Consider the following 72,089-nt stretch of genomic DNA (forward strand, 5'->3'; position numbering starts at 1 on the left):
TTCATTCATGTTGAACTACAATCTTGCACCATTCTGCTCTTTTGCCTTCATTGTGTTTATTGTCACATTTATCATTACTTTATTTAGTTTTAGTTTTAGAGATACAGCACGGAAACAGGTCCTTCAGCCCACCGAGTCCACGCTGATCAGCGATGCCCACACACTAACACTATCCTACATACACACCAGGGACAATTTACATTAACACCAAGCCAATTAACCAAACCTGTACATCTTTGGAGTGTGGGAGAAAGCTGAAGATCTCAGAGAAAATCCACGTGGTTACGGGGAGAATGCACAAACTCCATACAGACAGCACCTGTAGTGGGGATCGAACCGGGATCTATGGCACTGCAAGCGCTGTAAGGCAGCAACTCTACCACTGTGCCACTGTGCTGCCCTATACTGTTTACTCAGTGAGCTTTACGGGGCAGGAGATTGCAACCTTTACGTGGTCTGCCCTGTTTTGACGAATGCAATCAACCTGTCGTGCATCAAATAAGATCAAATAGAACAAGTTGTCCTACAACTTTAGGCTGTGCACGCCATACACAAGAAGAAGAAGGGAGCTTTATGTGAACAAGAAATTTTATTGCACACTTGTGTATATGACAGTATACTAATCTGAATCAAACTTGAATCTCTTTCAAAGATCCCAGTGTTTTGAATAGGTATGCTCATGAGAAGGGTTCGGAGACAAAGATTACTTTGCGCCACTTTCATCTTGCTAACGTTAAGGGCTAAGTTGTTATCCTGACACCATAGCTCAATGTTCTCAATCTCTATCCTGTACTTTGTCTTATTCTTGTCTTTGATCTAACTAACAATTATTATAATCACCAATATGTTTCAGGTAGCTTTTATTGTTTAAATGATTATTTTTTGAAAATAAGTTACTTAATGCTCAATGGTTTCTAAATATTTCTGACATTCAGAGGCAAATTGGAAACCTGCAAAAGATCCATCAGAGGTTTCACATCTAGAAAAGCCCCTCCTGGTATTTCTGCCACTGGTTTGAATTTATTGGGTTATTCCAGGTGAGTGGTTTACTCACATCCCTACCCTGGGATGCAGGGAGCAGCTGCTCGGGCTACACTGTTGGTCTGTAAGGCCGGTAATACTGGTTCATCAGCATTTGGTATTGATTTATTATTGTTATGTTTGTTGAGGTGCAGAGAAAAACTTTGCCCTGCCTGCTATTCAATAACATCATAGCTGACATGAGCACATTCGAGCCATACACAAGTACACGAGATGCAGGAAAAATGTTCCCCATGTTGGGGGAGCCAAGAACCAGGGGTCACAGTTTAAGAATAAGGGGTAGGCCATTTAGGACTGTGGAAAAACGTTTTCACCCACAGAGTTGTGAATCTGTGGCATTTTCTGCCACAGAAGGCAGTGGAGGCCAATTCACTGGATGTTTTCAAGAGTGAGTTAGATATTGATCTATATAACTAAAACTCTCATCTTGACCACTTCCTGTCTGCGCTGTATATTGATTTTAGAAAAAATGCTACACTATATCGCTATGATTTTGGGCCATCTTACTCACAGTCCTCCTCCGCTGAGGCAGCCCTGAGGATTTTTCCAATCAATGAAACATAAAAAAGTTATGAGTGTTTAAAAAAATCTTGAGATCAGCTGATTGGTCCTCTCGCCTATCAATCACCATGATGAAGGTAATGCCCCTTCCACAGGAGGGCAGGTCTATAAAACCCCGGTTGCCTGGACGTGAGTCAGTCACTCTGAATGATCGTGGGGGAGAGGCCACAACTCTGATTCTGCTGTGAGTCTACTGAACTGTGAGTCTACTCAACTGTGAGTCTACCCTTTATGAGCTTTATGTTGTTATGTGCTTTATGTGGTTACCCCTTTATGTGCTCACAATAAGTGATTTGTTAGCCAGCAATGTGCTTGCAATGAATGATGATTTGTTAACCCTTAACGTGCTTGCAATAAATGATTTGATAGCCCTTAATGAAAAGAGTTGTTTGGCCTGCCCTGTGCTTGAAATTGAAATGGAAATGGAAACGAAATGAAATGAGTTGTTTGGCCTGTCCTGTGCTTTTGCTTTGCCTTTGCTTTGCTTGAGCGCACCTGAAATGAAAGCAAATGGATTGTATTGTTGGCTGGACCCGCCTGCACTGTGCTTTTGCTTTTGCTCTGCCTTTGCTTTGCTTGAGCTCACCTGAAATGAAAGCAAATGGATTGTATTGTTGGCTGCCATGTGGTTGACTTGACTTGAATTGAAATGGATTGACTTGACATGAAATGGATTGAAATGGACTGTTGGCTGTGCACTCACTGTGCTTGACTTGAATTGACCCACAACACCCATTCTAGTGCTCCATAACTACCCCCCCATCCCCCCCGTCCCCCCTCCCCACTGCCACCAATATTGGAATTGGTGGAGAAGTAGAATATTGTGTTGGGGGAGCAGCCCTCTCGTGTGAACCTGGGATCCAACGGGTCCCACTTAGTTTAGTAGCCCTGAGGGCTAACGGAATTGAGGGATATGGGGAGAAAGCAGGAATGGGGTACTGATTTTTGATAATCAGCCATGATCATATTGAATTGCTGCTGGCACGAAAGGCCAAATGGCCTACTCCTGCACCTATTTTCTATGTTTCTATGTTTCTAACAGGTAGTGAATTTGTTGGTGATATTTACATTAAGGAAACTAAAACTCTCGACCATCTCTAATTCAGCATCATTGATATAGACTAGAGCGTGTAACTCAACCAAGCTCTAATCTATCTCAAGAACCGGGGTTGAGATGCACGCTTCTTGAAGTCAATGACAGCTCATTCATTTTGCTGACATTAAGGGAGAGGTTATTGTCTTGACACCATGTTAGTAACTTTCCATCTTCTCTCTGTCATCCATCTTGACAATTGTTTGAGATCCAGCCCACTACGACGGTGTAATCTGCAAATTTGTAAATGAAGTTAGAGCAGAATTTGGCTACAGTCACGAGTGTAGAGGGGTAATAGTAATGGACTGAGAATGCATCCTTGCAGGGCACGGGTGTTGAGAATTTTTGTGGGAATTGATTTTGTCACCTGTCCTTTGTGCTCTATGGATCTAGTTAAGGATCTAGTTGCAGAAGGGGGTGTTCAGTTCAAGGGCCAAGTGTTTGGTGGTGAGTTCGGTTGGAAATGTGGTGCAGAAGGCAGAGTTATATTCAATAAACAGGAATTTTACATTGGTGCTCAAGTAAGTGTGAGTGTGGTGGGAGTTGTAATCAGTAGCAGCAAACTTTGCTGTGTGGACCACGTCAACATGATGTGGCCCGCACTAAACGCCTAAGATGTGCGTGGTATGAGGGGACATTTTAAAATATCACGGCAATTAATTTGCAGATATCGGAGTCAACAAAAGGCTTAAACCCATTTTAAGAATAGAAGGGGAATATTTGTGTGGATTTGTTTGGAAATTAAAGACTATCAGGAGCTTCAAGAGGTAAAAGTGTAATATTGAGATTGCTGTTTTTCACAGAATCCTTTCTATCTTTTGCTTTGCTCTGAGCTTTGAGATCTGAAAAAAAAATTTCTGTGAATTGTTTTGGCTCATAGACATTGTGTACTGTGCTTATCAGTCAAAGTTAACTGTAGCTACCACATACAATTTAGAATGATAGCTCAAGTATTTCATAAACGTGAGTGCAGAACAATGCACCCTTGTTCTATTGGGCACAGTGCTCATCTTCAGCTGTAATAAGTGTAAAATGGCCAATTTATCCTATTGTGTGACTTTATAACTACTGACATAACAGAAACTGCAGCTATGAGTAAATCAATGACACCATATGAGAAAACAATATAAACATTGATAAAGTAAAACAGCATCTTTTTTTATTGCGCAAGAAGGAACTGCAAATTCTGGTTTAAACCAAAGATGGACACAAAAAGCTGGAGTAACTCAGCGGGACAGTCAGCATCTCTGGAGAGAAGGAACGGGTAACATTTCGGGTCGAGAGATGCTGACTGTCCCACTGAGTTACTCCAGCTTTTTGTGTCTATCTTTTTAATTGCACTTTTCTTGGGCAGGGAAGAGGAACACTACATGAGAGTTAGTAGGGAAGGTGGAAAATTAAATAATCTCACAGGGTGGAAACTTAAAGTTTGTATTCAAGTAAAACATTAAAAGGTCAATGTTCAAATTCGAGAACATCATTGGAACATTTAACTGACCATTAAACTACATGCGTTTTGAATCAAATTGCGTGAATTTTCTGCACTTTATAACAATAAATGTGTTACGGGTGTCTTAAATCATTGTCTCATCCACAGCTCTGTTTATCCATTCATTCCTTCAAGGTCGGTAGAGGAGTGGCAGGGGAAGGAGTGAGTGCAGGGATTGGCTGAGGAATTTAATTAGCAAATCGTCAAATTAGGGAATTAGTCAAATTATCAGATAATATAAGCAAGGGGAGCCGCCTGTCGAGGAGCGGCCTTTTGAGAAAAGTGCGTGTCTTTGGCTCGAGATTCTTCGGCGAGGAGGCTGAGGGAGGAGACTACGCCAAAAGTTGGAGCGGGTGAAACGCAGTGAAGAAATGACAGGTAAGCTGATTGAGTTGATGCTTGCAGGATGTGGGAGGTCAGGGACATTGCTGGTGCCTCTGGCTTCTACAACTGTGGAAAGTGTGTCCAGGTTGTGAAAGGTGAGGTGAGTCATGGATTAAAAGTATTATATATGAAAACCCACGCAGGTCATGTGGGGAATGTACAAACTCCTGGAAGCACTGTAAGGTAGCAACTCTACCGCTGCGCCACCATGCCGCCTATTCTTCCAGAACTTAACTACTGCATCAGTAGATATTAGGTAATACGACTCAATTACGTCATTTCTGTCTCTAAAAGAGTCACACTGTAATTCCAAGCTAAAAACCATTTTAAGGATTACGTCCTTTATAGATGTAATACCAAGTTCAAAATCAATGCTGAATTATGCGATGAATGTGTAATGCTGCCTTTAACGGATATATCTCTTGAACGTTCAATTGGCTGGCTCTGATGAATCGAATTAATACAGAATATAAAGTCATCTAAACTCTCCCATATGCTGCACATTGGATGTAAGTGAGCAATTGTGCAACAGAGCAATTAAGTCGTGCAATTGGACTCCTCCTGTGGATTTTGCTCTATAAACCAAGTGAGATGGACTCAAGCAAGACGTGTCTATATATCGGTAGTTGTTGCAAAGTTAATTGCATTAAAATAAAGATCAATACACACGAGGAATAGCGTGAACGTAATGCAAACAATTGTTTAATAGTGAGATAATAATCAAGGCTGACACTACATTTTTAATGTGTACAAAGGAACCAGAGATGCTGGCTTACATTGAAGATAGACACGTAATGCTGGAGTAACTCAGTGGGTTAACTCAACAGCATCTCTGGAGATAAAGGAACAGGTGATTTTTCGGGTCGAGACCCTTCTTCAGACTGAGAGTCTGGGAGAGGGAAATTGACACTCCCCTCACTGAAGAAGAGTCTCGACCCAAAACATCACCTATTCATTTTCTCCCGAGATGCTGCCTGACCCGCTGAGTTACTCAAGCATTTTGTGTCTACTTCAGTTTGAATGTGGAATGATCACACTGCCAGAATAGACATCCTTTGAATGAGATATTAAACCAAAGCCCCTGCAGTTTCCAAAAATTTCCATCGGAAATAAAGAGAGATATAACGTGCCATTTGTCTGGCCAACATTCATTCCTCAACAGTACCATAAAAATAAATCTAAATTATCTGATCACTTCTCACATTACTGCTGTTTGAGGATAGATGTTGTCATTACCATTATCTTCCTCTTAGTAAAAAGTATTTCTGTAAACACTGGGAGATCTGAAGTGCCAGATGCGTGTAATTCATGCAAGGATGAACAAATTCCTCCATGCCGACTACTGGCCTTTAAGGATGTATGACACACCACGTGTACATTCCTGGATAATAGAACTAATTCTTGGATGCACAAATTGTCGACAAAATAAGATGAATGTGCAAATATTTACTTTGTTAAGCTGGAAAGTGTGCAGAGAAGATTCACGAGGGTGTTGCCAGGACTCAAGGACATGAGGTAGTGCGGGAGGATGAGTAGGCAGGCAGGGTGTTTGTGCAGAGTCTTTTACCCAGGCTCGGGGAATCAAGAACCAATGGACAGAGATTTAAGGTGAGAAGGGTAAGATTAAATAGGAATCTGAGGGGCGACTTTTTCTTCAGATGGTGGTGGGTATATGGAACGAACTGCCGGAGAAGAAAGTTGAGGCAGGTACTATGACAAGTACATGAATATTAAAGATTTTGTATGATATGGGCCAAAACGCTGACAAATGGGACTAGCTTAGATGGGGGTTCTAGGTCAGCATGAACGAATTGGGCTGAAGGGCCTGTTTCCCTGATGAATTATTATATTACTCTAAATAACTCTAAAAAACCAGTGCAATGAATTGGTGACTTAGATTCACTTGTCATTAAAAATATGCAAAGATACAAATGTCTGCGTAATTTTGTAAAATTAAATAACTTCCATAACATAAGTTTGTGGTTCATTGTGTTTTTATTATAAAACACCAGGCTGTCCTTGCTCTCTTATCCAGTGCAAGCTGGTTTGGACTGGCTGCCGATAGGACTTTTCACACTTTGTTTTCATTTGCAAACTATGCTCATGTCAAGGCCAAGGAGAAGTACTGCTGGATAAGTGTGCCTGTCAATATTATTAGAAGACTTTTAGACAAACTCTGCTACAATGTTCAGAATTAGCAATTTGCAGGAACAACATAATTCCTGTGATTCCATAACAGTTTCTCTGTTGCAGAATATTATAACCAGTAAAGAATGCAACATGCATTAACCTTTCAAATACCACAGGATGATTTCTTCATTAAAAATAAAAGGCACATGAACAACAAATCTGTTTGCACCCATCTAAAATATTCATGTTTTCCCCAGATACAAACAGAACCACATTGCATTTACAGAATGGTCTACACATCAGGAAGAAGAGTACGCCAGGAACTAGTTATCGACTTCAGGAAGAGTGGTAATGTACATGCCCCAATCGGCATCAATGCTGCTGAAGTGGAAATTGTTGAGAGTTTCAACTTCCATGGCATTAATAGTACCACTGATCTGTTGTGGACCAACTGCATTGATGAAAGCAGCCAAGACGGCACACCGATGCGTTTACTTCCTTTGGTGACTGAGGAAATTTGTCATATCTCCAATGATTCTTACACAAACATCTACAGGTGCACTATAGAAAGGATACTGTTGAGTTGCAGCACAACTTGGTTTGGAAACAGCTCTGTCCAAGACCACAAGATTTAGTCCAGTCTACTGCACAGATCAGACTTCACACCATTGACTCCATCAACACGTCAGCCCGCCTTGGAAAAGAGGTCAACATAATCAGACTTGTTCCATCCCAGTCATTCTTCATGCTCCCTGCACCCATTGGGCAGAAGGTACAGAAGCTTGAATCCTGTACCACCAGACTCTGAAACAGCTTCCTCTCTGTTATCTAAATTCAGACATCCTTCCATAAGTAAGGGTACTGTCCGATTCACTTCTACACCATTGTGGACATTACGCTTTGTCTATGGAATTGGTGAACTGCAATGCTGAGAACTATATTCTACACTCTATCTTTCCCTTTGCTCTACCTATTGTATTTGAGTTTCACTTGATTGCATGTGTGTAGAGTATTATCTGATCTGATTGGATAGCACCAAAACATATTTTTGCACTGTACCTTGGTACGCATAACAATAATATACCTAAAGCTAAAATAACTTGCTTTAATGCACGTAGAAATACTCAATTTCCTTTAAGTTTGTATGTTTACGTCAAGGTAGTCTTGAGAATCATACAACAGTATCTGGCTACCAATGCATTATTCATAATCTATATTTGTTACTATTTATTGTATTTATATACACTGTTTATTCCGTGAACTCCATGTGAACAAAGAATATTATTGTCCCCTAGTTACATGACATTGGTCAGTGTGGTCCCAGTGGCCAAAGGGCCTGTTTACGCACTGTATCTCTAAACTAAACTAAACTATCCATTACCTCAGTTTATCATGAAGATGCAAAAACTACAAATGCTGGTTCTGAAGAACGATCCCGACGCATAATGTCACTTATCCATGTTCTGCAGGGATGCTGCCTGACCTGCTGAGTTACTCCAGTACTTTGTACCTCAGTTTAACAGCTCACGGGACAGAATATTCCTCCGCAAATGCTATATTCACACTTGATGCATTCTAATAGGGCTTAGAAAGAGTGAGAAAACTCTCCCAAGAAACTCTCCCAAGAAAATAAACTAGTTTTTCACAAAAGATAGACACAAAATGCTGGCGTAACTCAGCGGAAAAAGCCGCATCTCTGGAGAGAAGGAATGAGTGATGTTTCCTTCTCTCCAGAGATGCTGCCTATCCCGCTGAGTTACTCCATCATTTTGTGTCTATCTTCGGTTTAAACCTAACATCTGCAGTTCCTTCCTACTTACCTTTTCATGAAATTGGATTACAGTTAATTGGTCTACTTCTAAATGATCAATCAGGTTGATTCATTGCAGCATCCATTGATTCTACCTCTAATCGGATTAGGAGGACAGGGAACGTAAGAGAAACATATGTGTGACAACATTCAATCAGACCGACCTTTCTCAAGCCGCTCACTATGTATAAACTCAGAAGCTTGAAACAGATTACGTATCTGAGTTGTTGTCATTCTTAAAGTTGTAGTCATGGTTACATTTATGTATTTAAATTGTTTGGTTCTAGAAAAGGTTATTTTTTAATCACAAATTTACTCGATGTTAAATTGAGTTTCACTTTACCTTAATTAATAATAATAATAAATTTTATTTAATGGGCGCCTTTCATACATCTCAAGGACACCTTACATAGTAATCGGAATAAAAACATATAATCGGAGTAAAACAAGTAATTAAAGACATCACAGAGACACAAATTAAAAACAGAATTCAATCCAAAAACAGAAAATCAAAAACACAGTGTGAAGAGAGAGCAGCGGCAACCAAATCGTGCCAGCGTCCACTCTCTCTTCACGGCAGCCATCTTGGACATGACAATAAAATAGCCTTTTAAACTTTGAACCCTTTAAAAAGATGTGTGTGTGTGTGTGCACAGATCTATATGTGTATTGTACATGCAAAAACATGCACCTATATTTTGGGTCATAAAGTTCACCTCTCTATTTTCCATTTGGGCATGGATAGATAAGTGGCAAGTACAACTTGCACCTTAAAAGTGCCAGATTATGACTGTCTTGAATTAGAGAGAGTCTAACTATTCTGAGTCTCAGTTTGAAGAAGGGTCTCGACCAGTAACATCACCTATTCATAAGGTCATGTGAAAGGAGTAGAATTAGGCCATTCGGCCCATCAGTACACCACTCAATCATGGCTGATCTATCTCTCCCTCCTAACCCCATTCTCCTGCCTTCTCCCTATAACCTCTGACGCCTGTACTAATCAATAATCTATCTATCTCTGCCTTAAAAATATCCACTGACAGCCTCCACAGCCTTCTGTGGCAAGGTTTCCGTGTGGTTCCCGGAGGGCAGGTGGTTGCCGGAGGTTGCAGGTAGTGGAAGCAGGTAGGGAGACTGACAAAAACCTCTGGGAACCTCCGGGAACTACATGGAAACCTTGGGTGAGGCGCAAAGTCTCCAGAGGTTTCCGTTCAGGTTTCCTAAGTGGGACAGGGACATTATGGTCTGAGTGCAGGTAGATGGGACTAGGTGAGAGTAAGTGTTCGGCACGGAATAGAAGGGCCGAGATGGCCTGTTTCCGTGCTGTAATTGTTATATGGTTATATGGTTATGCCATTCGCTTTCTTCACTACCTGCTGTACTCCAGCACTTTGTGTCCCATTTACTCCTCCTCTGGCCTGACCTTTTATTATTCACTATTGTCTTTACCACTCTCTTTCATATGTAAACCACCTCATATGTAAACCACCTCATATGTAAACCACCTCATATGTAAACCACCTCAGCTGTTGTTATTTATTTTCTCATGCCTTTCAAGAACCATATACTCACCTCATCCTTTCCCTCAATGTTAAAGCTCGATTTTTATTTCTCACATTTCTTAGTTCAGCTGAAAGGCACCAACCTGAAATGTTAACCTGCTTCTCTCTCCATGGTCTCGACCCAAAACGTCACCCATTCCTTCTCTCCAGAGATGCTGCCTGTCCTGTTAAGTTACTCCAGCTTTTTGTGTCTATCTTCTCTCCCCATGAATGCTGACTGGCCTACAGTGTATTTCCAACATTTTAGTTTCAAATCAGAATGGCAGCATCTACTGTATATCATAAACAGCAGACCTGTTTCTCTGCTCTCTCTCCCTCTCTCTCTCTCTCTCTCTCTCTCTCTCTCTCTCTCTCTCTCTCTCTCTCTCTCTCTCTCTCTCTCTCTCTCTCTCTCTCTCTCTCTCAATTTTGTTGATGTGGTCTTTGACTATGAATATCGGTCATGTGATAGGACTTTTGGAAGTTTGAGACTGAATTATGCAAATAGTATTTTATTGTGAACTTCATTAAGCCACTTTAATTTTTTTTTCCAGTATATCTACTAAACATATGAACCAACTACAATTTGAAATCGCTTGAAATTGGAAAGAAGAGTTAAGATAAGTGATAAAGAGGTGCCTGAGTTTAAACAAATATGCTAAACTATTACAATTCAATTTTATTTTTATAAGCTAAACGTGCAATATTTTAACGTGAAAATGAACCACAGCCAGAGGGAAAATAATAAATTACGGATTTTATAAAATAGATTTGAAATGATGTGCAGTGATTGAGGTTAACAAGTATTTATTGATCATTAAAATTTGTTGGCTGTAAAATTAGCATAGTTGTGTTACTAATTCCAGTGCGCAAAAAGAATGGCAGTTATGTGGCCTTTCAGATAACAGCTGTGGAGAGAGTGACAGAGTTAAGAGTTCATTTCAACCGCAAAGAATGGCCGCTGGGCAAAAAAGTAAAAATATGAAATGTGAACCTCATCTGCCTCCTTCCAGCCTTGACAGAGGCAGAGAAAGAGTGGTTAACTTCAACCGGTCTCACAACCACAACCCCCATTTGAGAGATATAGAGTCATACTGCATGCAAACAGGCCCTCTGGCCCAACTCATCCATGCCAAGCAGGATGCCTCATCTAAACTGATCCCATTTGCCTGCATTTGGCCCATATCCCCTATACCTCTCCTACCCATGTACCGGTCCAAGCGTCTTTGAAATGCTGTTATAATACCCACCTCAATGACTTGCTGTGGCAGCTCATTCCATATACCCACTAAGCGAAGAAGTTGCCTCTTGGATTCCTATGAAATCTTGTCCCCCTCACCTTAAACCTATGTCCTCTGGTTCTCGATATCCCAACCTTATGTAAAAGACTCTGCATTCCCCATAACACCACATCTCAGCCTTCTGTGCTCCAAGGAATAAAGTCTTAGCCTGGTCTAGCCTGATACAGAATGACCAAGTACAGAGGCAAGTGTAAGAGGAAATATTGAGTGACTGGACTTACTTCAACACATGATTAGATGCAAATGTAAAATCCTTCCACTACAGATGTTATGAGCTGCCCACAAATCAGGGCTGCACAATACTACCCAGGAATTACAAGGAAGAATAATGAAAATAATTGAGGTGGACATCTGGGAATTGTTATAATGAAGGCAGTAGCTTAGAGATTTTTCTGTTAGCCCGGCATTGACAAGGATTAGTAAACAATACGTACGGAGTTTGGCAGGACTGCAGACCCTGGACAACATATTGGTATTACTGGAAAGTCATTCAAGTGCATTGAAATAAATCTTGTAGGTCTTGCACGATTACTGCAGGTAAAAAGCTGTTTAGATCCGTTTATTAAATACTCAGGTTGAAGACTTTTTCTGCGATTTCACAAGGATATTCAGCTTTAAAGTGATTTGGCTTGCTTTACCCCAACATACAATATATCAATATAATTGAATTTATTTAAATAATTTAATAATTTAATAATTAATTTAAATAATCATTTAAATACGGATTTGAAAACATGAATGAACATTTGTAACGTAAGCATTGGAAAAGAGAGTCCACAGACTAGAGTGAGTGACGTTACACTTAATAGGGATTTAACTGACCAGTTGTATTATTTTTTTTATGTTAGTTATTTCCTCAAAACATGAAATTAGATTTAATGGAAGGGTTTGCCTCTTGCAAGCCTAGCGAGGCTCTATTTAATCAGCTCAATTTTCTTAACATGCACATTCACTCTGTTTTCGATTATAGATTGAAATAACTGCTATAGTAAAGTTGTCACAAGAGGCTTATGGTTGTAATATATTATCTAACTTCTGAAAACAATGGAGTTATATTTGCAATTTTCCATTCCAAGCAGACAACTCCTGCTTTTGTTGATTCATTTGCCTGCTGTTTGTGCATTTTTAGCCAACCTCTACTTGAACTTGAGTAGGTGGAGTTGAGACATCTTTTAAATTACTAAAATAGTTGAATCTCCTCGATAAGATACTTGCAATTTCCTCACCCACTTTTTATTTTACAAATTCTCGTGTGGAAATAATCAGGTTCCAGACATGAGTCTGTTTTTAAAGCTCTTACTTTTGCTAATAGCTTACTTCTGTTAAAATTACTCACTTAGGCGCAGGGAAGGACAACAATGCAAATGTGCATCATGCTAACAGAGAGAATATATGTGTTTAGTTTAGTTTAGTTTAGTTTAGAGATACAGGTACTTTGGCCCACCAAGTCCGCACCGACCAGCGATCCCTGCACATTAACACTATCCTACACACACTAGGGACAATTTACACATACACCAAGCCAATTAACGTACATACCTGTACATCTTTGGAATGTGGGAGGAAACCGATGATCTCGGTGAAAACCCATGCAGTCACAGGGAGAACGTACAGTCTCCATACAGACTGCACCCATAGTTGGGATCGAACCTGGGTCTCCGGCACTATAAGCGCTGTAAGGCAGCAACTCTACCGTTGCACCACCGCTCCGCCCGCCCTTACGCAAACACACATGATGTCTGATTCCATTTCCATGATTATCTGTTCAGGTTATCGACCTGATTCCTGAATCCATTCTTCCAGACGGTCCAGTTCCATCCAAAAGCATCACTTCTGTCACTCTCAAATCAGTTCCCCACCCATTTAACCTGTTATTTCCATTCATTAGCACTTGGTCCTTCAACAAAGCACATTTTAAATTATCAGACTCACACTAAAATTGTAAACATACATTAAAAAAACAAAACGGGTAATTAGGAAGTGACAAACGTGGGAATCTATGCTTGGAATCAGAGGATGTAGGTACTTGGCATCAGTATTCACCCTGTTTACAGTGCCATGTTTTAGTTCTAAGTTAAAAATTCTCTTTAGCCTAATTTATCAATTTCCCCTCACCCTCAATCAGTATGTTGTTACCCAGAGTAAAGACGGTTGTCCAACTATGGACAGGCACAAAAAGCTGGTGTAACTCAGCGGGGCAGGCAGCATATCTGGAGACAAGAAATAGGGGAAGTTTCCAGTAGAGAACCTTCTTCAGACTGAAGAAGGGTCTCGACCCAAAACGACACCTCTGCCTTGTCTAACTGTGGACTTGTCCTAGGGTGGTTTAGAAAAGTGTAAGTAAGTCTTGTAAAGTGCTCAGCAGATTTTCCATTTGCACAAACATTACCTGACCACAGATCAATTCCGAGACTCTAATCTCTGACTGTATCTGACAACTTTTGTTTCTTGTTCATTTGACAAGCCACACAACTGAGTCCAGGACCTGTATCTCATGGTTGATCTGATCAATTGTGATTAGTATGTGCAAACACTTGATGTTTATACCAAGTGAATTAAAAATGGGGTTTGGATAGAATAGTGTACCCGTTCCACTTTAACGGCACATTGTGTTTCATTGGTTTATTATCACGTGTACCGAGGTCCAGTGACATTCTTTTTTTTTGCATATAGTTCATTACACTCATGGGAATTTTGTGCTTATGTATGATAAGACTTTAATGAACTATTAATGTATTGTTAAATGTCCAAAAAGTCTGGATGCTGAGTTAATTCTGCATTCCACCTTACATAAATCATAGTCATAGAGTGATACAATGTGGAAACAGGCCCTTTGGCCCAACTTGCCCACACTGGCCAACATGTCCCAGCTACACTAGTCCCACCTGGCTGCGTTTGGTCCATATCCCTCCAAACATGTCCTATCCATGTACCTGTCTAACTGTTTCTTAAACGTTGGGATAGTCCCAACCTCAACTACCTCCTCTGGCAGCTTGTTCCATAAACCCACCACCCTTTGTGTGAAATCATCTTGCTTGAACACTCTTGCTGAAATGTAAATAATCATAAAAATTAAATCATGCATGATTCACTTAATTTATGTTTCTCCAATTTATCAATTGTTAAATATATTGCTTGTATGGTCATGAACTATATCGATCGAAAAAGCTCCCATCTTTGTTTCCTTGTGTGTAAGAAAACTCATTTGTCTTGGTCTTGATGTCCACACACACTATTACTGGACAAGTATTACCGGACACTGGTGATGATGGGAACCTTGGGTGAAGTAAATTGAAGGTTCCTGGAAGACCAATGTTTTTCGTCATTTGGTACAAAGCGATAAATGGATCTTCAATTTCCTTTCAATCAAGACTTCATGTCATCCAGCATGCTGTTACTCCCCAATGAAATCACATGGGAGCACTCAGTTATTTTCAAAGGACATTTTTCTCCCATTTCCAGTAAATGTTAATTAAACAGTGTCAGGAAAATTCAACCAGCTGGAAGCAGCCATAATTCTTTGCAGTTGTTTAAATACTGTTAATAGACATCTTGTGCACTTTAGGCAGACTGTTTTTTATCAGATGGAGAATGAATCACTGTCTTCAGCAAGCCTATATGAAAATGACTCTGGATATTTTTATATTGATTTTGTACTGACATGTAATGATGTTCTATACCAACGCTAAAGTTGAAAACCTGGTGTTCTCAGCAACATCCAACGTTTCTCACAAACTTAAAAATTATTTTCATTCATTTGTTGAATCTCCGCCCAGCTCAGCCTGTGGACCTCAGGAGCCGTTGTCTGCGGTAGGAAGCGGCCGATTCGGAAACTCCAAGCCACGTGTGTGTTATTCCATTCCGAGGCTGGAGTTACGATCATCCCGTCGAGAGTGCCTGAACATCGGAGTGCCGTAGCGGCAACTACGGAGGGCTCAAATACCCTGACCACGGGTGAACATAGAGGAAGCTGACTGAAATTTAATGCCTTCCCTCACAGAGGGATACGATGATTCCACTGTGTGGGGATGTTCCTGGTAAATTCTATCGTGTATTGTATTCTTTTTATTCGTATGGCTGTATGGTAACTCAAATCTCACTGTACCAATTGGTGCATGTGACAATAAATGTAACTTGAACTTGAACTTGATTTGACGACTTCTTTGTACTTTTTCATACCTCTAGTTTCTCTCTCCCCTGACTCTCGGTCTGAAGAAAAGTCTTGACCCGAAACGTTACCTATTCCTTTTCTCCAGAGATGCCGCCTGACCTGCTGAGTTAAGGGGCTGTCCCACTTGGGCGACCTAATTGGTGAGTTCAGAAGATTTTAGGAGAGTTTGAAAAAATGTCTTGTTGAAGACCTCCTTTGACCTCCTTCGACTTCCTTTGACTTCCTTCGACCTCCTTCGACCTCCTTCGATCTCCTTCGACAATGTTGAAGACTAACTTCGACTAGCTACGACTAGCTACGACTAACTTCGGGAAAATTGGACACCGAATAGTGGAGAGGGAAGTCAACCTCCTTCAATCTCCTTCGACCTCCCTTCGACCTCCCTTCAACTATGATGAAGACTATCTACGACTACCTTTGACTACCTTCGAGTACCCTCGATTACCCACGACTAACATGCCGACCTACTACGACCTACGACGACTAAACCTACAAGTAAAAAAAGTATAGATTTTTTCCATAGCAACCCTTTTTTACTCGCGGACATTTTTCAGCATGTTGAAAAATTCGCCGCGACTGAGCTGAGGCCTCGAGTACACGGGGACTACTCTCGAGCATGAAAGAGAGTTACAAAGACCTCTTACGACCTCGTGTCAACCATGCTGCGAGTAAGAGTCAAGGGCAAACTCGCCAGAGCTCGCGGATTAGGTCACCCATGTGGGACAGCCCCTTTACTCCAGCAATTTGTGTCCATCTTTGGTGTAAACGAGGCATCTGCAGTTCCTTCCTACCCTTTAAAACTCATTGAATGATTTTAAAATGTCAAGCATCAGCTTGGCCAACTTGGCAGCCTTGTCATTTAACTTAAAACAATACCATATAACCATAACCATATAACAATTACAGCACAGAAACAGGCCATCTCGACCCTTCTAGTCCGTGCCGAACACATAATCTCCCCTAGTCCCATATACCTGCGCTCAGACCATAACCCTCCATTCCTTTCCCATCCATATAACTATCCAATTCATTTTTAAATGATAAAAACGAACCTGCCTCCACCACCTTCACTGGAAGCTCATTCCACACAGCTACCACTCTCTGAGTAAAGAGGTTCCCCCTCATGTTACCCCTAAACTTCAGTCCCTTAATTCTCAAGTCATGTCCCCTTGTTTGAATCTTCCCTACTCTCAGTGGGAAAAGCTTTTCCACGTCAACTCTGTCTATCCCTCTCATCATTTTAAAAACCTCTATCAAGTCCCCCCTTAACCTTCTGCGCTCCAAAGAATAAAGCCCTAACTTGTTCAACCTTTCTCTGTAACTTAGTTGCTGAAACCCAGGCAACATTCTAGTAAATCTCCTCTGTACTCTCTCTATTTTGTTGACATCCTTCCTATAATTAGGCGACCAAAATTGTACACCATACTCCAGAATTGGCCTCACCAATGCCTTGTACAATTTTAACATTACATCCCAACTTCTATACTCAATGCTCTGATTTATAAAGGCCAGCACACCAAAAGCTTTCTTTACCACCCTATCTACATGAGATTCCACTTTCAGGGAACTGTGCACAGTTATTCCCAGATCCCTCTGTTCACCTACATTCTTCAATTCCCTACCATTTACCATGTACGTCCTATTTTGATTTGTCCTGCCAAGATGTAGCACCTCACACTTATCAGCATTAAACTCCATCTGCCATCTTTCAGCCCACTCTTCCAACTGGCATAAATCTCTCTGTAGACTTTGAAACTCTACTTCATTACCCGCAACCCCACCTATCTTAGTATCATCTGCATACTTACTAATCCAATTTACCACACCATCGTCCAGATCATTGATGTACATGACAAACAACAGTGGACCCAACACAGATCCCTGTGGCACCCCACTCGTCACTGGCCTCCAACCTGACAAACAACCATCCACCATTACTCTCTGGCATCTCCCATTCAGCCACTGTTGAATCCATCTTGCTACTCCACCATTAATACCCAACCATTGAACCTTCTTAACCAACCTTCCATGAGGAACCTTGTCAAAGGCCTTACTGAAGTCCATATACACAACATCCACTGCTTTACCCTCATCAATTTCCCGAGTAACATCTTCAAAAAATTCAAGAAGATTAGTTAAACATGACCTTCCAGGCACAAATCCATGTTGACTGTTCCTAATCAGACCCTGTTTATCCAGATGCTTATATATATTATCTCTAAGTATTCTTTCCATTAATTTGCCCACCACTGACATCAAACTAACAGGTCTATAATTGCTAGGTTTACTCTTAGACCCCTTTTTAAACAATGGAACAACATGCGCAGTACGCCAATCCTCCGGCACTATTCCCATTTCTAATGACATTAATGACAAATACATTAAAGATATCCATTTATAATCTACATCTTGTTGTAATAGTGTTAGGTCTAAAGGTTGAGAGATTCACACAATTGCTTTGAATGGATGTAGGAAATAATTCCAGATGCTGTAAGTAAAGGCCTGTGAAACACTGACTAGCTTTCACTTGAGGATGTTAGCCTAGCTAGTGAATGAGTTTTGAGGTTGACAAATATTTACTTGTGACAAAAGACCAGTAAAGTGAGCATTTTCAGGAAGCAAAGAATGCACAATGCAGCCAACAACTTTAGGAGGTTAATAGAAACACTGTGGATTTTAAGTGTCCAGAATATTTTTGATGATTTATGTCATTCTTCTGTTCAATACATGCTCATAAAACAGTGCCAGGAAAACTGTTATCAATTGGACACAGCCATAATTTTTGGCTGCATGGGCGTCTTATTATTTTTAATAAATAGTCGGTTTGTCCATTAGATTTCACAGAAAAGTGGAGCTTTAAATTAACTGCATAAGTAGCTATTTAAAAATAATAATATGAATAACAATCAAGTCATATGCACCAAGGAGGAACAATTGATGATGGCCACCCTCGTTCCTGGCACAGGTCAGGATACAAAACGACATCAAAAGTTTTGAGAGTTTTTGAGAAAGAACATGGTATTGGGAAAAAAGACCAGCCATGATCATAAGTGTAGGAAGGAACTGCAGATGCTGATTTAAACCGAAGATGCAGTAACTCAGCGGGACAGGCAGCTTCAGAAGAAGTGTCTCGACCCGAAACATCACCCATCACTTCTCTCCAGAGATGCTGCCTGTCCCACTGAGTAACTCCAGCTTTTTGTGTCGAGCCATGATCATATGAGCGGTGCATGATTTGGAAGACAAGAAGAACTTTGTAAAAGATTTAGAATAGAGATATCACGTGTTGTACTTAGTTTACCCAACCTGTGCAATTAACGTTGTTAAAACCATTGGTTTAGAATTGGTTTAAAAAGTGTTAAACAGCTTGATTAAAACACTGTGTACAATGATTTGCCAGACAACAGAAAGCTGTATAATCGTATAATAAAGGACATTTTATACTGTAGCTATGTGGATTGGTTTTGTGAGTGTTGCCAAGGGCCATAAACAGACAAAGACCTTTTACCTTTGGTGTTGCCAGGGGTCCCCAACAACAGAACTCTTTACTTTGACAGGGAAAACTATTTTCACTTTTTACTATTGTTTAATAAAACAATTTTCTTGAACAGATTGATTGGATTAAACCATGATGTAATAAACCAGAATTCTGAAACAGTAGAGGAGCAAGTTCATGGGGCTGTCAGAATTACTCCAATCTGACTTTAATTCATATTTTTGTACATTTCATGGGTTAATGATATTGCGGTGGCTATTTATTGAGACTCACTACCCATAAAGCTCCTTCACCTCACATTTTATTGAGTTGAAGGCTGCTGAAATTAATTTCAATATCAAAGACAATTTGTTTAAAGTCTAGCTAATCCCTTTTGGTTGCACAGACTAATATTTTACTTCTAAAATAGATCTGAGGTTAAACCCCAGCCCGGAGTAATTTTCCTTGTTCTGAAACAAATCCAAATGATTGAGTTATTTATTAATTGATGTTAGTGGCACTCTGCCATATTTGACAGCACCGGGACTCTAGTCATTGGAGTTTAGAAGGTTGAGGGGGGACCTCATTGAAACTTACAGAATAATGAAAGGCAAGATAGAGTGGATGTGGAAAGGATGCTTCCATTGGTGAGAGAGTCTAGAACCAGAGGTCATAGCCTCAGAATTAAAGGGGGGCTCTTTTAGAAAGGAGATGAGGAGGAACTTCTTTAGTTAGAAGGTAGTAAATCAGTAAAACTCATTGCCACAGAGGGCTGTGGAGGCTAAGTCAGTGGATATTTTTACGCCAGAGATCAATAAATTCTTGATTAGGATGGGTGTCAAGGGTTATGGGGAGAAGGCAGGAAACTGGGATTAGGAGGCAGAAGTCAGCCATGATTGAATGGCGGAGTGGAGTGGACTCGAAGGGTCGAATGGCCTAATTCTATGCCTGTAATTTGTGAACTTGCGAACTCTGCTCCTCACGTTTTGTTAATCAATGAGGGTATTAGTGTGCTGCATGCAACATGGACTCTCCAATTCTGAACTTCTAGATGGAGTTGTGGGTACTGTACCACCAAGTTTCCTCTGTCCATATACCTATGCTTCTACCATTCCCCCTTATACCAGGAACAGGGTAAAACATCCCAGTATAAATCGGGTATTAATGAATACTCCGTGAACAGGGATTGTGCAACAAATGATGAAGGGCAACTGCAAAGTAGAGATGAATAGTGTCTCCAACACTAACCCCACAGGCAATCACTTTAAAAAATGCTGAGCAGCAATTGCCATGCTTATGCTAATTTGATAGGCTGCCATGATTACACATCAAAGAATCATAGAAGCAATCAGCAGATATAACTATGTTTCAGAGGAAGATCCCCTGTGGAGAGCATTTTGAAAAGCTTCACTTGCTTTACTTTGTGAAGCTGGAAACAGCAAACAGCACTCTCCACCATTTATATTTGACAGCAGCCGAGTGGGGACTTAGCAGTAATCACGTAAGGCTTTGATAGTAAACGGTACTGCAAACCACGTCCACTGTTTCAAGATGATGTTGTCTGCACCACAATGGCGGGGATCCCTGGGCGGTGTGGCTCTAGTGATCTACAGAACTCAGGAACTACATCAGGATAAAGTGAAGCCTCGCGGCGGCAGCGATGTCTCGCAGGTCCACCCACGGTCGACGGTCGATGAGAGCGTTGAGGGACTGCTGTGAGGGAGGGCAAGAACAGTGGACAATGAGGATCCGGCGAGGGGGAACTGCTGTGGGGGGGGGGGGTGAGAACAATGGAGTACCCGGTATGGGGGAGGGAAGAACATTGGACAATGGGACGGGGAGGGGGAACAATGGACAATGGGGACCTTGTATGGGGAGTGGGGGTGGGAGGGGGGAGAACAAAAGGAGAAGCCGGCGTGCTTTGTAACTTTGTCAGCACCGTAGGTGGTCGCTATTTGTTTACTTTGGACATACAAACAAAGAATTTCAGATGCTGGTAAAATCGAAGGTAAGGTAGACACAAAATGCTGGAATAACTCAGCGGGTGAGGCAGCATCTGTGGAGAGAAGGAATTGGCAACGTTTCGGGTCGAGAAGAAGAATTTCACTGTGCCTTGCCACGTGACAATAAAGTGAAGTATTCCATTCCGTTCCATAATCAGACTGCTTGAAAGCCCAGTGAGTGTGTCTGCAGGGAATGTTAGAATAGGGTAGAGTAGTTGATTGCCATATACACCAGGGTGCAATGAAGTTCCTTATTCACATGAAGTTCACAGTGTAAACAGGATATGTGTTGGAAGGAACTGCAAATGCTGGTTTACACCAATGATAGACACAAATTAACTCAGCGGGACAGGCAGCATCGCTGGAGAGAAGGAATGGGTGACGTTTCAGGTTGAGACCCTTCTTCTGACTGAGTCAGGGGAGAGGGAGACAGAGAGAAATGGAAGGATAAGTTGTGAAAACGAGAGATCAAAGGGGACAAAGTTTAAGTAAAATGTAGTAAACAGGATACATACAGTGATAATAAATACAACAATGAGTGTAAAGCAGCAAAATAATATGCAAAATAATACTCAAAATCTGAGTAGTGATAAAGAATATTGAAGTACAATAACGGAATAACTAAATAAGGTAGAGATAAGAGTAAGAGTACACTGCAGCAGCAGTAAAAGAGGTGATTGGTTTCGGAGTCAGGTACCACCAGTTCCTCAGTTGGGATATCTGAACTTTCAAGTATTTGTATTTCCCCTGGAAGGCAGAAGAGAGGAAGGCAAATGGGCAGGGTGACAGGCATCCTTGACGGTACTTCCAGCCTTCCTGAAGCATCGCACCATAAAGATGGACTGGATTGGAGTAAGTGACAAGCCTACATTGGTTAATCTCTCTGCAGGTTCAAACAGTCAAAAACGGAGAAGTTGCTGCACCAGGCTGAGATGCATCCCATCAAAATACTTTCTATAGCACACTCGTGTAAGTTTGAGAGAATTCTCGTGGACATGCTGAATATTTCCAGCTGTCTAGGAAAGTAAATACACTGATGATCTTTCCCAATCACTCCAGCAGTTGGAAGGGACCAGGTTAGGTTGTTAATGATAAGGATGCCTAGGAACTCAAAGCTCACGTTATTATAGCCACCATCGTTTCCTATCTAGTCTGTGCCCAGATTCCTTAACCCTGATTCGATAATCTTGGACCATATGGTGTTGGTTTGGCTGTACATTGTGTTTCTGTAAGATGCTGAGCTTTCCCAGCGCATTCAGGTACTCCTGTACTTTCCTGTGGCATTGACGATATTCTGCCATTTGCATGTATACGTTTGGATCCCCTGTAGCATTTGTCCACAATGAACTAAAAGATCTTAAGGACTGACTGAACTTCACTTGGTAACTTAAAGTAGGTGCACAAACCTTGTGCATATTAACGCTGAATCCATGTTCAACTGCATCTTGGAATGGGACAAGTCCAGCTTGTTAAAGCGGTAAGTCATTGCCAAATTCATGTCTTGTAAGCTGGGTAGCAGGCACTGCTCACCAACAGCAGTTTTGTTTTGGGAAAATTTGTGATTCTCACGTAACCACACTATTTTGTAGACAGGTGGAACCGCAGATGCTGGTTTACAAAAAAAAAACCCTCATCGGATCAGGCAGCATTTCTGGAGGACGGATAGGTAATGTTTTAGTTTTAGACCCTTTTCTGCTGCAGCCTTCACCCGCCTTCTCAGCCATTGTGATGCTCCACCAAGGTCAGCCATCATCCTCCGCCTGTTCCACCGTTGTCTTGGTTGGATTGCTCTTTGTCAGAGACCTCAACCTCGACCTTACTGCCATGAGTGGCCCTCCCAGGAGCATAGTTCCAGACGGCATCGCTCTCAGGATCCACACAAGCTTCTCCACCATGACAAGGTGACAATCCACAGAGAAGTGTGCCTCTGCTAAGATAACACATACCAGGTAATGCCACTGAAACATATCTTTATTGAAGGCAATCAACTCTCAAGTATCAGCAGGGGCAGCTGCGATAGTGTATCACTAGTCTTACAACATGGTATACTCATTCTTTGAATCCATGCTTGCACTCGTATACCTTACAATGTTGATACGACTGTGGAGACAAATAATCTAATATCTGGAATGGGTCCATTGTCTACAGAGGAAAGGAAGGTTGGACAGGCAAGGTTTGAAGCCACTGGAACAGAGTGAGAGTGGACTTGATTGAACCATATAAATTCCTCAGAGGTCTTGAGAGAACGGATGTAGAGGAAAACGTTTCCTCTGGGAGAATCTAGAGCTTTGATTGATTGTTTAAAAACAATAGGTTGAGTTGTCATCGGGTTTATCACCATGTGCGGTGAGGTACAGATACAATGAAAATTTTACTTGCAACAGCATTGCTTGTAAATAAATTCAGACAACACACAAAATATAAATTATGCATAAATTATAAAAGACTGTACAAAAGTAAGGCATGAGTGCAAAGCATGAGTAGAAAACAAGTCCATACTAGTGCAAGACATGTTCCATTACCGAGGTAGGATTAAGGTTGGGCAGATTGGTTCAAAAACCTGATGGTTGCTGTACCAAAGAAGATAGACACAAAATGCTGGAGTAACTCAGCTGGTCAGGCAGCATCTCTGGATAGAAAGAATGGGTGATGTTTCGAGTCGAGACCCCACTCTTCAAGCCAGCATCTGCAGGTCCTTCCTACACGTTGTTATAGCAAAGTAGTTGTTCCAGAATCTGGTGGTGTGTGACTTCAGGCGTCTGAACCTCTTGCCTAACAGCAGCAAGAAGAGATTTATCCATTTTAAACGCTGGAGGTAACCATTTTTTTTTCTTTTCCTTCAGCAGTTGAGACCTTGGAACTCTCTTCTACAAAAGGTAGCAGATGCCGAGGCTTTGAATATTTTGAGAGATGTTTGATAAGCTGTAGTAGGCATGAATATGGAACTGTAGTTACCGATTGATTAGCTAAAGTATTTATTAATGGCTGAGCATGCTCAATGGATCTAATAATAATAATAATAATAAATTGTATTTGTTGGGCGCCTTTCAGACATCTCAAGGACACCTTACATAGATTAACAGGAATATAAACATATAATCAGAGTAAAATAAATAATAAAGACATCACAGAGACACAAACTAAAAACAGAATTCAGTCCAAAAACAGAAAATCAAAAACACAATGTGAAGAGAGAGCAGCGGCAGCCAAAGCGCACCAGCGTCCACTCTCCCTCCACGGCAGCCATCTTGGACAAAGACTAACAGGATTACATTACAGACAAAAAAAAATCATCCCCCCACAGTGGATACCACTGTGGGGGAAGGCACAATGTCCAGTCCCCACCCCATGTTCACCCCAAAGTCAGGCCTATTGGGGCCACCGCAATTGCCTCTACGGAGGCCCAATGTTCCTGGCCATTCTCACTGGGTGATCTTGCCCCGGCGTCTGGAGAGTCCTCTCAGCGGCTGGGCCACCTGGAACGGCCGCTTTCTAGTTGGAGACCGCGGCTTCCGAAGCCGACAAGGCCGCGCCGGTTTAGAGCTCCCAGGCTCCCGATGATGAAGTCGGCACCGCCCGCTCCGCTCCGCAGCCCCGCAGCCCGGAGGTGTTGAACACGGCGGTCTCAGCTCACCGGAGCTCCAGCACGTCGATCCAGCGCGGCGACCCAGGCAAGGCATCGCCCGCTCCGCTCCACGAAAGCGCTCCAGCGCTGTGCCGCCACCGAGGCCGAGGTGCTGGTCGGTCCCCGCCAGGAAACGGCGCTCCAAGCCCGCTGGTAGGCCACGAGGACGGGTCGACGGGCAGCCCGGAGAAAAAGCTGCCTCACCGACCAGGTAGGGACCTAGAAGTAAAGTTGACACCTACCCCCCACATTAAAAAGTCCATATCCCCTACGAACGAAAAACAGGACTCACTAAAAACTATTTAAAAAAAGCGAATTAAAACGGACGGCTGCTGGCTAGCAGCCGTTCCTCAAGATGGCTCCTCCTCCTTTTTGGAGCCTACTACTCTTAAATTGTATGTTTGCTTATTCATAATATTAAAGTTCTGTTGTTAAATACTGATAGGCAAAGTACTGTAACTCAGTGACTATCGGAATGATGGTGAAATGAGCTTGATGTATGCTGGGGTAGGGTGCAGCACAGTTTTGGATGTGTTCAAGCTTTTTGAATAAGGATAGTAAGTTCCAAATGTTAAAGTATTTGGAGATAGGAGCAAAAACAACAAAAGATATGGACAAGGCCTTCAGCAGCAGATGATGCGAGACTGCAACATAGGGGTAATGTTACAGAGATGGAAGCATCTAATTTTGGTGATCAGCATGACCCAGTTAGAGTCCCGACTCACGTAAAAAACAATGGCAGCAAGGTTGGGAATGGTCTTGTAATTTATTTCATCGTGGTTTCTACAGCAGTGTTACCAATGGTTTATAAGGAGAGGCAGACACAAGCCATGTGGCTACTCAAGTCTTCCGCGTTGACAGTTTCCCTTGTTTAGATTTAGATAATTTTTAGATTAAAGGAGATTTACAATGTAAAAATATAGCACACTAGAGGACTGGGTGCAACAGTGAATGGTCAACATCTAATAGTGAGAGAGAAGACAGGTAATGAAACATGCCTTGGAATACTTTGAGATTACATGTGTTGCATCAATGCACTTTGTTTCCACTCAGGTGGCACAGTGGTACCGGGGTGGCACAGGTGGTAGAGCTGCTGCCTCACAGTGCCAGGGATCTCGATCCCAACCTCGGGTGCTGCCTGTGTGGACCTTGCGTGTTCTCCCTGTGATCATGTGGGTTTACTCGTGTTCCTCCCATATCACAAATATATGTGGGTTTGTAGTTTAATTGGCCTCTTTAAATTGCCGGGAATACTTGAACAGGTGAGATAACATAGAACTAGTGTGAACGTGTGATCAATGGTCGGCGTTTACTTGGTGGGCCGAAGGGCCTGTTTCCGTTTTGTATCCCTAAACTAAACTAAACTGAATTATTTCATTTTCCCTTTTTTTCATGGGTATTGCGAATTGACAAAAGCTTGATTTTTTCTAAAGAGAAGCACAACACAAACAGCGTGGGTCTGAAGAAGGGTTTCGGCCCGAAACGTCACCTATTTCCTTCGCTCCATAGATGCTGCTGCACCCGCTGAGTTTCCCCAGCAATTTTGTGTACCCTTTGCGTTTGTACTGTTTACTTTGTAATTTAAAAACACATCTAACTAAGCCTCCTGGAGTGCCCATGGCAAGTTTCAAGGAAAAACACTGTGCAGTCTGCAAGCTACGAATTCACTGGAAGTGGTAATTGAAGATTTTAATGTAAGGTTCATACAGTTCAGTACTACAGTGACAAGTTGAATCAAGTTCCAGATCATGGAATTGAGCTCAATTTCTCTGAATATAGACAACAGATGTTCCAATCTTTGTTGTTTGTGTTTATTATTTTAGCAAAACGCTACTGAGCTAAATTATTATATAAATCTGAAGTCACATTTGGAGAAATTATCGCACAACTGGGACATTCACTATCATATCATGGGGAACAACATCAGGGCAAAACTAACCACATTTCCCACAGCAAATAACTGGAATTCCTTAAATTCTTTGGCACAAAGAGTAAAAAAAGACTCTCTTGTAAACACCAGGGCTGAGTACCGACCTCTCTGATCCCACTTTGCTGCTCATCCTTTGTCATTCAGCTTGTGCAGCTATATCAATCCTAATGATATGTTTTCATGTAGCATTGAGTAGATTGCTGTTTACAATATCTTTCATTTTCTTTCTGCTTGAACTCTCTTAACAATTGTCATCTCCATATCATCACATTTATAGTAGTATAGTACCCACACAATGGAAGCTGAAAGGCGAATGTGCAAATTCATGTACAAATAATGCACAGCAGGCATGTGAGCAACATTAAAACTTGGGGGAAATTGCTGAAATGTTCCAGCGATTTGAACAAATCACCTCAGCCACCATTTTCAAATTGGGGAAAGAGAGATGCAAAGTGATACACATGATTGAGGAGCACAACCAACCTAGAGGCAGCACGGTGGTGCAGCGGTAGAGTTGCTGCCTTATAGCGCCAGAGACCCGGGTTTGATCCTGACTATGGTGGCAGTTTGCACGCTCTCCCCATGACCCCGTGGGTTTTCTCCGGGATTTCCGGGTTTGTCCCACACACCAAAGCCGCACAGGTTTGTAGGTTAATTGGCTTCAGCAAAAATTGAAATTTGTCCCTAGGGTATAGTGTGTGCTAGTGTAATGGGGATCACTGGTCAGCGTGGATTCGATGGGCCGAAGGGCCTGTTTCCGTGCTGTATCACTAAACTAAACTAAACTGTTGGAGTATTGCCCCTGTCCCACTTAGGAAACCTGAACGGAAACCTCTGGAGACTTTGCGCCCCACCCAAGGTTTCCGTGTGGTTCCCGGAGGATTTTGTCAGTCTCCCTACCTGCTTCCACTACCTGCAACCTCCGGCAACCACCTGCAACCTCCGGGAACCACACGGAAACCTTGGGTGGGGCGCAAAGTCTCCAGAGGTTTCCGTTCAGGTTTCCTAAGTGGGACAGGGGCATAACTCGACGGGTCAGGCCGCATCTCTAGACAACATGGGTAGGCAACATTTTTTTTGGTCGGGACCCTTTAGTGGAGAGAGGAAGGCTGCAACGGAGGTGGGGGACGAGACAATGTCTGGCAAGTGATAGATGGATACAGGTGAGGGAGATGGGGGGGTGTTCAAAATGGAAGTGCTGCACATTGGTGATGTCGTGTTTTGGATCAAATAAGCTGAGGTATTGTCTGCCCTCTCTCTGGCACCATTTCAAAGAGCAGAAGATTTTACATTTTCTTGGCTACGATTTATTCCTCAATCAACATCACCAAAACACAAATTATCTTGTCACTATCGCAATGCTCTTTGTGGGATTTTGCTGAGTGCAATTCATCTGTCGTATTTCCTTCACTACAGTTTGGCTGCAATCCAAAAGTAAAAATGGAAAACGCTGCATGTACTTAGCGGCATATATGGACAGGAAAATGGAGGTAATATTTCAGATCAATACTCTTCATTAGAATATAACCTAATCAAAGTCAACAACCTGCATTGTTAACTCTATGTATCTCCACATGTGCCGTGGCAACTGCTGAGTATTTACAATTTATATTATTTTTATTTCAGATTTACAGCATCTGCAGTTTTCTATAGAGTGATACAGCATGGAAAAAGAACCTTCGGTCCAACTTGCCCACACCGGCCAACATGTCCCAGCTACATTAGTCCCACCTGCCTGCGTTTGGCCCATATCTCCAAACGTGTCCTATCCATGTACCTGCCTAAATGTGCTTATAGTCCTTGCCCCAACCATCTGATCTGGCAATTATATTATACCTTGTACTATGTTGTACTATATTATATTCTTCTATATTATACTACATTACATTTTTTAATTACTTGGTTGACAATAAAGCATTTTCAGATATCCTGAGATTGTGAATGACAGAATATAAACATGAATTCTTAAAACTTTATTTTTATCAACCAGATTAGTGGACTCTAGTGTACACTTTTGAGCAGAATGGTTCCACCACCGAGTGTAGAATTGTATATGTGCACTGTCGGTAAGGAATAAAGTGAGGATGGTTGTTACACAATGTTTATTTCCAGTCACAATTCCCTGACAAATGAAACTAGACCTAGATAATGTTCAGACATAGGCTGTTGAACACTAGTGCACAAAAGTAACAGGTCATGATTGTCTCAAACAAGGAAGAATCCAACTACCTACTCTTTACATTTAAAAGTACTACCATTTCATGGAACCCTACTATCAATATCTTTGTAGTTACCTGGGAGCGTCTGTCTGGAGAAGGGTCCCGGCCCAAAATGTTACCTATCTGTGTTCTCCAGAGATGCTGCCTGACCTGCTGAGTTTCTTCAGCACTTTGTGTCTTCCCTTGGAGTTACTGTTGATCAGAAACTCTACTTAACCAGTGGGATAAATATTCTGTTTATAAGAGCAGGTCAGGAGCTGAGTGTGTTGAACCATCCTGGTGTAATATGTATTTTTTTCAGCATTTAACATGTTTGTACATCATCTAACTCCATTTGAGAAAGTTGCGTGAAGAGAGGAACTCACTTGCAAGGGTTCTCAATGGTATTGTTGGAATTCTTTCAGCAATTCCACAATGAAACTGACATTGTCAACGTAGCATTATTTATTAATGATCTACAAGTTTTATTGTGATAAGTGTTTAACGCAACAAGCAATCTTTTGACAGATCACAATACCAGCTATGGGCCTGTATTGCAACTGAATGAGTGAATGGATGCTGCAGTGATAGGAGGTGGTGTGGGAGAGTACTCCCAGTACATCAGAGGAACTGGAACAGCTTAATCAAGAACAATGCCCCAACAAAGCATGTTCCTTGTGCATTAGGACCATGGAGTCTTTCCAGGGCTTCAGCCAGGTGTGTACCACAAGAGATGTCCCCACAAGATAAGAGCAGTCTCTGAACGTCCACACTTTGGAGAAGCCTGTAATGCAGATTAATGGGCAGGGCTGTTCTGACTCTTCCTGTGGATTGAAAGAAAACTGAATGAAGTCTCCCCTCCTTGAGATCAGAAAAGTAGGTGGCCTCCTCCAATGTAGCAGGGAACAGCAAACTGTGAGGCATCACAGACCTGGTTCAGCAGCAATAGTCATCAAGAATGATCCCGAGTGTAGTAACTTACTTACTTACTTATTGCCTATTATGCCTCTTGGCATGGAAAGCAGCAATGGAGGTCCTCCACTCCTGTCTGTTCTGAGCTAGCTTCTGGACACTACCCCAGTTCAGGTCCATTGTTTTAATTTCCTCCTCTAGAGTTCGACGCCAAGTGGTTTTGGGTCTCCCTCTATTCCTTTTCCCTTCCGGTGTCCAGCGCAGGGCTATTCTTGGGATGTTGTCTGGTTCTCTTCTCAGTGTATGGCCAATCCAGTTCCAGTGCCTTCTCATGATGCCTAGTCTTATGTTTGGCATTTAGAAGTTCCACTTTCCTGCCAGTGGCTTCCTTTCAGCTTTCACCATTGACATTCATCCTAGCATCTATCGATTGCCCTGGAAGTCCATCACGCCCAGTAGTGTTGATTCCTTCAGTTGCTGTTTCCGTAACATATTTGTTTTACGAGACAGGGTTGTTAGCCCTGTGCTCAACCTCCAACCTGGAGGACCAGTGGATCGCTCTTCGTCTCGCCTCTACCCTTCTACCTGTCCAGCATGGGAGACCCTAATAGGAGACGAATCTCCTGCTGGCATAGCTCTAGGGGTCACTGAGACACACAAGCTCCCCGACCACGACAAGGTTGCAATCCAACGGGGAGAGAGTGCAGTAAGTCGACCTTGATTATGAGCCAGAACCTCTAGCACCAAATCAACCCAGACAGAGATGTGAGATCCTGTCTGAGGTCAAAAGAGATCACAGATCCCAATGCAGATAAAGAACACACCCTTGAGTCCAGGCCTTTTAAGCAATGTGGCTTCAGGTGAAAGGTAGTAGGTGAAACCTGGGTCAGTGAGAAAATATTAACTGTGATTTCACGCACCAGTAGTTGAAAAACTCACTGCAGATGAAATTATTGCACTGTTGAAGTTGCTTGAGGAATTTCAGACCAGGAAAAAAAGAACATGGGAAAATTTAATTTCAAGTGAAAAACCAGTAGAGAAATTTGCCGAAGGAAATGGATGCAGCCTTCTCCCCACCCTGCAAGCCCCTGTATACAACTGATGGTTTACAAACAGACAAGGCCAAAGATTTTGGATGTATCTGATTAATCCAAAATCCAGACAATGTGTAAATCGAGTAAAGATCATCTTACAAGTAATAATGCAATATATGTCTGGACCAAGAGAGATGTGATGTAATTTCAAATTCAGTAGCAGTATTTAATATTTAGTTTTAGTTTTTAATTTTAGAGTTACAGCATGGAAACAGGATTTGCGGACCACCGAGTCCACGCCGTCCAATGGTCACACGTACACTAGTCCTATCCTACACACTACGGACAATTTACAGAACGCAATTAACCTACAAACCTGCACGTCTTTGGAATGTGGGAGGAAACCAGAGCACCTGGAGAAAACCCACGCAGTTACATGGAGAACGTACAAACTCCATACACACAGCACCCGTAGTCAGGATCGAACCGGGTCTACCGTTGTAAGGTAGCAACACTACATCTGCACCTCCAATACATTTCAGATCTAGCACAATCTACCTCCAAATGCTGCTCAATGTCAATGCAAATCATCCTTAACATGGAATAGACACAAAAAGCTGGAGTAACTCAGCGGGACAGGCAGCATCTCTGGAGAGAAGGAATGGGTGACCCTTCTTCAAACTAGTTAGGGAAAAGGGAAACGAGAGATATAGACGATGTGTAGAGAACAATGAATGAAAGATATGCAAACAAATAACGATGAAAGATATGGAAACGATGATAAAGGAAGCAGGCCATTGTTAGCTGTTCCTTAACAGGAACATTAGAGGGTCAAGATACCTACATTTGACATGATCTGTATCTTCACTCTGGGATCAGTTAAGCGCTGTAATCATTGAATTTGGACCAAATACACTCTGATGGACTGTACAGATATATTGCTTTAAGGAGAATTTATTATTTTTCCGCTAATGGGAAGAAAGTAGGGAAAGGACCACAAAACCTGTGTTATTTCCAACTTAAATAGTTGTTGGCTCCATTAGAGCAATGAGTGGATTGTTGTACTAATCCAAATACCTGTAATACAATCCCCAGAGTTACAATTTACGTGAATATGTAGTAAATAGCCCCATTTATAGTTTGTTCTTGTGGAGACTGCATTGAGCTTGGGCCAGGGTGACCTTAGCTGAATCCATGAGGTTGATGTGGAGTGGTGCCCCAACTGAATACACCAAAAAATATTGAATAACTTGTCCAAAGGAATTTCATTTTCCATCAGACACTGGCAAGATATTACTACTAGGCACTTATACCTGCTTAATACAAATCTATTTCACGGTTCCTAGCAGTACCTTGCATTTGTATGAAATCTAGTCTAATTGAATATGCCATCATAGTTTGTGCTTGACCCTTGCCTGCTATTTTCCCCCTGTAGTTTCATGTTGAGCGCACAGTTGCAAAACACATGCATAGGTAAAAAGCCTTTTTAAGTTCAAACTTCGATATCTTTTCAAATGATTACTACCACGGGCCTGTATTCGCTGGAGTTTAGAAGAATGAGGGGAGACCTCATTGAAACATACAGAATAGTGAAAGGCTTGGATAGAGTGGATGCGGAGAGGATGTTTCCACTAGTGGGAGAGTCTAGAACTAGAGGTCATAGCTGTAAAGAGATGTTCCGAACACACTGTTGTCTTTACTACTATTTATTGGTAATACACAAACGTTGCTGCCCTAGCTGTACGTGGTCTGTCACAGGAGCTAGAGAGAGATCAATGGGTGGGGAGGTTGCATTTATACTTCTGATATGGGGATTGGTTAGTAGTGGTGAGGTCACTATGTTAAAGGCACATGCACATATCATCTACATCCTTCCCCTTGGAAACAAAGCAATACAGTAGTGACGGGGTGACCACGTCTCATGCGCTACGAGCAGGTAAGCAAACAGTTAAACAAACAGAGGAGCAAACAGCTAAGCAAATTCACCATAGCGGACAGGCGGCTTAACCAGCCGGCCGGATCGGGTACGCAGCTCGCCATCTCCCCCCTCTGCAGGAAGAGCAGGGGCCGGAGCGGGAGCGGGTGACGGAACCGGGGAACCCGGAGGAGAAAGAGCCGGCGGAGCCAGAGGAGGGGATGCAGGCGCAGCAGCGGGTGGACGGGCAGGTGAGCGAGGGCTGGCTGGTGGAGAATGGGGCTGGAAGAGCTGAGATGGCAGGGACCGAGGCATGCGTGGGGCGGCAGGTAGTGTGGCGGACAACGGAGGGGAGAAAGGGCCGGCAGGCGGTGGTGGGGGCTCGTTGACAAACCGCAGATGTTGGCGGGACCGGCGGTAGATGGTACCATCGTGGTCGACCAGGTAGGACCGCGGCGAACCAGCATCACCGACGCCGGTGGCAAGCTTGGAGTGACCGGAGGGGGACTGCATCCGGACGACTTGGCCGGGGAACAGACGCGGTAGGGGACGGCAGGACTGGTCGTGGGAGCGCTTTTGCACTGCGTGCTTGAGGGCAATGCGCTCCTGGACAGCAGCTGGCAGGAGGGCAGAGGGCACGAGGGACTGCTATGGCACGAGAGATAGAACAAGGGATAGGGAACTGGGTCAAAAGTAAATAAAACCCGACAAACAGGAGGCGCAGAGGCACGATTGTGACACCATGTAAAGAGTTGTTCCGAACACACTGTTGTCTTTACTACTATTTATTGGTAATACACAAACGTTGCTGCCCTAGCTGTACGTGGTCTGTCACAGGAGCTAGAGAGAGATCAATGGGTGGGGAGGTTGCATTTATACTTCTGATATGGGGAGTGGTTAGTAGTGGTGAGTTCACTATGTTAAAGGCACATGCACATATCATCTACAATAGCCTCAGAATTAAAGCTCGCACTTTTAGGAAGGAGATGAGAAGAAATGTATTTAGTCAGAGGGTGGTGAATCTGTGGAATTATTTGCCAAAGAAGGCTGTGGAGGCCAAGTCAGTGAATACTTTTTAAGGCAGAGATAGATAGATTATTGATTAGTACAGGTGTCATAGGTTATGGGGACAAAGCAGGAGAATGGGGTTAGGAGGGAGAGATAGATCAGCCATGATTGAATGGTGGAGTAGACTTGATGGGCTGAATTCAAGAATCAAGAGAATCAAGATTCAAGAGAGTTTATTGTCATCTGTCCCAGATAGGACAATGAAATTCTTGCTTTGCTTCAGCATAACAGAATATAGTAGGCATGAATCATGAAATGATCTAATTCTACTCCTATTCCTTATTCCTTATGACCTTGCTGGGTCAGTGGGCAGGGTAAAAGCTCTTTATGCTTGCTTTGAAGAATTCACACTAACCACTAAGTTCTCTCTTTAGCTTCCAGAAGGGAAAGTTAAGAGGCTGCCCAAAGCTCAGTAAGGTCCTTCTGTAGTCATGGAAACCCAGCCCCAATTTTATCAGGCTATGCAGCATGAGGAAGAGATAACAAATGGTACATTGTATGCCGAAGATAGACACAAAAAGCTGGAGTAGCTCGGCGGGTCAGACAACATCTCTGGAGATGAGTTACTCCAGCTTTTTGTGTCTATTTTTGGTTTAAACCAGCATCTGCGATTCCTTCCTGTACATTGTATGCTGTTCCTTGTTAGGTCTGGAGGAATGTTCCCCCTACCAGGAATAATCACGTGACTCCTACTGCCTTGCGTGCCATTCTGCACCTTCAAATCCCATTTCTTCAAACCTATTTAAGTGCTGGAAGGTGACCAAGGGATGCCTATCTTTTCAGGGTGGAAGGCAGACATTTGCCATCCACATCTCCATGAAGTAAGACAGGGGGATGTCAATGAGGCCCTAGAGATAACATCCCCTGAAACCATTTCTTGCTGCAGAATTAAAAAAAAATCTATAGATAGACACAAAAAGCTGGAGTTACTCAGAGGGACAAGAGCATCTCTGGAGAGAAGGAATGGATGATGTTTCGAGGCAAGACCCTTCTACAGACTCAAAAAAACTATGCCTAGGATTAACTTTCAATTGTGTTGTATTGTAACATGTGCAAAGTGCTAACACAGTGAAAATCTTTCTCATACAAATAGTCTTCAGCTTTCGGATCTTCAGCTACATTGAAGACTCTGAATTATGGTTAAAAATGATTTAAAAGCTGCTATTTAATTAGGAATAGGAATACATTATTGTCACATGTGAACTAGACACAGTGAGATTATTTGCCTGCATACACAGTGTATTCAATAGTGAGAACTGTCTAATAATTTTACTTCGGAGTCACGTGAGTGACTACGTGAAGAACCCGCCAGGACGCATGCGTGTCTTATCGCTACACGCATTGCGAAATGACAGGCGGGGTGGAACGACATTCCCCCACAGCGGCAAGTTTAAAAGCCGGGACCGACAGGTAAGTGGTTACTCTGCGGTCATTATTGTTCCCATACTGTTTCACAGGTGGGGAAACGATGGATAAATCGAAAAAGTCAACTAGAGCTGCGACAAAGCTGGCGGGGGAGGACCGCGGAGTTGCGGGAAGCCAGCAGCGGCCGGCGGCACAGGAATCACCCGTAATGGGATCAGCTGTGCCCGACTTAGGCCCTGCACCGACCAGGTCAAAACCGCGGCCGGGCGGGAAGGCAAAACGAAAAACAAACAGCCGTTGACTCTGATGAGTCCGACTTTGAGGAGCCGCGAGCGGCCAGCGACCGTGCGCGCTGGAGCCGGATGGAGCGGCTTATGGAGCAAATGCTCCAACATGACAGACTCCGGGAGATGGAGTCTAGTCACCGTGGGTCATACATAACACCCACAGCAGCACCTTACGTAGGGCTGCACAGTGCATCTCCCTCGTCAGAGGGGAGTACTGGGGGTCAATTCTGGGCTGACCCCGAAGAGGGGTTTGCCGAACAAACTACAAGTGTGCAGAGGGTGCAGGAAGGAGAAAATCTACTGGACATGGTGTCCAACTACATACAGCCGGATCAGACTGGACGAAACCTAGAACAGAAACTAGCTGCCAGCGTTGATTTCCTGTCATTCAAGCAACTACAGGAACAGGCTGTGATGGACACCACTGCCAAATATCTGGCACCAGGAAATTGCGTATCCCTGTACGTTCCAGTCGTGAATAATTGTATCTGGAAACACGTCGGAGCAGGAGTTAGAAGCCTGGATGTCAAGCTACAGAAAATACTAAAACTACTAACAGCAGGGATCACAGCATTCGCTCGCACAGTGGATGGGAAGGAAATGTCGCAAGAACAACAGGATGCACTGGCACTATTCTGCAATACGCAGTATGAAATCAATAGTATCAGAAAGAATGCCATCCGACCTGCCTTAAATCCAAAATTTGCAGGCCTGTGCAAACCTGGAGACACAAAGCCACCAATATTATTATTTGGGGGAAACCTGTCCAAGCAGGTTAAGGAGCTCGATGAGGCAAAAACCCTGGGGCTCATAAAGGCGACAACAGCAAGGACCTCCCACAGCCAAAGACAGCACCCTTACGCACCCACCAGCTGAACAAGAGAAGCTGGTGAAAGCTCAAAGGCCGGGCATACAGGACAGCGGTCTTTTTTAGGCCATGGCCCAGACCGGCCTTCGTGGAAAATGCGCAAACCCCAAACCCAGACACCGGCGCCTCAACCTCCTCGAAGACAACACAGGAAGAAGTAAACCTTCCACTGGTAACCATGGAGGTAGGTGGGTCTGGTCCCTTACCATTTATAGGAAGTGTGGATAATACACATATCGGTGGAAGATTACACTTCTTTTGGGATGCATGGAGTACATTAACTACAGACACTTATATCCTAAACAGTATCCAGGGATATACCATTGAATTTGTGCACAAAAATAGCCCCCCAGTTCAGCATGTACCGAACCGAACGTTCGTACTTTCACGAAAAGAAAAATTAGAAGCACATGCTGAACTGGTGAGACTTCACGCAAAGGGGGTAATTGAAAAAACCCAACAGGATTCTCTGGAATTTGTGTCTAATATCTTTACCAAAAACAAAAAAGATGGTGGTTGTCGCATCATCATAGATTTGACCAAATTGAATACATGTGTGCAATATATTCATTTCAAAATGGAAACCTTTGTTACTGCCACACAATTGATTTCCAAAGGCTACTTCATGGCTAGCATCGACTTAAAAGATGCTTACTATTCAGTGCCTATACGGACTGACCACAGACGTTATTTAAAATTCAACTGGATGGGGCAGTCTGACAGTATAGAGCTCTATCAAATGGATTAACATCAGCCCCCAGGCTGTTTACAAAAATTTGGAAAACAGTCCTAGCGTTTCTTCGGAAACAAAAACATATGATCATGGCCTATCTAGATGACATATTAATTTAAACTTTGGAATTAGCCAAACTAGCTGTATCAGCCACCAAACAATTGTTTGAGAAACTGGGGTTTATCATCCATCCAGTTAAATCTGAACTAACGCCTTCCACCATAATGGATTAATTGGGGTTCACTATTGACTCAGTTCACATGTCGGTGACTTTACCAAAGGACAAGGCTACAGTCTTAACTGAGGCCTGCAACAACCTCATTGACACCAGTGAACCATCTATCAGATTGGTAGCAAGGGTGATTGGCAAAATAGTGGCTGCTTTTCCAGCCACACAATTTGGACCTTTGTATTATCAAAATTTACAAAGGGCAAAAATACAAGCACTCAAAATTAATGCTGGTCATTTCGACAGACCAATGAAGCTACCAATCAAAGCAATTATGGAATTAAAATGGTGGAGGGATAACATTCGGCATTGTTCCAGCCCTATCATTATCAGCAACCCCTCAGTGGTGCTACAAACTGATGCCAGTGCACTTGGTTGGGGTGCTACCAATTCCATCTCCAGCTGTGGAGGTAGATGGAATGCACAGGAGGCATCATTACTACAGACACTTGGCATAAACTACCTGGAAATGTTGGGTGCGTTCTATGGCCTAAAGTCATACTGTTCTGGAATATATCACCAGCATGTTAGACTACAGATTGACAATACCACCGTGGTGGCATATATTAACCATATGGGTGTAATCAAATCGACATCATGTGACAATCTGGCTAATACAATTTGGCAATGGTGTATCCAGAGAAATATTTGTATATCAGCTACTTACCTACCAGGTAACCTAAATTCAGTGGCAGACACCAGGTCACGCAAATTCAATGAAAACATTGAATGGATGTTGGATATAAAAGTATTTGCTGATATTGTAGCACGGTATGGAACAACAGATATCGATCTATTTGCCTCTAGACTCAATCACCAGTTACCAAACTATGTTTCTTGGGAACCAGACCCTGGGGCATCAGCGATAGATGCTTTTTCGCTGCATTGGGGGAAATTGTTTTTCTATGCATTCCCTCCTTTCTGCTTCATCAGTCGGGTATTACGCAAAATACAACAAGACTCGGCGTCTGGTATTTTGGTAGTGCGAGATTGGCTTACTCAACCATGGTTCCCTGTGATACTCGACATGGTCTTAGAACCATGTATCACCATCCTGAAACGACCAGATTTGTTGGTTCATCCCGTAACTGGGGATAGCCATCCAAGTCATAAAACGACAAACTTATTAATTTGTAGAGTCTAAAGAAACCTCTACTGGAACTGGGACTGACGGACCGAACATTGAACATTATCTCAGCGGCTCACAGGCAGTCCACCAAAAAACAATATCTGGTATACATCAGGAAATGGGAGATATATTATCACAGAAACAACATCACTTACAGCTCGATGAACATAACGTCTGTTCTGGAATTCCTGGCAGACCTCCATTATGATGAGGGGCTCAGTTACAGTGCCATTAACTGCGCCAGAAGTGCCCTTTCAGCATATCTATGGCGAGGATCAGAGCATCATTCTGTTGGGACTCACCCCCTGGTAACCAAACTTATGAGGGGAATTTTTAATATCAATCCCCCAAGAAACAGGTACTCTCAAATATGGGATGTGAGTATTGTCCTAACGTTGCCAAGGAACTGGTCTCCAGCAACAGCTCTGTCCCTGCAAAAACTGATGCATAAAACAGCCATGCTGATGGCTTTGGTCACAGCACAAAGGGTACAGTCTTTACATAAGTTAAGGCTGGACAATATGACTTCTTCAACAAGAAATATAACTTTTTATATTCACAAATTAGTCAAACAGAACAGACCGGGATCATCAGGCCTCAAAATAGAATTTAGGGCTTACCCTATAGATGATCGTCTCTGAATAATAAGACATTTATTGTTATATATGGAGAACACCAAAAACATCAGAGGCAATGAGATGGCACTACTAATCAGCCACAAGCAACCCCACAAAAAATGTCAGTTCAAACTATTTCCAGATGGCTGAAACAGGTTTTAACAACAGCTGGGGTGGATACTAACATATTCAAATCTCATTCCACCAGAGCTGCAGCTACATCGGCTGCTATGGAGTTGGACGTACCGATGGACCAAATCCTGGAGACAGCAGAATGGTCAAGGGAAAAAATGTTCCAACAATTCTACCATAAACCAGTGGTTAAACCTGGAACTTTTGCAGAATCAATTTTAAGTTCTGTAATATGATTTCACCCCATGAAATAGGGGCTATAATTTGTTGTTAATAAATTTATCATGGATTTTCAATGTCGGATTCATGTTTAAACATGTTAACACAATTCCTCCCTTAGTCAATTAAGGCAGATGTGATGCATGGACTCGTTTCCACGGCATGAAATCACAGAGCTTTGAAATCTTCACGTAGTCACTCACGTGACTCCGAAGTAATATAGTAAGATTAAACGAGAACTTACCAGTTCGAAGTTTGATCGTTATTTTATGAGGAGTAACGTTGAGGGATTACGTGCCCTCCGCTCCCACCCTTGATCATAAAGTTCAACTGGTATCCTCTTCTCTAATCTTACTATGTTCAGTCATTACTGTTATCTGTGATTTCACACCGCTGCTTTGAAGAATGACACGCATGCGTCCTGGCAGGTTCTTCACGTAATCCCTCAACGTTACTCCTCATAAAATAACGATCAAACTTCGAACTGCTAAGTTCTCGTTTAATCTTATTATTTTGCTCTATGCAGTAGAGACAATTATTTGTCAGGGTTGAGCAGTCTCCTAGCTGAGAATGCAAACAGAACCAATAAATCCAAGGCTTGCCCGAGCCGGCTGCCTGTCCCTTTTCCGGGGTTACGTCCGTCCCCAGGTGATGTTTGAGAGGGACTACGCGCTGTCCACGGGTGCCCTGGGGGATTTCCGGGATGACTGGGCACCGCGGGTAGTTGAATGCATCTTTGACAAGGATTGTAACATAGTTGTATAGTAGTTTATTTAGTATATTTGTTTGTCTTGTATTACGGTGGTGGGTTCTGTTTTGTTTTATTGGATTGTAAATATTATTTTAAATAATTGAATGAATATTTTTGATTAAATAAATAGATCCAAGGCTAGCTTTAAGTTGAATGTCCTCTTGATGCCAAGATTTGTCAAGAGAATTTGTTGAACTGTCTCAGTAACAAAGCCCAGAGAGCCTTTCATTTCCGAAATGAAGAACTCAGCTGATTTATTCCCCACCACTGATACCATTCTTATTTTGTTTTAATCAAGCAATTAACGATGAAGATTTTTACAATCTGTACATGAATAACTAATCATGGGTTATATTGAAGCATCAGGAAACTTTTAATCCATTTACTGAGTTGTCTGAGAGAACTATTTTGGAGCCAGACTGTAATTATCATTGATTGCAAAGTAGCAACATTGTTCATCCTGGAGCCAAGGTATTTTGGTTAATTTAAGCAATCGGTCTCTTCTAGTTTGTTTATCTTGGAGATGATGATAAAGGATGCAACACCAAACTTTGACCTTGACCATTTCTTCTCCCTTTCAAATGCTGACAGATCTCTTCTTTTCCAGTCATGTATTTATTGTCACTATGTTCAAGGCTTGTGCCAATCCAGCAATATAATAACCTGAACCTCACATAGTCAATTCCGCAATGGTACAGGTTTTAGAATGCACAGCCGGAGACGTGAATAGCTCTATAATATTGTTTTTAGTTCATTTGATCGCAGGCAAGGTCATCAAACCTAACTTTGGCCTTTAACAAAAACTGCATTTTTTCACAAGAACATTTTGTATTTACAAGCACCTCCCATGTAGCAAAACAACTCAAGGCCCTTCATAGGACCATTTTCAAGCATAGGTTCACCAACTCATATACGCAGTAATGGGACATTTGCCCAAAAGCTTCACCAAACGGTTGGAATTTAATTTTAACTCCTTATAGCAAGAGAAGCAAAGAGGTTTAGAGCCTTGACAGAAGAATATGTTACAATTAAATTCCAGAACAATCAAATTCTAGAACTGACGAAGTGTAGACATTTTGAAGGCATGGAGGGCTTTAGAGGATTATAGAAATAGGAATGGGGGATGTCATGAGGGCATTTGAAAAGAAGCATGAACATTTTAAAAGTGAAACCTTGCTTAAGTAGAACCACATTTAGGTCAGTGATGAAAGTCTGAAACATCAGCTTTCCTGTTTTATTTAACCATTTAATTTATGATAATTGAACATTCATATATTAAATCAGGATTACGTTCTATGACAGTTCTCTTACATGGATGCACACTATTTGGAGAAATGTCCAAATTTGATGATGATTATATTTGCATTTATTTTCCTTGTCTTACATACATTAAAACAAATCTAAATTTTGGTGCATCTTGGGCAATTCTAAATGTTCATTCTCATGGAGCACAGTTCCTGTTGCTCTTGAGTAACTAGTTGCTTGATCTTTGACTGCACGGGTATTTCCCACATGGCTCCTCGTGTGGCCATTCACAGGGACCTGCCTACCAATGTTTTAAAGAGAGAGACAAAATGCTGGAGTAACTCAACGGGTCAGACAGCATCTCTGGAGAATAGGAAAAGGTGACATTTCAGGTTGAAACCCTTCTTCAGAAATGTCACCTATTCCTTATTTTAGTTTAGTTTAGTTTAGTTTAGAGATACAGCGCGGAAACAGGCCCTTCGGTCCACCCGGTCCGCGCCGACCAGCGACCCCTCACATTAACACTGTCCTACACACATTAGGGACAATTTTTACAACTACCAAACCAATTTACCTACATACCTGTACGTCTTTAGAGTGTGGGAGGAAACCGAAGATCTCGGAGAAAACTCACGTGGAGAACGTACAAACTCCGTACGGACAGCACCCGTAGTCGGGATCAAACCCAGGTCTCTGGCGCTGTCAGGCAGCAATGCTACCACTGTGCCGCCGTGTCTTCAGAGATGCTGTCTGACTCGCTGAATTACTCCAGCATTTTGTGTCTGTCTTTGGAGTGAACCAGCAATTGCTGTTCCTTCCTACACACCAGTGCTTTAACCTGGCCAAGTGCAGTGCAGGATTGTCCCAACAAAGGTAAGCCTGCAGGCATCACAGAATGGCTTTATCAGCTGAAAGGATCCGTATCACCTCACACTCCCCCTTCCCAAACACACCCCTGGCCCACCATCATCAAACTCTCACTGTTATTAGACATTAGCTTTATAAATCTTCAAAATCTTTTGAGACCTGTCGGGAGATCAGCTTGGTTAAGACGGACTGAGCGTAGGCGTTCAGCGAAATGATTGCCGAGCCTGCGCTTGGTCTCGCCGATGTAGAGAAGTTGACACCTGGAACAGCGGATGCAGTAGGTGAGGTTGGAGGAGGTGCAAGGGAACCTCTGCCTCACCTGGTAAGACTGTTTGGGTCCTTGGTTGGAGTTGAGGGGGGAGGTAAAGGAACAGGTGTTGCATTTCCTGCAGTTGCAGGGGAAAGTACCTGGGGAGGGGGTGGTTTGGGTCAGAAGGGACGTGTTGACCCGGGAGATATGGAGGGAACAGTCTCTGCGGAAAGTAGAAAGTGGTGGAGATGGGAAGATATGGCCAGTAGTGGGATCCCTTTGGAGGTGGCAAATATGTTGGAGGATTATATGTTGTATAGGGCGGCTGATCAGGTGGAAGGTGAGGATGGTGGCCCAGCACTCCCGGTGGCCCAGCACTTCAACTCCCATTCCCAATCTGCCCTTTTTGTCCTGGGCCTCCTCCATTGACAGAGTGATGGGGCCTTTTCACGGGGCGAGTTGACGCAAGATGTCACCAGAGTGAAGAGGTCGTGGTCCAGCACGAGTCTCGCACGATATAACGGGGGTAGATAAAGAGTTCCCACGGTACTCGGCATTTCTGTTATTTGTGCGACTTGTCCGTTTCCCGAGCTTTCGCGTTAAATCTTGAATGAACATCGTGAACTACACGTGACACAAATGATGTAACTTTTTTTTTCACACACTATATATATCCTCCCTTGGTTGAATTGGCTCATTTGGAGACATATTTTACTGTGTATGTGGGAGACACAGATGGACTGAGCACAGTACCTCGGTCTTACTGTGTGTGGGAGAGGGGGAGAAAGAGACGTACACTCACAGAGGCAGAGTCTCTCAGCCTGTGTAAGAGGGAGGGAGAGAGAGAGAGAGGCACACACAAGGTGGATGTGAAATCTCACCTGCCTGTTTCAGTGACAGACACCCGCCGCCAGTAAATGAAGACACCCCCATCTGTCTCCCCCTCCTCTCCCTCGACTCCCCCACCTTTCCCTCCCAACTCCAGTCCCGTCCCGACCCCCTGGGAAACTGAATAGAGCAACAATATAGATATAGAAACTGAAACAATATAGAAACTGAATAGCGCAACATGGCAAAAACATCTCTGACACGCTTTACCCCCTTTCTTTGAGATTTTCTGGGAGCCATCTCTGCAAGTGTTCCTGTTAAAAAGATTATCCAACAATGACAATTAGGTGGGACGTCCTCGAAGGACACATGTTCCCTTGTCGATATTTTTACTCACCTTCTGTCCCCTCTGTCCAGCTTCCGGGTTTACCGTTCGCAGGAGTTCCCACGCGCTATATCTCTAAAATCTGAAGTTAGGTAATGTCTAAAGGAACTGCAGACTCTGGTTAATGCTGGTTAATACGCACAGAAGGACACAAAATGTTGGTGTAACTCAGCAGGTAAGTCAGATCTGGGAAGAAAAACATAAAAAGCTGGAGTAAGTCAGCGGGTCAGGCAGCATCTCTGGAGAAAAAGAATAGGTGACGATTCGAATCGGAGCCCTTCTTCAGACAGCCTGATCGGAATTGAGTCTGAAGATGTGTCTCGTCCCGAAACATCAGCTTTTTTTCTCCAGAGATGCTGCTTGACTCGCTGAGTTACTCCAGCTTTTTGAGTCTGTCTTCGGTTTAAACCAGCATGTGCAGTTCATTCCTTACACGGGTCTCTGTACAACATTGATTGGTAGCGTTCCGGACCCCTGGACCCGAGGACTCCGACCTGTATCTCTCAAAGAAGTACATGTGAAAAATTTCTCACGGACCATAAAAATGCGTAACCTTTCAGTAAAGTCCCTTTTAAAGTCCCTTTTAAAGATTATAGTTATTTTCTTGAATCTCATTAACATAACTCATGAATAAGTTGATGTCCATATGCGGATGCAAATCTTTATTTTTATTTATTTTTAAAATTCAATCCCACAGAAGATAATTTTTACTCACCTTCTGTCCCCTCTGTCCAGCTTCCGGGTTCACCGTTCGCAGGAGTCCCCACGGTACCCGCAAGAGTTATTACGGATATCGCACTGGCCACTACGTTCATATAATTAAGACATTATAAGTAACTTTGTGGAGTGGAGCGCACACAATAATCTCCATCTTAACACCAAAAAAACAAAGGAGATAGTTGTGGACTTTAGGAGGGGGAGGAGGAGGACTCAAGCAACGCCGATCACCATTAAGGGCACTGAGGTGGAGGTGGTTGCTAATCACAGGTACCTTGGGGTGCAGCTTGACAGTGAGCTGAACTGGAAGTGTCATATGGAGGCGGTGTACAGGAAGGGACAAAGCCGACTGTATTTTTTAAGGAGGCTGAGGTCTTTTAATATCTGCCAACCCCTACTGTGCAGTGTCTACCATTCAGTGGTGGCCAGTGCTCTGTTTTTTGCTGTGGCCTGTTGGGGAGATGGCGCCCGTATAGCGGATAAAAACAGATTGGACAAACTAATCAGGAAGGCCGGCTCAGTGGTCGGGGCTGAGCAACGAACGGTCCAGCAGGTGGCAGAGGCCAGAACACTAAATAAACTAGGTTCCATAATGACAAACCCCACTCACCCACTCCATGCCCTGAAGGTGATCAAGAGCAGCATCTTCAGCCAGAGGCTGATTGTACCAATGTGCAAAACGGAGAGATACAGGAAGTCCTGTTTACCAGCTGCTATAAGACTTTATAATGAGCATAAATAACTGCACTTTTTTTTAATTAATTGTATTTTAACTTGTATTTTAACGTATTTTAACTTGTTATGTATGGAAGCGTGGTGTTATGTTTATCTTGAAGCTGTCGTGGCACTGTAATTTCCTGAAAAAGGATTATTAAAGGAATAATCAATAATCAATCAATAATGTTGCAATACTCAACCACAAGTGTACAAGTCAATCTTGGAGAAATTCAAACTTTCTTGAATTTTCTCCCGAGTGACCAAGTTACACGACTACCTGCCGTTAGCGCTACGGTGGTCCACGGTGGTCCACGAATGCCGTACTGTTATCGCACGAGGTTCCCACGATGTTAAACTCCGGTTAACTCTTGCGTCAAGTCGCCCCGTGAAAAGGCCGCTTGAGGCCCAGGGCAAATTGAAGGGACAGCACCTCATATTTCACTTGGGTAATTTACACCCCCAGCGGTATGAACATTGATTTCTCTAACTTCAGATAGCCCTTGCTCTCTCTCTTCATTCCCCCCACCCCCCTTCCCAGTTCTCCCACTAGTCCCACTGTCTCCGCCTACATTCTTACTTTGTCCTATCCCCTCCCCTGACATCAGTCTGAAGAAGGGTCTCGACCCGAAACATCGCCAATTTCTTCTCTCCATTCCTGCCTCACCCGCTGAGTTTCTCCAGCATTTTGCGTCTACCTCATGACTTGTGCAGTGAATGGTAGAGTTCTGAATAGTGTTGCAGAACAGGGAGATCTGGGATTAGAGGTGCATGCTTCCCTAAAAATGACAAGACAGATGAATGGTGTGTTGAAGAAGGCTTTTAGCATACTTGCCTTCATTGAGAAGAGTATAGCGTAGGAAAGTTAGGACAATATGATGCAGCTGTACGTCATTGGTGAGATCATACTTCAGGTACTGTGTGATATTCTTGGTGCCCATCTATAGGAAATATATCATTAAGTTAGAAAGGGCATAGAAGAGTTTCACCAGGATGTTACCTGGCTTGCAGTCTTGAGTTACAGGTCGAGGTTGCATAGAGTTTTTCATTTCAGCGTAGGAAGTTCATTGAAGTGATGTCCTAAGGAGAAAACATTGGCTTACGGGCCACCGATGCCTTGATTTTTAAAATTCTTCGATCCCTCTATGGCCCTGCCTATGTGCACAGCCCTTCAAGGTATCCCTTCATAACTTCATATCTTTGTAAACTTCTCCAATTTAACAACTATGGAAGAATTTTGACTTCATGGAGTCATAGTTAGAAGGCATGGAAGCAGATCTTTAATATCCAACTTGTCCATGTTGACAAGTTGCCTATCTGAGCTAATTTGTCCCATTTGTTTGCGCTTGGCCCCTCTCGCTCTGAAACCTTGTTATCCATGAACCTATTTAAATGTCCTTTAAACATAATCTACCACTTCCAAATATCTCCACAAATTCTGTGTAAGAAATTTGCCCCTCAGTTCCCTTTTAAATCTTACCCCCCTCACCGTAAATCTATACCTCTAGTTGTAGCATCCCCTACCCTGAGGAAAAAGCAGTGACCATTTATGATGAAAGAATAGATCGACTGGGCTTATATTCACTGGAATTTAGAAGGGTGAGAGGGGATCTTATAGAAACATGTACAATTCTTAAGGGTTTGGACAGGCTACATGCAGGAAAAATGTTCCCAATGTTGGGGGAGCCCAGAAACAGGGGTCACAGTTTAAGAATAATGGGTAGGCCATTTCAGACTGAGATGAGGAAATACTTTTTCACCCAGAGAGTTGTGAATCTGTGGAATTCTCTGCCACAGAAGGCAGTGGAGACCAATTCACTGAATGTTTTCAAGAGATAGATATAGTTCTTAGGGCTAACAGAATCAAGGGATATGGGGAGAATGCAGGAATGGAGTACTGATTTTGGATGATCAGCCATGATCATATTGATTAGCGGTGCTGGCTTGAAGGGCCAAATGGCCAACTCCTGCACCGATTTTCTATGTTTCTATGTTTCTATACCTTATCTCTGCCCCTCATGATCTTACATCTGGTCACTCTTCAACATACTACGCTCCAAGTAAAGAAGCTGGGTAACATACTTGTAAATCTTTTCTGCATCCTTTCCAGCTTAATTACATTCTTCCATAGCTAGGTGACCAATAATGCACAAAATAATCTGAGGTTCCACCATTTCCTGTGTTCTTAGCCAACTACACCTCAAATTATTGAATTTCCACCTTAAAGTGCTCGGTGGCAGCCATTTACCTTCCTCTTCATCGCGCAGACAGCGCTCCTCCGCTGTCCCTGGCCCCCATCTTCGCGATGTGTGTGTGTGTGTGTGTGTGTGTGTGTGTGTGTGTGCGGTCGGTAGCAAAGATCCTGTAGGATCAATGGTCAGTAGATACATCTCACGCTTCGGTCGAGGCTTTCCAGGCGAGTGACCAAAACCTCTGGCAACTCATGGAAACCTTGGGTGGGGCGCAAGGTCACCAGAGGTTTCCGTTCAGGTTTCCTAAGTGGGACAGGGGCTTTAGTGATGTTCCTTCAGCCATCATGTTTTGCTGGGATTTTGGTCATCCATCTAAATGTCTCCTCCTTTAACTCTGCAGTGAACTTTAACCGGCAACAAATATACATGAAGTTCGACTGTATTAAAGATACCACACAAAAAAAAAGTTGTTGCCTTGGTAAATCTTTGCTGCTGGAGGAAACTGGTTGTAATTGCAACTCTGACTTTACTCCAGGTTAGGTTGAAACCAGGTGTATCAATGCTATTATATTACAGTGAGAGGCCCCAAAACAGGTGAAAACAATTAAGGCTCGAAGATCAAAAGCTGCTTTTAGAAAATCTGCCAAATTGTGAGAATATTGAGACTGAAACCGCTCCTTGATTCATCAGCCGAAAATCTGCTCTCATATGAATCTAAAGAAGCTTTTTCAGTGCAAAGACAGTGCATCTCAGTCTATACAAAGCTTGCAAAGAAACTTATCTTGCCTCTTTATCAAAAGCAGGAATCAAGTCAGACACATGAACAAAAGACAAATGAATACTTATCTAAAATTATATCAGCAAGATGTCACTCTCTGGGGACACTGACCAGTAACATTGACGGTCTGTATGCATTTCACATTTTCAAATGCACCTCTAATGATTACAAAGAAAATAGCCATCAATTTGCCTGCAATTCTTGCTGCAATGGGATTTGAATGTCTGTACACCACGTTCTGGCAGATGCTCTTTCAACCCCCTAAGGGAATCTAAGATATACAATGAATGTTAATTTGTTCCCATGTTTGCTCAGTGATAAAGGTTGACAGCCAATTCCTGCTATCACATGATTGTTGTTCATGAATAATTATCCCGCCTCTGAACATCGCAACATTATCCATCCCTGTGCTCTACTCATTTTCATAATTAAATGCTTTTAGGCACTACAAATATTGCAATATATGTATAAATATGTGCTGAAAGATTATTTTTTTGAATAATAATCTGGTATATATCTCAAATATTTTGAGTATTGGACCAGGTATAACTTACAGGAAAACTTAATTACCGTACAATGTTACCTAAAGGATATTTAGTGTCTATCAAAATGGATACATTTTGGGTTCATTTCACCTTTGTCCTGCAATTGACAAAGATTTAATGCAGATTGATATCGCTTTAGCACCCTCCAAAGTGAATGCATGAAAATGATTTCTCAGACTGTGCATACAAACTAAAATTCCGTTGAGATCTTCAATTTCATGATTGAATGCAGTGTTCTTTTTGGAACAAGGGACAATTTTCACATCCTTAGCGCCATTTGAGTATCAATTTGCAGCGTAATGGAATGAAAATGGTGTGACCGATTGAGGTGTTTACTTGATGTGTACTTTCCTTCTGTTCCGATTTTTCATCAGACTTTGATCAAGGCGTCCAGAATTCCCAATCACTTGTGGATTAAGATATTAAAGGCTTTTGCATTCAGTAAGCAGTTTGCTGTTAGCATTGAGGGTCTTCTGCTACACGCAAGCTTCTAGGAACAGACATTTATCACAGATATGTGAGATATTTGGAAAAGTTCTGTTTAATTTTGTTTTGGAGTAATATAATCTATGTAGTACTTTAAATTGTATTAAAGAGTGTCTGGCGTTTAACGAACAGTAATGTATATGTTGTAAGCTTTCATCCCATATATCCTTCGTTATGGATTGAGCCAATTCATTTTCCCATGCTTGTCTGTGTGGTTCCATCGATGGGACCTCAGTATCTAACAGGATATTATAAATGTAGGATATTAATTTATCTGTGTTAGGATGTTTATTCAATCGAGGATTTCTGGGTCCTTAGTTCTATACACTTGTGTGTGTGATTTTATATAATCTCTAAATTGCAAATACCTAAAAACATTATTTTGATGTAATCCATAATTCTGTTGTAGCTCCTGGAATGAAAAAAGGATATCCTTTCGATAAAGGTGTCCCACTTTTGTAATTCCATAATTTTTCCATTTTGCAAATCCTTTATCTAACACGGACGGTTTAAATGAGGGGTTATTTAAGATAGGAAGAAGAAGTGATAAATTATCCAATTTTAAAGTCTTTTTTAATTGTTTCCCGGTTCGCATACCACTGTGTATTATCGGGTTTCCACTATAAGTTTTTTAAATCAATTTTGTAGGTGTTAACAAAATCGCACCAATTTCAAAAGGTAGGCAGTCCTCTTTTTCCACCTTTAACCAATCTGGTTGTTGATCCATATCCTCCAACCAGAAGTTCATATTTTTGATATTAACTGCCCAAAAATAAAATAGAACATTTGGTAAAACTAATCCTCCATTCATCTTAGATTACACAGTTACTTAGAAAATACACAGGTGTTTTTTACTTATTCTATGGTTCTTGTAGTCCCAAATAAAACTTGTAACAATAGAGTCAAGTTTAAAAAAAAAAAATTTGGAAGATAGATCGGGATTGATTGAAATAAGTACAGTAATTGTGGAAGGAAAATCATTTATATGGCATTAATTCTACCAAACATGGAAATGGGGAGTGTTTTCCAATATTGAATATTCTAATGTAGTTTATTGAGTAGGAGAGGAAAGTTTAATTTAAATAAGTACGTATATTTCTTAGTCACATAAAGTCCAAGGTATTTACACTTTTCATAGACTATTTTAAAAGGAGATTGTTGCAATATATATGGGTTTGGTTCCGTTACTGGCATAATTTCACTTTTATTCCAATTAGTACTATATCCGAAGAATGAGTCAAATTGCGTTATAAGATTTAATAAATTCGGAATACTAGTTTCTGAATTTGTGATGTATAATAATACATCATCTGCATTTCAAGACATTTTATTAACTGTATCTTTAGTATCGTACCCATAAATTTCTGGATGAGCTCTGATACTTTCTGCAAGTGGTTCAATAGCTAAGGCAAATAGTAACAGAGATAGTGGGCATCCTTGTCTACAACCTCTAGATATATTGAATTTGGGTGATAATATTTGATTCGTCAATATTCTAGCTGATGGATTTGTATATAGGAGTTTAACCCATGTACAAAACATCTCACCCAATCAAGATAGAATGTTTTTGATGTTAGATTTGGAACCAACTGCGATTAAAATACTAAATTACAATGCCCACAACTCATGTAGAAATATTTCTCAAATCATAAATATCAGTGGGTTTTAAAGTATTGTGTTTGGAATAGGTTGGGTTAGCAATCCATTTTATACCACTACTGATAACGTGCTCTGTTGAAGTTTATGATGTGTAAAAACAGGCCATCTGACAACAAGTATTTGTCCTAAATTGGCTCTGTTCCCACTGAGCAGTCAAGATTAAAACCTGGGCTATAAAGCAGCAATATACACAGATTATCACTGAAGTAACTAATTGAGAATTATGTTTGAGGTAAAAATCTCATCTCACAATTATCTACTGAAGCCCATGTCACAATAAGATGGTGAATGTGAATAAATCAGAAACACTAATTCAAAACATATGAACATTGTTAAAGTGCTAAATATTAAAACAGACTAAGAGAAGTTCAATGAAAAGAATTTGTGTGGTTTAATATACAATCACTACAATTGCTATAAATTCCTGCACCATTTTTTTATAATTACATCTCATCAATAGTTAATTACAAATGGTGTATTAATACCATTTGAAGATCAAGGCTACAGATCTGGTAGGAATTTCATAATCGACTAGGTCTCTACCCACCTATATTCTTTGTCAGAAAGAAACGTTGGTAAATTCTGATATCCTGGAATGCACTCAATAAACAGACTTTGTTCTACAGTTGTATTTCTGACACGTTTTATTGTCTCCCAAGTTAGTCTGCATTTCTCAGAAGTTGAAACTATCATCTCTTTTTCCAACCAAAAGTAAGGCCTCTGGTTGGAACCTGATTTATCTTTGTCCTAACTCCACAAGCCAGTGTTTTCCTCCTCCTTCTGCAAACTACAGCAAACAGAAATATGCTAAAATTATGAGGTAGTTCAGACATTGATTGCAGTTTGTGGAAGTATTTTCTATCTGCATTGTTAAAAAGCATTTTAACTGTTTTTCCCTCTGCCTGGACCACCAGGCAGCAGAATGAGATTCTCCTTATTTGCTGAATCTCTTAATATAATCTTCAGACATTGATTATATTGCATTTTAACTCCTTAATTTCGAAGGAATCCAGCCCTAGTTTGTATGTATTTTCACCTGCTAAATTACAATCTGTGGTACTAATTTACAGAAAATTCTTGTTTTCACAAGAACCAAGTTTACTCATCAGCTGTATACCCAACATGTACTCAGCACTGTGAGGTATCAAAAATAAAAATGAAAAATTGTAATGATGGAATGCACATTCTGCAGACACTGAAGGGTTATTTCAGAGCCTGATCATGATTGTAATGTTGGATATGCAACAATTATGGTGTTTAGAGTTTCAACTGCTTAAAATGAGAAAGACACTTCCAAAGTTCGACCTGAAAAAAAATCTATTTTTATTTTTTTCCACCAATCCAGCTGTGTTTTGGCAATTAATGACAACCCTGGAGAACTTACATTTTCATTCATTTAACTTGTGGCTCTCAAAATGTTCACATGATTCACTCGGCAATTCCATTTTGTGTGTGGAAGATGCTGCTCGGTGGTGTGAAGGTGGTGAGCAAGTGAACCGAGGTCAATGGTAATGAGTTAATAAGAATCTGAATGTGTTCATGTCATTATTATTGAATTTAATTCGATTGGGACAAAAAGTTAATACATTTCATAAGTTAAAATTGTGGATGTTGCCAGATGCTGATTTAAAACTGAAAAAACTCACATCTGATTAAAATTAAAAATACCGTATAAACTAAAATAATTCACATCTCATGTCCATTACCCAATTGACCAAAGTACAAGACAATCATATTAAAAGGAAGTAGACATTTGAACGGTCCATTCAAAGTTCACACAATGACCTACTATTTTTTGAGATGAGACCTGTCTTTGAATATAGCTGCTCCTTGCTGTATGCCTCAAGGAAACAAATTCATAAGAAATATCTTGGCTGAACATTCATGGAGATCTTTGCCCTGCACATTCTCTGGAAATGAAATGAGATTTAATAAGGCTGAGAATGGATTTGCCTTTGTTTCTCTTCCCTCTCTTTTGAAGCTAAAAGTTGTCCCTCTCATGTAGAAATCCAGACCCCCTACAGAGGTATTATTCATCCCCGATACAAGGCAAAGACCTCTTTGTAGAAACTGAAACCATGACTTGAGGCTTTGATGTGCACCAGTTAGCCATGTTAACATGTGACAACAATCAGAAGTTGCTTTCCTGTCTGACATTAAGCTGTAGCAGACAGCTTTGGAATGTATATAAATAAATGGTCAGGTTTATAGTTGCAGTTAGCTACTTAATTTACAGAAGAGACAAATTATCGAACTCTATACGGAGTATTTTTTTAGATGGCTATCTTTCTGAGTCTCATTAAAAAGATAAGTGTGCGCTCACTTAGAACATGGAACAGTACAGCACATGAACAGGCCCTTCGGCCCAAAATGTCTGTGCCAAACATGATGCCAAGTTAATCCCCTCTGCCTACATGAGCTCCATATCCCTCCATTCCCTGCAAATGTATATGCCTATCTCAAACCCCCTTATATCTGCATTGTATCTGCTACCACCGCCACCGGAGGCAGCGTTTTCCAATGTGTAAAAACTTGTCCCACACATTTCCTTTAAACTTTCTTCCACTGACCTTGAGGATACACTCTCGAGTCTTTGATACTTCCACTCTGAGGAAAAAAGGTTCTGACTGTCTACCCGATCTATGTCTCTCATAATTTTGTATACTTCAATAAAGTCTCCCCTCAACCTCTGATGTTCCAGAGAAAATAATCCAAGTTTTGTTAAGCCTCAACTCTTGTTAAATTGGAATGTAGGAGGACAAAATCAATAAGTAAAATCAAAAAAAGAGAAGCCAAGAAATAAAACAATATATATTATTGGCTTGAAACAGTAACTGTTTCCTTCTCCATAGATACTGCCTCACCAGATGAGTATTACCAGCAGTTTCTATTTTTATTTCAGTTTGCCAGCATCTGCAATGCTTTGGTTCTCATTAATGAATGTGCATTTCCTGATGGAATACGGTGTAGTGGCCTGGATGAGGTCAGGAAAAGGCCAGACGCCAGGCAGGTTCAGAAGTCGTTTAATGAATCATGGCAAATACACAGAAAGCCTGCAAGCAGGCACCCGGGAAACCCCGTGGGCAGACAATCCTCCATGTCCTTCAAGAGCCGAGGGGGATGGTCCCTTAGGTATGGCCTAATCCCCAGGGACTGCCACAGGACCCCCCCCCCCAAGAACCGGAGGCACGAAACGGACAGGAGGTCGCACGCGGCGACCAGCCCGGGTGCGCACCATGCCCGGCACAGGAACGGGCAACCGACCAACAGGTGCAGGGGGCGGAGTAGCCACTGGAAGAGGTACCCTAGACAGAGGGCGTCCTCGCTTATGGGGCCGCGCTACCAGCAATGGTCAATCAATGTCAATATGCACCGGCTTCAGCCGCGCAACCGAAACAGTCTCATGCCGAACCCCCCCCCCCCCCATGTCCAGGACGAAAGTGGACAAACCATGTTCCAGGACCCCTCTCTCCCCCCTACCTTTCTCCCCCTCCCTCCACACTCTTCCCCCTCTCTCCCCTACCCCATCTCCCTGCATGTCTGGAATGTTGGAGGAAACCAGAGCACCCAGAGAAAACCCACGCGATCACGGGGAGGACGTACAAAACACACATGGACAACACCTGCAGTCAGGATCGAACCCGGATCTGTGGCGCTCTAAGGGAGCAGCGTCACAGTACCGTCCCATGTGCACCATTAATATCGTTAGCATGTAAGGTGAAGCATGCAAAACATAAATAAATGTATTGATAGCCTGAGGAAATAATGCATCATCTACATCCAATTACTGAAGGCTTTAAACAGTAGTAGTGGGGAGTCCCATAATGTTGAATGCGATCAGCTTCATGCATTTATAGGAGGGCATAACTTGTGGTTGAAAGTATTATATCGGCACTGATAACATCTTGTGAATATTTCCGCACCAGTGCCTCATCACCATCTCTTAGATTTCATAACAATGTCCCACTACAACATTTGCCAATATCTTCAAGTACAAAACTGACACCGATCATTATTGATGTCACATGAATCAAAGTGAGGAAACACACTTCCCTTTTCCCCCTGGTCACACACTTTGTGAATGAACACAAATGTGGTTTTGTGGTAGGTCCAGATGTTTGTGAGCTGGAAGCAGCAATGCACCGTGATCTCGCAGGGAAGTGTTTGGCTGGTTTAAGACAGAGAATGGACAGCAAGGAACTGCAGATGCTAGTTTAAACCGAAGGTAGACACAAAAAGCTGGAGTAACTCAGCGGGACAGGCAGCATCTCCGGAGAAAAGGAATAGGTGATGTTTTGGGTCGAGACCCTTATTCAGGACCGAAACGTCACCTATTCCTTTTCTCCAGAGATGCTGTCGGACCCGCTGAGTTACTCCAGCTTTTTGTGTCTATCTTTGAGAAAGAGAATTGTTGGTTGAAATTAAATAGGGGTTTTCACTTTAAGTGCTGCTCAGTCCTTCAATTCAGGAGAAGTTATAATGGGAATAAGGAAATGGCAGATGATTTAAACAACTATTTTGCGTCTCTCTTTAGGGCGGCTCAGTGGCTCAGATGGTTGAGCTGCTGCCTTACACCACCAGAGACCTGGGTTTGATCTTATCCTCAGGTGTTATCTGAGTGGAGTTTACACATTTCCCCTGTGACTGCATGGGTTTCATCTGGGTGCTCCGGTCTCCTCCTTCATCCCAAAGAAGTGCGGGTTTGTAGGTTCATTGAACTCTGTAAAATTTCCCATAGTGTGTTGGGACTGGATGTGAAAGTGGGACATCACTGGCTTTCAGCAGTTGGCTTTCCAGTTGTTGATTCCTCTGTTCCTTTTCAACTGACTCAGGTGCCAATACCAGCAGTCTCTTCCAGTTTACCAGGGCACTACTGTCCACAGTCCATTCTTCTTCACCAAGGCCCCAGTTCCCACACTCCTCTTGAATTCCCAGGACCCCAGTTTCCTCACAGTTTTCCAATTTACCACGTTCCCAGTTCCCTCGTTCATTTACAATTTACCACAGCCCTAGTTCCCTCACTTCACTCAAGCTCCTGGGCCCCTCTGTTTCCATGCTCCCCTTCTTGTTCACACTCCACTCAAACTCCTGAGTCTTGGTTCCTGCACATCCTTACAATTCACCAATGCCCCAGTTCCGGCCCTCTCATCAAACTCCGAGAGCCTTGATTTCCTCACTTCTCTCAAAGGACAAAGGACATTGATTGTCACATACACCATTTCTGGTGTTATGAAATTTGAGTTGCCATTGGCAGCAAGCCAATAAAAGTTCACCAGGGCCCTATCTAGTTCCCACATATGCCAACAAATACCTGGTGCCTGCTCGCTGCACTCTCTCTCTGTTCACCAAAGCCCCGGATCTCACATCTCCCTCAAACCCCACAGTACCCTGCTTCTCACACTCACCCCAAACACACCTTGGCTCTGATTCACATGCTTCCAATACATTTATGGAGTCCACTGGAAAATGTATAATATTGTGCAGTACCTCAAAGAACTGAATTAAAAGTCTGGTGAGGTATTAATAGGAATAGCATCCAATAGTCCATAAAACTCTACCTGTTCAGCGCCACCAACACCTTGAGTATGCCAGATAATAGGATTTGTACTTTACTAATCTGGTAGCCTAATGTCACCACTATGAAAAAAAAAAACAGGAATCTGTAATGCAGGATAAAATAACCAAACACCTTGGAAATATTAACAGGATTGAGGAGAATCAGCTTCGATTTATGAAAGATAAAGCATGTTTGACAAATCTACTGGTGCTCGCTGAGGTTCTATTCCAATGGCAACTCATAAAGTTACAACCTCTGTCATTAACAAAGACAAGGGCAGTAAATGTGTAAGAACATTGTCACATGTGGGTTCCAATTTAAGTAGTTCGCCATCTGACGAGGAATTAAAATGCTGTTCCTTAATTGTTATTATGTCTTTATCTTGAGGCTCCCTACCCATTATCACTATGGGAAAAACTCCACCAGAAGATAGACATGGTTCAATAAGCCAACCCACTACCATTTTCATGGGGTCAATGAAAGATGGTCAATAAATATTAGCCTTGCTTGAGGCAACTACTTCCTAACTGTGAACGTCACAAGAAAAAAATCTGATGAGTCGAATAGATAAAAAGTGAAGCAGTGGCTATGGTGTATTTGGATGTTCTGATCAATAGAGTCTCACACAGGAGAATGTTTAACAAGGTTAGAGAACAGGGAGTTGGGGCTAACGTACTGATATGGATTGATAATTGGTTATGGGACAGAAAACACCAGAGTGGGAATAAGCAAATCTTTATCAGTTGACACATTGTGAGTTGTGAGATTTCCCAGGGATCGGTGCTTGGGCCCCAGCTGTGCACAATCTATAGCAATAATTTGGTTGAGGATGACATATTTTCAAGTTTGCTGACGATACTAAAATGTGTGATATTGTGGTGAGGGTGGAGGATGTAAAGAGGCTTTAAAGGGATGCAGACAATTTGAGTGAGTGAGCACGAATAAAATGTGGAAAAATGAACAAATATCTATTTTGGTGCATAAAACAAGAATAGTAGAGCATTTAAAAAAAAAATACATCTGAGTAATGTTGATATTCAAAGGAATCCAGGTCTTTTCAGAAACAGGTAGGTACAGCAAGTGATTGGGATGTTAAATAGTATGACAGCGTTTCTGGACAATCTGGATGGAGGATGGAGGGAGGATGGAGGGAGGATGGAGGGAGGATGGAGGGAGGATGGAGGGAGGATGGAGAGAGGATGGAGAGAGGATGGAGAGAGGATGGAGAGAGGATGGAGTGAGGATGGAGGGAGGATGGAGGGAGGATGGAGGGAGGATGGAGAGAGGATGGAGAGAGGATGGAGGGAGGATGGAGGGAGGATGGAGAGAGGATGGAGAGAGGATGGAGGGAGGATGGAGAGAGGATGGAGGCAGGATGGAGGGAGGATGGAGGGAGGATGGAGGGAGGATGGAGAGAGGATGGAGGGAGGATGGAGGGAGGATGGAGGGAGGATGGAGAGAGGATGGAGAGAGGATGGAGGGAGGATGGAGAGAGGATGGAGGCAGGATGGAGGGAGGATGGAGGGAGGATGGAGGGAGGATGGAGAGAGGATGGAGGGAGGATGGAGGGAGGATGGAGGGAGGATGGAGGGAGGATGGAGGGAGGATGGAGAGAGGATGCTTCTCCAGCTGAGGAATCCTAGAGTCACACAACCAGAATAAAGTTTGTGTCATTTCAGATTGAGTTGAGGAGAAATGTCTTCACTCATCATTACATCAATAGGAAAGGTTTAGAGGGATATTGGGTAAACACGGGCTGGTGGGACTAGCGCAATGTGACACCTTGGGCCGAAGCTGTATGACTAATGGTGGTGAAAAAATTGGATTCTCTATCCTGGAATGGTCTGGAACCTCAGTCATCGAGTTCTATCAAATCAAACTTTGGTGGAGATGGAGATAGTAAAGGAAATGACTCCAATGTAGATCAGCCATGAAAATTGTGGAGCAGGCTTAAAGGGTCAGACACTTCCATTTGTTTAGATGTCAAATGTCCATAAGTCTTATCTGAGAAAAAATCCAGGAAACAGTTCATGCAAATGTCGCCTTTTTGTTGCAAATTTTAACTCCGTTCTTGACTGCCAAAATGTCTCATTTGCTCACATATACAATAACATTGGAAAATATTTGCTTTTAAACCTCTCTTCAGTCCTCAAGGTTAACTGGGGGCTGCAGCTGGGAAAAATCTGTTTTGTTTTTCATTTTATTAATGAATTTTGAGGTCTATACTTTGAGGGAAGTGAGTTCAGGAAATGGTGGCCTAAGAATTCAGCTGCACATGCCTGTTTATTGAACATAATGGGGGCAAAGATTTCTTTACTGCAGTATTAACCAATTTGTTAACCTAGTAACAGAGCTGTGGAACTGCTGTCCTACAGCTCCAGTGAACCAAGTTCAATCCTGACCCCCGGTGAGGTAAGTGTAGAGGTTGCAAATTCTCCTGTTCTCATTTGCCCTCAGCATGCAAGTGAGTGGTAGAGTCTGGGGGAGGGGGGTTGGTGAGAATGTGGGGGAGAGTAAAGTGGGATTACTGTAATTGGGCCCTGGTTTCAGCATGGAATCAATGGGCTGAAGGTTCTGTTTCACTCCGTGGCTTCATAATTCCATGATACTTGCGCACATTTCCAGTTGTAGAATAGGATTGAATTCTTGGTAATAGCAAGACAATGTTTTTTTGGTGTCCTGCTAACACAAGGAATGTTTCCTTGAATCATGACTGTGTTGTTCACTCATTGAAAAATGAGCTTTTGAGAATTGCATAAACCTAACACTGAACGTTATTTAAAAGGCTCCCCTGTCCCACTTAGGTGACTTTTTAGGCGACTGCAGGAGACTATGCGGTCGCTACATGGTCGCCACATGTTCCCGGGTGGTTGCCAGGTAGTCGCCTTCATGGTCGTGAGGAGTTCCCGCATGCTGGGAACTAGTCGCGGCCTCATTATGAAGCCGCATGGACAGTAGAGAGAATTCTCGCGCCGTAGCTGGGTCGCGAGGAGGTCCTAGTGGGTTGCCAGGAGGTCGAAGGTTCTCGGAGGTTGTAGCCGGTGCTGATCGGTGAATTTCATTGGCTCATTGGGAAAAAAAAACATAAGCAGTAGTTTTCAGAACCAAGGATAACCGACCGGTAATGTTAATGCCTGCCGAGCTTCACAGTCATGTATCTCTGTCTCCACTCTTTCACCCCCCTTCTCCCCCCCCTCTTTTAAAGGACTTACGTGACCCTTCCCGTACACTGTGCTATCAACGTATTAATTACAGCACCAACCTTCCTGTTCATCGCGGTGTGTGTCTGTATCACATTGGCTTTGCACCGTGTGAATTTCACTCAGACAGCACTCCCCCTACTTGTCCTGTCCCCCGCCTGCATAACGGGCTGGTGAAGGAAGTGATGTGCGTGTGTGTTCCACTTGATATCGCTGGCAGTCACCTGAAAAATCGCCTAAGTGGGACAGGCCCATTTGAAATCTCTCCTACAGTCAAAGGCACTGCTATTGCCAAACTAACCATAAGTTGAGTAAAACTGACAAGTGGGAATCTTTTAAAAGAGAGTTAACAAGAGTTCATGCCAGCATATTCTAGTCAGGCTGAAAGGCAAAGATGGTAAGACAAGAGAAATATAACTTGGCAAGTAAGATTAAGAAGAACAAGAAAATTTGCAAATATGTCAGGAACTAGGTGATGCATTTAGGAAATCAAATTGGGGTAGGATAATTTATGTGTTGTATACTTCTAACAGGTTTCCCTTCACCTCTGGCGTTCCAGAGAAAACAATCCAAGTCGGCACAACCTCTCATTATAGTTAATACCATCTAGTGCAAGCATCATTCTGGTAAACCTCTTCTGCACCCCTTTGCAAGACCTCCACATCCTTTCCGTAATGTGGCACCCAGAACTGCAGGCAATACTCGAAATGCGGCCTAACCCAGAGTCCTATAAAGTTGCATCATGACTTCACGATTCTTAAGGGCCTGTCCCACTTACGTGTCCTTGGCACGCAAATTACGCGACCTCGTGGTCGCGTTGAGCCGAGACGGTCGAGCGAAGTTCGGGAGCAATTTCATGCGTACGCACAGCCGTCTGGAGCGCGTGACATCATTTGAAGATGGACGCAAAGCTGGAGTAACTCAGTGGGACCGGCAGCATCTCCGGAAAGAACCAATGGGTGATGTTTCGTGTTGAGACTCGTGTTCAGTCTGAAAAGAAGGGTCTTGACCCAAAACATCACCCATTGCTTCTCTCCAAAGATGCTACCGGTCCCGCTGAGTTACTCCTGCATTTTGTGTCTATCTTCAATTTTTTTGGCCCCGCTCTGGGAGTAGAAGTGGGGGCGGATTCGGACCGCAACAGCCGTGATCCCCAGGCCGAGTTTGGCGATCATTTGCCTGCGTATGCTGCTGTTGGAGGTGAGACGTTGTGTCGCGCCAGGGTCTTGGGCCTGTCCCACTTTGGCCATCAGTTACACGACAGGCCGTTGGCGCGTGAAGATTTTGTTCACTGCCAGAATTTCGGAGCCCCGCGCGATGTCGTGACCAGCCCCGCACAACTCCATACTCCTCCGCGCTTCTAAGTGGGACCGGCCCCGCGCGGCCATACGGTGCCCGTACACCTCAAGCGACCACGAGGTTGCGTAATTTGCGAGCCAAGGACGGGTAAGTGGGACAGGCCCTTTACACTCAGTGGCACACCAAATGGAAGCATGCAATACCTCTGTTACCAAAGATAGACAAAAAAAGCAGACTACTGTCATCATGGTTCTGGCTAACATTGTGCAAGGCAGCTTACATGGGCTAAGATAGATACAAAATGCTGGAGTAACTCAGCGGGTCAGGCAGCATCTCTGGACAAAAAATGGATGGGTGACTGGAGTCTGAAGAAGGGTCTCGACCCGAAATGTCACCCATATTTTTTCTCCTGAGATGCTGCCTGACCCATTGAGTTACTCCAGCACTTTGTGTCTATAATCGGCATAAACCAGCATCTGCAATTCCTTTCTACACATACCTCGGTAACTTCCATTGAAACATGACACATATGACATTTCCTGTTCAATACTACCTTGCAAATGTCAAGAATAGTCCTGTCAGTGAAAAAGGGAACCTTCCTTTTTTTTTTAGTTGAGTTTAGTTTAGTTTAGAGATAGTTCAGGAAACAGGCCCTTTGGCCCACTGACTGCACACCGACCAGTGATCCCTGTACACTAGCACTATCCTACACACTGGGGACAATTTACAGAAGCCAATTAACCTATAAACCTGCACCTCTTTGGAGTGTTGGAGGAAACCAGAGCACCCGGAGAAAAACCACATGGTCACAGGGAGAACATACAAACTCCGAAGAGACTGCACCCGTAGTCAGAATTGAACCCAGGTCTCCGGCGCTGTGAGGCAGCAACTCTACTGCTGCACCTTTATGCCACCCTGATAAATGCAAGTTCTACATTGATGTAATGAAGGGACTTTTAACTAGATTGCTTCTGGCTGCGGCGGGGACTTTAAATCTTGACCGCCGGCCTGCGGCCTACAACAACTTAAAGCCGCGGTCTCCGGTGAGGAAGAGCCGATCCTGGACTGACTCTGGACTCTGGTCCTGACCACGGGGGGGAAATGGAGGAGGACTGGCCAAATGTTGTGCCTTCCACCACAGTGATGAATGCTGTGGTGGATGTTTGTGTTACAGTTTTATTGTGGTTGTGTGTTCTTTATTATTGTATCGCTGCAGACAACCCAAATTTCCACCAGCCTGGCTGTGTGGCAATAAATTATATCTATCTATCTATCTATTGCAGAGTACCCAAAAGTGCAGGCATCCACAGAGATCATCACCATGCCACACCTTCATGATGACTTGCAAGATCTGGTCTATGATGCTCCGAGACCGGAAGCTGCCTCGCTCTGATCCACATGAATCTATCTATTACGGCAATAATGTAAGCAATACAAGATTATAAAATATATTGTTTCATTATTTGAGGACAATGCCCTAGTCCTGTAAACACACGTTTAGTTTCAAATGAGTCGTGGTAACTCAGTAAACCTTCCAAACTATCTAAGCTCTGCATTTTCTAAACTATATTCAATGCACCCATATTCTCACCATCGTTGTTTCAGTGCCAGGTTTGGCTTTAATCTTTGAATCAGCCTCATCTGTGATAATGTATACAAAATATGGCTTTCCAAGTCTCCCTAAATCCACCCAATAAACATAAGGTAAGAAACAATGTAAAAATATCTTGCTGAAATGCAGGGTCAATTGGGCAAGGTTTCAGTCATCGAAGCTTCAATGCCTATATAGATAATCTTATTTTAAAATGAAAGCCTGAAAATTCTCTTGGTACATGGGGTCATTACCTCTGCCAAGCTTTAGCTGAACCATCTGGGTTCAGCTCTCTGCTCTGTTTGGCTGTGAACCACTTCTTATGCGACGATGCTTGTTAGGAATAATGACAAATGATTTGGAAGAGACAACAAGCATTGTGCATAAATGTCTGAGTCCTTTCCAATGCCAAATCAAAGCAAAGGTTTGCAAAGCAACTTTTCTTAATTTCACCAATTGGACGGTCACAGATAATTAAGATACGCACTTACTTTCATTGATAATGGCTTTGCCCTGCTCTGTTCAGGGGCTGTCCCACTTAGGCGACCTAATTTGCGAGTTTAGAAGAGTTTGAAAAAATGACACGTTGAAGACCTCCTTCGACCTCCTTCGACTATGTTGAAGACTAGCTTCGACTAGCTACGACTAACTTCGGGAAAATTGGACACCGAATAGTGGAGAGTGAAGACAACCTCCTTTGATCTTCGACCTCCCTTCGACCTCCCTTCGACTATGATGAAGACTATCTATGACTACCTTCGACTACCCTTGAGTAAAAAAAAGTATCGATTTTTTCCATGGCGACCTTTTTTTACTCGTGGGCATTTTTCAACATGTTGAAAAAAACGCTGCGACCTAGCTGAGGCCTCGAGTACGAAGGAGAGTTACGAAGACCTCCTACGACCTCATGTCGACCATGCTCTGAGTATGAGTCGAGGGCAAACTCGCCAGAACTCGCGGATTAGGTCGCCCAAGTGGGACAGGCCCTTTATTCCTGTTATTTCAGTTGTCCAATTATCACAAGGATTGGCAATAATTACCAGGATGAGCATGAGCATGAGCATGTACATTTACAATTTGGAAATTCAGCTATGTATTCCTATGATCAAGTTTACAGATTTTACTAAACAGGGAGGCACCATCAGTTGTATAGATGGAAGGCCCACAAAGCGATGGGCGGAACGAGCTGATAAAGCTCAGTGTGAGAAGGAAAGTAAAATCAGAATATGTTTTGAAAGGTGGGGGATGCGCGAGGGAGCACAGGGATTTATGTATCCATGTGCATGGAATGGAAAAGCTAGTACACGAGTACAAGAAGCAATCAGAGAGTCTAATTAAATGTTGGCTTTGACTCCTCTGGGACTGGAATTCACTAGAAAAGGTGTTGCAATTGTGCAGAATCTTACTGAAATCCCACAGGCAGCACTGCTTTCAGCTTTGAACAATGAATCTCTTTGGCCTTGTATTGGCTATGCCACAACTCCACCTCCATGAAATCAAAGTATAAATTATGAGGGATATCTTGCATATACTTTGCTTCTTTTCTCTTGAGTTTAGAGAGTCATAAGATAGTCTAGACCTAAGTGATTAAGATGTTTGTGGGAATTTTTTTGGTGTAGACGCACATAAACCATTTCTTGTGAGCAGAACTGAAGTGCACAGTCTTAAAATGAAAACTTAGGTGTTTTAGAGTGAAATAAGGAAGCATAGTTTCACAAAAGTGCTGTTGTTATCTGAACACGAAAGGTTACAGCTGTTACATAACATGGGAGGTTAATGTACTGTAATGGGGTTTTTAGATGATTACACCTAGTTTAGTTTGCATTAATGTCATCTAAATGTCCTGCGATCTTTTTAATACTGATGAAAAAAGAAAAAATCTCCCCCAAAAATGGGTCTTCAATCAAAAACATATATGCTTGCTGGCGGCACATTTTACACTGTTTTGCAACTCATGGTAATAGATTTCAGAAGCAGTTTCAGAATACAATTTGTTACTAAATAATACGCTAAGCATGCACAATGGACACATTTCTCTCATCTAAACTCTGAAAGATTATCTCAAAGATCTTTGTTTCAAAGTTGAGGATAATTGAGATATGCACTATGCATGCTTGGATTTTTGGAGTAGAATCTTGTGGGCATTCTCCCAACCTTGTGGGCATTCTCCCAACCAACCTACTCCCTGTCTTTGATGAAAACCTCAGAGAAAGTCACAAAAAAATTATTAGCTTATTCAGGGGTTAGCCTGTGTTCTTGCTTGCATGATGGGACCTCATGCAGAAAACAATCTGCATAGTGGTTTGCAGTACAGTGGTTAAACAGCAAGATATTGTTCAAAGGTAGAAACAAAATGCTGGAGTAACTCAGGGGGTCAGGCAGTATCTTTGGAGAGAAGGAATGGGTGACGTTTCGGGACGAGACCCTTCTTCAGACAAGTCAGTCTGAAGAAGGGTCTCGACTCAACGTCACCCATTCTTTCTCTCCAGAGATGCTGCCTGACCCGCTGAGTTACTCCAACATTTTGTGTCTCCCTTCGATTTAATCCAGCATCTGCAGTTCTTTCCTACACAAAATTTTGTTCAATATCTGAATTGACAGAAGACTCAGTGGGCATCTGCATCTTTATGCTTTAAGCAATTTAGTTTGATCAGGGTTAATTCTGAGATCTGAATGACATTAATGCAGTGTGGCAAAAAAAAACAGATTTCAGTTCCTAAGAGACACAGCTTGTCTGTAGGAAGTGTATTGGAGAAAGCCCAAAATGTGACAGGCACAATGCTTTTAATGCAGTCTAATCTTAGTTTATTTTCTGTGGTGTTCAAGTAGTTCTCTCCCCCTTTCCTTTTATGTCTCTTTCCATTCACATTTGATATTAATTCATCCTTACGATGATCGTTCATTAACTTTATGCATTAATTATTGGCAGGCACCATTTTGCTCCCTCACCCCAGCACTACAGAAGATTCAGAGCTACAGAAACTTACTAATTGCGCCAGTCTTAATAGAAGAATGTCATTTTTTAATCTTTAGTGTATGTGTCATCCTGTGAACAGAGGTGATAGATAGCGTCTTCACCCATAACAGGTGTGACCATACAACACCTAATATCCCTTCTCGAATACTTTTCATTTTTGCCTTAAAAAATTGAAATCTGCTCTTGAAAATGTGTTGAAATGAGAGCTACGTTGAGTTTGGTGAAAGACTTCCTGAAGCTAATTCCCCAGATATCAGGAATTACATTTGTATCAAATGGATGTACATCTGAGAAAAGTCATCTCTCTCGCTGTTCCCCCTCTGTGATTTCTCCTGCTCTCCAGCTCTAGAACCACGTTTTAACCCTGGCTCGCTACCACAGTCACATGTGTTTTCTCTGTGCTTGCCTGCGCTTCCCTCATTGTCACCTTCCCCTCAGCCAACAGCCTACATTTCCTTGAACATTGTCTGCTTTGATCTGTCATTTTCACACCTTTTCCTTCCATATCTCTGGTTTCCCTCTCCCCTGACTCTTAGTCTGAAGAAGGGTCTCGCCCCGAAACGTTACCCATTCCTTCGCTCCAGAGATCATGAGTTACTCCAACATTTTGTGTCCATCTTCTGAGAAGTCTTGCTCAGTCATTCCGTACATTTGACTGTATGCATGACTATTGCATGGAAGTTCATTGCTCCCACTTATATAACTAAGTGCATTCTCTAATTTAAAGTTTCTACTCAGAATGTTCATCTTTACATTCCACCAAAATGACAGCGATTCAAGATGGGAAACCATAAACATCGTGTACAGCGGGTCAGGCAGTATCTCTGGAGATCAGGGATGGGCAACGTTCTGGGTCGGGACCCTTCTTCAAATTGGAGAATCCCTTGTTTATGGGATAGAATAATATGCCTGCATATAGTTGTAATTTGAGTAAACAAATGCACTGAAACATACAGATAGATTATCTGCACTTGGGTACTCCTTACACCAGAGAGCCAACTTCTGTGACTTATAGGAAGAGTGGCGCAGTGGTCGAGTTGCTACCTTACAGCGAATGCAACGCCGGACACCCAGGTTCGATCCCAGCTATGGATGCTTGTCTGTACGGAGTGTGTACATTCTCCCCGTGACCTGTGTGGGTTTTCTCTGAGGTCTTCGGTTTCCTTCCACATTCCAAAGAAATACATGTATGTAGGTTAATTGGCTTGGTAAATGTAAAAATTGTCCCTAGTGGGTGTAGGATAGCGTTAATATGCGGGGATCGCTGGTCGGCGCGGACCCGGTGGGGCGAAGGGCCTGTTTCCGCGTTGTATCTCTAAACTAAAAAACTAAACTAAACGTAGAAAATAGGTGCAAGGATAGACCATTCGGCCCTTCGAGCCAGCACTGTCATTCAATATGATCATGGCTGATCATCCAGAATCAGTACCCCGTTCCTGCTTTTTCCCCAAATCCCTTGATTCCGTTAGCCCTAAGAGCTAAACTAGAACAATACCATTTGGTTTGTCATTTTTACCAGGAGTTACTGTCTTTTCTGCTCATACTGTAGCATTTCCACTTCCACTATTCCATTATGTGGAATTTTTGGTTGATACTTTGAAGAATATAATGGTAAATCAATCATATTTCCAAAGATGTAATTAAATGTCTTCTATTCCAGAAAACAAAAAAGCATTCAGCAACTGCTCAGATAGTTCCATTTTGCCGTTCATAATTCTTCACAGTGCCGTTCTCCAATTTTCACATTAGATTATGCTTCCTCGAATGTAAAACGAAATCCAGCTTTTTTCTCAATGTTTTTCATAACTTCTGTGATAATTCCTTGACGGTTTAAGCATTTTGTGTCCTTACATGGTATGTCATTGTGATGGCAGGTTGACTCATTTATGCTTTGCCTTAAGGCAGAGCATATTTGTTAGCTGTAGCTATGGTAACGTGTGTCTTCTAAATATATTAATAAGCCAAAGATAGGTTCCTTCTCTCAATTAGTACACCACACTCCTTCACTCCGGTGATTTTTAAAATGTCTTTAGTATTATCTCTTTTGCCTAATATGGTTAATACAGCACAATGAATGAAACCTTTGTCGGACTCCTCGTTGTGGTGGTAGACACAAAAAGCTGGAGTAAGTCAGCGGGTCAGATGGTATCTCTGGAGAAAAGGAATGGGTGATGTTTCGGGTTGAGACCCTTCTTTAGACTGAGAGTCAGGGAACCTCACCCATTCCTTTTCTGCGGAGATACTGTCTGACCCGCTGAGTTACTCCAGCATTTTGTTTCTATCTTCAGTTTAAACCAGCATCTGCAATTCCTTCTTACGCATTTTCTCATTGTGGTGGTGTATGGAGTCTTTACTTATTATTTATTCTTTTTGTTACTATCTTTTTCTTAATTGCTCAAGCTTTGTAGCCACCAGCCTCGCAACTCTGGAGAAAAGGAATAGGTAACATTTAAGGGTTGAGACCCTTCTTCAGACTGAAGAAGACTTCCCGGACTGAAGAAGGGTCTCGACCCGAGACATCACCTATTCCTTTTCCCCAGAGATGCTGTCTGACCTGTTGAGTTACTCCAGCTTTTTGTGTCTGACGTTGGTTCAAACCAGCATCTGCAGTTCATCCCCATACAGCCTTGCAAGTCTACTCACTCTCTTCAATTCCCTTCCATTTCTTGAGGCAAGCCTCCACTTTCCATATGTTCTCTGACCTTCATCCCTCTAATTTGAACCTAATGCATGTCTCCACTTGTGGTAATTTAGTTTGCTGAGTATTAGAAAGAAGAGATCAACTTCAGAAAAAACAGTGACCTTATGGTTAAGGACAGTGGAAGGGTTGAATCACAAGACTATGCAAAACTGCAATACAGGTCCACCACTGATTTTCCGACACCCTGGTTTCAGAGCCTAGACGTATTATCAGTTTTGTCAGACCAAAGAGCTCACGGCCTCAGGTGGGCCGAGATATCGGCCCGCAAATTCGGCCTCAGAAGTCGGCTATGGGACAGAAGTCGGCTATGCTGGGCCAGAGTTCCAGTGACCCGGCTGCAGGGGACAAATATGACCCGCTGATCGGCTGCAGAGTCCTGATGAGGTTGAGATCGGCCGCCTCACCCGGACTAGGCACCATTTTATCGTGGGGTTGTCTGCAGGGTATTTAAAGAAGGTGCCAGACTACCGGTTGCTGGTAGTAGAGTATAGCCTAGTAGACAAGGGGAATGGGGAGACAACCAAAGATGTTCTGCTGAATTTCTGGCTGAATTCTTTGGCAATTATAAAATATCTTCAGTCATTTTCAATTATATGAATTGCTCCAAGCACCCCAGTTTACAATGTTACAATAATGCGGTGAAACCCTGAATCCATGAAAGACTCAAGGTTGGTTTCTACAACTAGGTTTGTCTTTTTTTTAATTGTAGTATCTACTTAAAAATAATTGTGGTTATAACATCATGTAATATAATATGTAATAATGTCTGACATTGGTGACAAACTGAGCCATGTTCTTGATTATAAAATTATGTATTTTTTATCATGATATGTTTTGATCTTTCTGGAGCAAACATAAACTTTCCAGTTCCAAATCTGCCGTTCTTTGACTTCTCAGCTCTGTTATTTCAATATTGTATGTCACAACATTGAAAAAACACAGTGTATTCTGTTGTGTGTTAATCAAAGTATTTAACATGTTAATAATCTCACTGCACACATGTGAAAGATTTCAAGTGCTTTTTGAACCATTTTTCCCATCCACTGGTTTTGTAATAGAAATGAGAGCTTCCCTTGTCCATGCTCCAATGAACCATCTTTATTGCTGAAGATTAACACAGAACATCTTCATTCTGCAGGGCCACCAATATCAAATTCTTCCTGTCTACCATAAATCAGTCTCTTGCCGCAAGAGTCATTCTATGCTATTTATAGTACGTTAATCTTCATTCACTTGTGAGATAATATGTAACAAAACTAAAATATCGGTCCCCTTGCTCACCCTATCCTTTGGGTTTGATTCCTTTCTTATGGTGGATAATAGTAAGATTAAACGAGAACTTACCAGTTTGAAGTTTGATCTGTATTTTATGAGGAGTTACGATGAGGGATTATGTGAAGAGCCCGCTCAGCACGCATGCGCGGCATACTTCAAAGCAGCGGTGTGGAATCACAGATAGATACAGTTATTGAAATAAACATAGTAAAGAAAAGGAGACATCAGTTGTCAGTTTGACCCATATTATTGAGGGTGGGAGCGGAGGGCACGTAATCCCTCATCGTAACTCCTCATAAAATACAGATCAAACTTCAAACTGGTAAGTTCTCGTTTAATCTTACTATTTTACTTCGGAGTCACGTGAGTGACTACGTGAAGATTTTAAAGCTCTGTGATTTCAAACCGTGTAACAGTTATTACTTCACTCACTGCCGAAGTCCTTGAGGGAGGAAGTGTGTTATCGTAATCAACCAATGAATCTGTTTGTAGAAAAACACAACGGTATTTTTTAACAATAACAACAAAGAAATTAAATTGCTCCCCTGGGCTTAAATTAAATATTTGCAGTCTGTAAAAAAATTTCTGCAAATAAAGCAGGTTTTGCCATGGCTTATTATAAAAGGTTCTGAACGTTCTTTCCCCCGACCATCCTGCTGTAGCCAGGATGTGGTCTATAGGCACGTCCATTCTTTTGGCCGTCGACATGGATGCTGCCCTGGTGGAGTGAGATTTGTACATGTTAGTGTTTATCCCAGCAGCTTTTAGCACCTGCTTGAGCCATCAAGGGGAAATGGTTTGGCTCGTCACCCGACCATAAGGTTTTTTATGACTGACCCATAAGGCTTTTTCACTCCCTCGAATATTTTTGGTTGTGTCTATGTAGGACAGTACGTGGGTCATGGCACATAACCGTGGTTCTGGCGGGTAAGCCCGGAATTCCACGACTGGATTAGGTGTTCCTGGTCTGCTCTGTTTGATCAGTCCCTGGATAATGAAAGAGATCTGGTCTGGAGCTGTGATCATGTTGTCCAGTCGCAATAGGTGCAGTGACTGGACCCTTTGTGCAGATACAAGTGCCATCAACATGAGTGTTTTGAGCGTAGATTGTTCCAGGTTGAGGGACCTGGCTGGTGGCCATCCCCTGAGGTATGTCAGGACCACACTGACATCCCATATATGGGTGTACCGTGGTCTAGGGGGGTTAGAGTTGTAAATACCCTTCATTAGTTTGACCACCAGCGGGTGGGACCCCATGGCCTGTTGTCCTGGAGCTTGTTTTAAATAGACAGACAGGGCACTTCTAGCTGTGTTGATGGCACTGTAGCTGAGTCCTTCATCGTGGTGAAGGTTCGCCAGGAATTCCAGTACGTTGGTAACTGTAGCGGTTGAGTAGGTGGTCCCTGTATCCAAGCAGTACTTCTCCCACTTTTTGATGCTGGACAAGTACTGTTTTCTTGTGGATGTTCGGAGGGATGTCGTGGAGTAATGGGAACCATGGCTGTGTAGGCCAGTCGGGTACTATCAAAATACCTGAAGCAGAGTCCATTTGTATTTTGCGTAGTACATTGCTGATGAGGCAGAAGGGAGGAAATGCATAGAAGAAGAATTTTCCCCAATCCAGCGCGAACGCATCTACCGCTGCTGCCTCAGGGCCTGGTTCCCAAGCGACATACATAGGTACCTGGTGATTTAGCCTTGATGCAAATAAGTCGATATCTGGTGTGCCATATTGCTTAATAATCTTTGCAAACACTTTGGGGTTTAACATCCATTCGGTGTTGTCATTAAATTTGCGTGACCTGGTGTCTGCCACTGTATTTAGCTTACCTGACAGGTAAGTTGCTGATAGCCAAATATATCTTTCGACACACCATTGCCAAATTGTGTTGACCAATTTGTTGCATGATATCGATTTTATGCCGCCCATGTGGTTAATGTAGGCCACCACCGTGGTATTGTCTATTTGTAACCGTACATGCAAGTGATGCATATTGGATGCATACGCTTTTAAACCATAAAAGGCACCCAACATCTCTAGATAGTTAATGCCCAGTGTAAGTAGTAATGATGACTCTAGGTTAGTCCATCTATCACCTGTGCTGGATATGGAGTTAGTCGCTCCCCAGCCTGAGCACTGGCATCTGTTTGGATAACTAAAGTAGGGTTAATGATGATGATAGGGCTGAAACTATGCCAAACCTTTTCTGCCCACCACTGTAGTTCTGATATTGCTTCAGTGGGTAATTTCATGATACGATCATAATGACCTGCATGTCGTTTTAGTGCCTGTACCTTTGCTCTTTGTAAGTTTTGATAGTGCAAAGGTCCAAATTGTGTAGCCGGAAATGTTGCTACCATTTCCCCAATTACTCTTGCTACTTGTCGAATAGTTGGTCGCTCGTTGACCATTAAATTGTTGCATGATTGTGCCAATTCAGTTGTTTTGTCTTTTGGCAAAGTTACAGACATGTGGCCTGAGTTAATTGTGAAGCCCAAGTAGTCCATGGTTGTGGATGGCTTCAACTTAGATTTATCTGGATGTAAGACAAATCCCAAGGTTTCGAACAACTGTTTGGTAGCTGACACAGCTGATATGCCAATTCCATGGTCTTGCCTACTATTAAGATATCATCAAGATATGCCATGACCATATGTTTTTGTCTTCTTAATATTGCCAGGGCTGGTTTTAGTATCTTGGTGAATAATCTTGGGGCTGATGTTAAACCATTGTGTAATGCTTTAAACTGCCAATCTGCCCCATCCAGGTAAATTTCAGGTATCTGCGATGATCCTTGTGAATGGGTACTGA

General features: G+C 42.5%; 1 long non-coding RNA gene across 1 annotated transcript; it reads left to right on the top strand.

Moving 5' to 3' along the window:
• The first annotated feature begins 22,687 nt into the window (after window positions 1–22,687).
• LOC116984934 lies at window positions 22,688–48,035 on the top strand. Its single transcript, XR_004415175.1, has 3 exons — window positions 22,688–22,772; window positions 34,354–34,363; window positions 48,025–48,035. It is a non-coding gene; the product is annotated as an uncharacterized LOC116984934 (long non-coding RNA).
• Window positions 48,036–72,089: the final 24,054 nt, after the last annotated feature.

The sequence above is a fragment of the Amblyraja radiata genome, chromosome 21 (assembly GCF_010909765.2).
Source record: "Amblyraja radiata isolate CabotCenter1 chromosome 21, sAmbRad1.1.pri, whole genome shotgun sequence".
NCBI lineage: Eukaryota > Metazoa > Chordata > Chondrichthyes > Rajiformes > Rajidae > Amblyraja > Amblyraja radiata.